This window comes from Sebastes fasciatus, chromosome 19 (genome assembly GCF_043250625.1).
Source record: "Sebastes fasciatus isolate fSebFas1 chromosome 19, fSebFas1.pri, whole genome shotgun sequence".
In the NCBI taxonomy this organism is placed as follows: domain Eukaryota; kingdom Metazoa; phylum Chordata; class Actinopteri; order Perciformes; family Sebastidae; genus Sebastes; species Sebastes fasciatus.
Genome location: NC_133813.1, coordinates 20,776,437 through 20,848,224, shown reverse-complemented (window position 1 = coordinate 20,848,224; position 71,788 = coordinate 20,776,437). Strand labels below are relative to the sequence as shown.

Below are 71,788 nucleotides of genomic sequence, written 5' to 3'. Positions count from 1 at the left end.
TGGTCAATTGCATCATCATCTTTGAGCAACAGGTGTAATGCAAAGCCAGTTGCATTACATGGGTCTGAGAGTGAACAAAAAAAACAGGGTTATTTGAATGATCATTTGTTGATAGACAGAAAATCTATTCATTTTGATAACTGATGAATCATCCTTTATTAAGTAAACATGTGCTAGTTCCAGCTTCTGAAAATCTGTGAACAAAATGTGTTCTTTATGTGTGTTTTTTATGTTTATATAATTGCCAGTTGCATTGCTGCTGGTCAAATCACCCTTTATAGGAAGAGTTTTAGCTTTTACCTTTTTTAGGCAAAAGCAACAGGCATACAAACTTATACTAATTAAGATAAGATAAGTAATATTCCTTTATTAGTCCCGCAGTGGGGAAATTTGCAGAGTACAGCAGCAAAGGGGATAGTGCAAAAAAACAAGATGCATCAGCTAACACAGTAAAAAAAAGAGCTAAACAAAGTGTCGCAAAATATGAACCATTTAAATAGAAGGAAGTATAAAAATAGGAGCAGTATATACAGTATTGACAATAAACAGACTATTAACAAAATTGCACAAGTGGAAAATGATATTGCACAGTGAGAATGAATGAAATTCCACCTGAAAATTAACAAATAAACTAGATAATGTAGTGAAAATCAATGTTTTGTTGTTGTTGTTTTTTAAAGCAAAAGTGTTTATTTAATTGGACTTCAGTTTCATTCAATTTATTAAATTAGTGTAATTGACACGACCGTGATGCCGTCACCAGGCCCCGCCCCCTCACCTGTCTGTCAGCCAATCACCTGCCTCCAAACAGGCTCATTTGCATACAGCCAGCGTATGTGCTACCGTTAACTAGCGTCAGTTGTGTCGGATAGATAGATATTATATCAATAGTTGTGTCTTTCTCCGAGGAGGAACATCTTCATAGTCACCAAGCTGTCGAGGTAACTGCATTTAAAAAAGTGTTTCTCTGCTGTTAGCACCAGCTTCCACTTTAAATACAAATAAAAGTCAAAAGACAAGACGAGCTAGCAGGCTAGCTAGTTAGCATGGTGGACCGCGTTAGCCTTGTCAAGCTAGGTATGGTGTCTGTGGACTGTTTTGTTTTTGTATTATTTATTTGGCATTGTTGTGGCTTACAGGAGCTAACTTGGCTGGCTAAATTGTAGCAGTTGTGATATTGTGAAATAAACACAAACCTTTGTAAAAGGGCATTTTTAAATAACATAAAGATGAGTTAACACAGGGGTCTCTTAGCAACCTGGGGGTCTCTTAGCAACCTGAGGCTCTGGAACCACATGCAGCTCTTCAGCTCCTCTCCAGTGGCTCCATGTGGAGTTATAAACATGGAAATGAATAACTGTTTTTTGTTTACATTTTCAATTTATTTATCATTGTTGTAGGTCTGTGGTACGACGGTACGGCGGAGTATTAGGGCCACATTGAGGAAAAAAAATACATCTGAGATTTCAAGAAAAAAGTCGTATTTTTATGAGAATAAAGTCATAATAGTTTGAGAATAAAGTCATAGGTTTACGAGAAAAACGTCGTAATATTATGAGAATAAAGTCATAATATTATAAAGTAGTAATTTTACGTGCCATTTTCTTTTTTGCTCGTAAAGCTATGACTTTATTCTTGTAATATTACGACTTTTTTTCTCGTAAAGTTATGACTTTATTCTTGTTATATTACGACTTTTTTACCTGTAAAGTTATGACTTTATTCTCGTAATATTACGACTTTTTTTCTCGTAAAGTTATGACTTTATTCTCGTAATATTACGACTTTTTTTCTCGTAAAGTTATGACATTATTCTCGTAATATAACAACTTTTTTTCTCGTAAAGTTATGACTTTATTCTCGTAATATTACGACTTTTTTTCTCGTAAAGTTATGACTTTATTCTCGTAATATTACGACTTTTTTTCTCGTAAAGTTATGACTTTATTCTGGAATATCCCTCAATATGGCCCTAATACTCCGTAGTACATTTGCACTTTGGCCCTCACTGCATTAGACTTACAGTATATACTATATACTTAGACTAGACTTTAAACTGTGTTACCTTCATCACAATGCTCAAATGTTTTGCGGCTCCAGACAGATTTGTTATTTATTTTTTTTGTCTAAAATGGGTCTTTTGATAGTAAAGGTTGCTGACCCCTGAGTTAAAGTTACAACCCTGCTAGGATGAAAGTAAAAGAGCTTCATCATAATGAGTTAAGTTTTGATTTATTATGATTATCTATTCCACAATGTTAATTTATTTGATAAAGTTATATTTACTCCTAGTGGTAGGCGGTCTAACGTAAACCATGCAAATGTAGTAGTTTTAGTTTTATGTGATTGTTTTGTGGTACTTCATAGCAAATTACATTTTACAAACCACAGACCTCTCTGGGAAGACTTTGTTTATGGCAATCTGTTTAAGACTTAAATCCATACTTGGTAACAGGTTTTATGTTGTTTCATATTTACACTTTGCCTTGTGAAGCACTATGTAATTGATAACATTGGTAAATAAAATAAAACTTAGTATAAACACAGAACTGAGACAGTACCAAATCCCAACCCACGGTTTTCATCGAAATAGAGGTTAAGGTGAGTGGTGAAATGTCTTTCTATAATCACGTATGACTCAAAATAGTTAATAAAAATCATAGAAATTAACCATTTTTCTCTCTGTGGACTCAGATGGGAGTGACTCCTCACAGACCAGAGGAAGCTCAGAGGAAAGAGGATCTTCAAGGTCAGGTGAGAAACTGAAACAGCCCGTTTCTTTTTTCAACTTTCATTAGACAGAGAAAATAGGAAGTGGCTTAACACCCAAAAGAAAAGGGGACCTTTACTTTATTGTTCTTGTTGACTTTAACTGAATGCACGACTGATCACAAATGATTTGCATCGCTGAATGTGAAGAATGGGCTTCAACTTATAAAAGAACAGGAGTTTTTTTATTTAATGAAACATACTATTCAAACAACTATTCAACCACAGATCTTAGCAAGCACTTGAGATAGCATAGTGTGTATTTTAATCTTGAGTTATGAATATGGACATACACAGTATCAATAGTAATATCAGTGAGCAAATATTAATCCTCTTTGCTGCTTAGTGGACTATTGTACTCACCTGGAGGTCTGCATTGGACAACAGGTCAGCAAGGAGTTCAAATATTTGGGTGCAGTCCTGGCAGACGTCCCCAGTCTGAGTATAAAGTAAAAGTTGCATAAAGAAAATAAATTAATCCCTTAAACTGATTTAATCACTTACATACACCAGGTGCCTCATTCTAAGTTGTTGCATGCATGAGATATATTTGTGAAAGGTACCTCTTGTTCTATTTAATGTTAATTGCATTTTATGAGGAAGAAACTTGTTTGTTTGGCTTCATCGGTTCCTCTAGGTAGAAAAACATGTGAAAGTTTAAGTATACTTTAAATATTCGATAAGTGGAAGTGTGCAAAGTTGAAGAGACTTCCTGATTTTGAAGAAATGGAAATCTCACTTCTCTCTGTGAGAGGCCGATACTATTTTTATACATTTGTCACATTGTTTTTGATTTCATTGTATACAGTTTGAATAATTGCACGGTTTCTCTTAAAGAATAGAACAATAGTGTTGAAGTATCATATTGTGCTGTGGCGCCATCATTACACTTCCAAAATAGCGGGGTCTAAAGTAACTATATACATTTACTTAAGTATTGTACTTAAGTACAATTTTGGGCACTTGTACCTTTTTTCCTTGAGTATTTCCATTTTATGCTACTTTATATTTCTACTCCACGACAATTCAGAGAAGTATTGTACTTTTTACTCTGCTGCATTTATTTTTACAGATATAAATACAGGATAATGTACAGATTAAGAATTTAGATTTAAATCCATATAATCAGTTTATATGCAGCATCTAGTTGGGACCTCTTGAGATGTTTCAGATGTCTAAAGGTTGTTCCACCAAAGAGTTATTTCCACTCTAAACTCCTGGTTAAACTACTGAACTGTAAAAATGTTAAAACTAGCTCAACCTCCACCAGCTACAACAGTAAAATGCTCACATGGGCCAAACATGTACTTTTACTTTGATACTATAATAATAATAATAATAATAATAATACATTTTGCTGATAATAAGAAGGACTTTTACTTGTAATGGAGTATTTTCACTCTGCTGTATTGGTACTTTTACTTAAGTAAAGGAGCTGCATGAATACTTCCTCCCCCATTTTAAAATAGGGTGTTTAACTCATTATAACATACAATTTTAGCCCACAATATACAACATACTTTCATAAACCATTTCTAGAATTCATGGAAGATCCTTGAATTACTTATAATTACATGTACAGTATTTGTTTCTTTAAGAAATATTTGTTGTTCGGTAAGTTTTTCAGTTAGTTTTTAAGTGGTAGGATAAGTAATATACACATCACACTTTGAACCTGCACATCATAAAATGTGTGTTTTGTTGTATATTTTAACAAGAAATCATAAACTTACTGCTCTCAGGCCATCTGGAACATTTTGCAAACCATCGACGTTAAAAGCGGAAGTCAGAGCTGCAGGGGGAAATATTCATCATTAAAAATCCTCATTGTAATACAGTATGTCTCATCACTTGACTTTTTTACTATTTACTTCGTAGTACATCATCTTAGTACAATTAATTATAGTCTCACCATAGCCTTCAAGACAGACGAAGAGAAGCAGAGCAATCTTGAGCGAGGCCATCTTCTGGTATCTTCAGGCTTTTTGTTGAACGTCGTCCCTCCTGAGTTCTGTACAGGGAACTGTGAGTGCAGCTTATATTTGACAGGGCCCACCTGCAACCTACAGTATAGCCCCCACCAACGAGGTTTTGAGGGGACAAACAACCTCATGCTAGTGTGATAAGATTTGTTTTCAGCACAGCGGAACTGTTTTTTTCTCTCTCCCTCAATAAGCTTATTATAGTCAAGTTTCATATTCAGTTCCTCACACCAAGGTGCAAAAACTTGACATTTGTTTTCAAGCCTCAGATGTGCTAACAGATGTACTGAAATTACATTTAAAATATGCAGTGGATGCATTGTGCCACTTATAGTTTGGTTCATTCTAGCTGTGAATATTGACATATATTTAGCAGTTTTGTTCGTATAATATCTGCCATTCTACTATACGTTCACCAAGTGTATCTCAGGACAATTAGAGTTGGTGTTATGGTGAAAAAGGCCTTATTGCCTTGGCCCTGTTATGGGGAAAAGCAACAGCACAGCTCCACATTGTCTCTCTTAGTACTATTTAAGACTAGAAGGGCACTCAAGGAGAGCAGACTTCCGCCAAGGCCATTTCAGTAAGTGTAAAATAATGATTGTATCCGCCCTGTGATTTGGATCCACTCCAAAATTGAATGGGTTAATTGGCCCATGCTACCCCCTTCCACAGAATTCCATGACAATCGGGCCAGGAATTTTTCCGTAATCCTGCTGATCGACAGACAAACAAACAAACTGAAAACATAACCTCCTTGGTGGAGGTACATGTAACTATAATTTACCATACATACACAACCTGGTGCCCATACTGAAGCTACCACCATCGACTGATTTCTAATCAGTTTTGGTCATACGATACAGCTGCTTCAAAACGGCCCCCTCAACTTTCCAGAAATTGTGATATATCAGCAAATAATTAAAGAAAACATGCAAGGCAGTCAGTATCACCTCACATTTCATCATTGGGTATCTTTTGAACACCTGTCATCCTGAATCATATCTGTGCTTTAATAACTGTTTACCTCTGGTTGTAATTTATTCGTTTGTGTAGGGTTGACGATTTTGGGGTTTTAGGATTTTAACCCTTTTTCTTCAAAGGCAGTGTTTTTCTTATCCCCATACCATCTTTTTGACCATACTACTCTGGCGACTTCTAGTGGTAGCTTCAAATAAGACATGGTGGCAGTGAGAAATGCATTCTTCCTGCTTCCTGCTCCATAGATCTGACCTGGGAACACTGAGAGGAATGGGCTGAAAGCAACACATAGAGTGCACCAGTTTTTACTGCGATAGCCTCACCTTTGCTATTAGAATAATGTGAAAGATGCTATATAAATACATACAAATTAACATGTTTTAGGGATAGCAGTACCTGTCGGTCTATCTGTCGGTTGCTCCACCACTTTGGGCCATACTGAAATATCTCAACAACTATTAGATGGATTGCCATGAGATTTTGTACAGACATTCATTGTTCCCAGAGGATGATTCCTATTTACTACCTATTTACTTTGGTGATCATCTGAATTTTCCTCTAGCAGTTATCAAGTGAAATATCTCAACATTTACCAAGTTAATTGGCACAACATTTTGTACAGACATTCATGGTCCCCAGATGATGTACCCTAATGACTTTGGCGATCCCCTGACTTAGTGCCACCATGAGGTTGACATTTGTAGTTTTAAGTTAAATGTCTCCACAAAAAAATATCTGTGTATTGGAATGATCAGATGAGATGAAGATGAAAAATGAGAAGAGCCATCTGTGTGTGCCTTCTTGACTTTACTCGTTGGCTTGTTTTCCTCACTGCTGTTTCTCTTTTTGTGCACTGGTTTAAGCTGAACAGCCAATCAGAGTGATTTCTCTCACCGACAGGCTCTGCCGCCGATTCAAAATGCTGAATCGGCCGAAAAACTTCCGACACAGGCAGAGAGCCGATGGTACGGGACACACAGAAAAAACTAGGCCCCAAACAGGCCGACGGCTGACCGTCGCTTACACACACCAGAGGCCTGTTTCACAAAAGCAGAATAAAGAAATCCAGGATATGAGAGAAAGCGAGGCTTGACCTAGTCTAGTCAGTTTATCCTGGCTTAATGCGTTTCACGAAGGCCAAGCCAGGCTGAGGAGGGACGACTAGGTTGAGCCAGGTGTAAGTAATTCAGATAGATGCACGTTCACTGTTTTCCTCAATAGACCACAAGGTCGATCACAGATTTACTGATGCTGAAATAGAGTAAACGCGTTCCGCGTACTTTAAACCCAGTGAGAAACAGCTTTTAATGGAAGATTACAAGGAAGTAAAGCATATAATATGTGAAAAGGAAACACGGCTGTCGGCTGATGTAATAAAATAGCGAGAAAAAAACGTGGCAGACAATAGCCGATTGACTCAAAGTGTCAGTGGCCTAAAAATAGCAAGGCCTAAAAATAGCCTATGACGTTACATTCACTCACCACTGCTGTTAACAGGAACTGTCATAATTAAACCATTCAAGGAGTTTCTGTCACTTTGCTTTAAAAGTGAGCGGTGGAAGTTAATATATTAGATTAATTACAACCACTAATCCACAATGATAGAATACGACGATACCATATACTGTATATATAACAATGATTAATACATGATGTTACATACATGCTTACAGTGTGCACTGGAATGATCACTTACTTTTACCTTCTAATTTCCTCAATGTCTTTCTTTTTATCTCCATATCTTGGTCCAAGTCCTGCAGGTTTTTTTTGTGGTTTTAAACGTCGACTCTTTTTAAATAAATCACTTTTTTCATTGATATTTGCACATCTGCAAACTATATTTGCTTTTTTAAGTGTGTGCTGTATGCCTACAGACATCTGACAGTTTGTCAATTATTTAAAACACATTAATTAGCACAGCAAGAATTGTGTATGGTGTGGCCCATTACGACCATTATTTCTTTCGAAAGAAAGAAAGAAAGAAGGCTGGATGTAGCCTAAATGTCAGTCTAGTGGAAATACTTATTTAGTCCATAATGGTTAAGAAGTCAGTGATGTGGTTCTCATGGAAAACATCATTTTTACCAGGACCCAGACACTGTACAGCCTGAGAGCAGCCTGGCAACAGAGTGAGTGTGGGACATCCACACCATGCAGAATTAAGAACTGATATGTGTTTTACAGATTTCACAAATTGTGAGATGTCTGTGCAGCACACACTTAACAATACATACTGAGGGCATTAGAAAGAGATATACACAGTAACAGGATGTATTAATCATTGCTGTGTGTTTCTCTCCCAGCAGACCAGTGATGCAAGGAAAATAAAAGGTCAAAGCATTGTGGTGTTCTCTCCCTGTTGTTTCATGAATATACAGAACAATATATAGTTACTGGTCCAGTGAACTTTAGCAGACATTTCTAATCAATAATATATTCATCAAACCTCTAACAACAATATGAACAACAGTCTTCATAAACACAATGTAACTGTATTAAGGACTATCACATGCATGGTTATAAAAAACAAAAATAAATGATGATCGCAATGCTAAAAAAAAAAAAAGTACTTAACTGAATGATGGTATGTATTCAGTTAAGTTCTTATTTTTATTAGCCTGCATTAAAATATGGTATTTTAATGCAGGCTAATAAAAATAAGGCAAAATACATGCATACGGTTATGGACTAACTGTAAAAAACACATTGGTTTCTGATCGGAGTGACTGCTGACTAAACGGATAAGGCACCAGGATAAATTAAGCCTGGCTGTTAGCCTGGTCTAGAGCAGGTTAGCTGCACAGAATAAATCTCCATGGTAACTTATGTGCCACTGCCTTCGTGAAACCGAGTCAAGGCTAAACTGAGCCAGGATAACTGGAAAACCTCGGCTTAATCTGTTATCTTGGTTTTGTGAAACAGGACCCAGGTGTCTCATTCAAAGTTGTTTGCCTGAACGAGATACATTTGTGAACGGTACTTTTTGGTAAAAATCAGTTTCATGTTCATTCAAAGTTTATTTCTTAAGAATAAACTCAAAACCAAACCAAACAACAAATTATTCTGGATTGGATTTGTTAGTCTTTTTCAGTTTATATTCAGTTATTACTTTCTGTTTTGTTCCATCATCAGCCATCATCATTTCATGGTGAGGGCAATTTGATGACTGGCAAGGAGAGACTTTTTGCTTGCCAGATAGCTGATGTATCTCAGAGACGGATGTTAGGCAAACTGCTTTAGAGGGCAGTGTTGAGAGTGTGGGTGAAGTTAAAGAGGTTCTGGGATGCTGGAACACGCTCTTGAGCTTTCTCAGTGTCGTGGGCCCAACTCAACGAAACACCAGTTATTGAGAGAGTGCCCACCTGGTGACCCTGTAGACATGTCTGTTTTATTTCTTTCTTATTTTTTTTATATGGCCTTATTTAAACAGGTTTGTCCCATTGAGATCAACGAATTCTTTACAAGGGAGACCTGGCCAAGAATAGCAGCAACACAGATTTTCAACAATTAAAAGAAAAAAGCACATACTGTAGAACTGAGTAACATTGAAACTTATCAGATCAAACATTTGCACATCGACATCCTGGATTCAATAGATTTTCTAATTTTAAACTCGTTCAGGGTTATTATATTTTGAAGCTTAAGATCAGTCTGTAGATTGTTCCATGTAGTAGGTGCAGAAAATCAAAGTTTTTTTTTCCAATTCAGTTCTGATTTTGGGAACAACAAAATGCGAAAAGTCCTGCGAACGTATATCATAATTTCCATAATTCAAATTTGAAAGAGAAGATCAGTAAGTAGGAATTTTACCAAGAATAGTTTTGTAAATAAAAACATACCAGTGACTGAGGCGGTTTGGACATAAAGCAGGCCAATTCACTTTTGAGCATAAAACACAATGGTGGGTAAGAGATCCAAAGTTTGTATTGAATCTCAGAGCCGCGTGATGCACGCTATCCAGCATGTGAGAACAGCGAGCAGAGCCATTCATGTACAAAGCAGAGGCATTCATGTACAAAGCAGAGGCATTCATGTACAACGCAGAGGCATTCATGTACAAAGCAGAGGCATTCATGTACAACGCAGAGGCATTCATGTACATGTACATTCTGTACTATAATACAAAATGTACTGGCACACAACTTCATACTGTATGTAAACAGCCCCCTCCACACCTCTCCTTCCCCTCCTCCCCCCCCTTCCACACCTCTCCTCCTCCCCCCAGCACCCATCCCCAGGAGGCAGCAGCAGCTTGCCCCCCCCCATACCTACCCTGAGGAGCACATCCACAGCATGTCCTTTGCACCTGGAGACATTGCAACATCCACCCTGATCATCACAAGGGGCCAGGTGAGGAAGCAGCTCTCAAAGATCAGCGTGAACAAGGCCAGGGGACCAGACAACATCAACCCCAGGGTGCTCAAGGCGTGTGCTGGGGAGCTGGCAGCAGCGTTCCAGCACCTCTTCAGCCTCTTCCGGCGGCGCACGAAGCCCCCAACTCCCATCACCATCCGAGGGGAGGAGGTGGAGGTGGTGGACACCTACAAGTTCCTGGGAGTACATATGAACAGTAGACTTGACTGGACTGATAACACCGAGGCCCTCTACAGGAAGGGACAGAGCAAACTGTTCTTCCTGAGGAGGCTCAGGTCTTTTAATGTATGCAATAGGCTGATGCAGATGTTTTACCAGTCTGTAGTAGCCAGTGTTCTCTTTTTTGCTGTGGTATGTTGGGGGGGTAACATGAACACAAGGGATGCCAACAGACTGAACAGGCTGGTGAGGAGGGCTGGCTCTGTGGTTGGATCTGAGCTGGACGGTCTGGAGGTGGTGGCAGAGGGCAGGATGAGGAGGAAGCTGGACGCTATCCTGGAAAACCCCTTCCACCCCCTCCATGATGAGCTAGTCAAGATGAGGAGCACCTTCAGCCACAGACTCATCCCTCCTCGGCACAACACAAAGCGCCTGGGTCAGTCCTTCATGCTGGTAGCCATCAGGCTCCACAACCAAGGCTGACCCCTATATGACAACTATTAGGACTTTTAAGAAATTTAAACATGCACTATCTGGCGCACTTTACACTCACTTTACACTATACATCCTATATACCACTTTATTGCTGACTGCACATATGTACATATTACATTTATTTATTTATTGTACATACTACATTTATTTATTGACGGACTGTACACACTATGTTCACCCATTCACTCTGTATCTTTTATATCTCTATTATTGTCTTTAGAATTTTTGTATACCTTTACCTCTCCTGTGATTCACTCTGTTTGCTGATGTTGCTGCTTTGACACCTGAATTTCCCTCCGGGGATTAATAAAGGTCCATCTTATCTTATCTTAAACCATTCTGGCAAAATTATATGTTTCCTGTGTACAAGTGAGCAGGCCACAGCATTCAGATGAAACTGCCTGTCAATCTTCGTATTTCGTCATATCTTTGCTTGGGTTGGGTAGGAGTCAAGAATGGTTGAGGTGTGTCAGGTCAGGGTTCAGGTTCATGTGACTTTATTTGTACCCGTAGGCAGATTTGTTTTGCAGCAAAAATAGAAGATGGCATCCATATTGACAATAAGGTAGAGCACAGACAAGAGACAGACATAACAAAAACATGACAAAGAGTACTCAAAGGCTTACTGGGATCAGGACCCAGCAAAAAGAAGCCACAAGAACAATATAAAAAAAACACTGAAATATCAGGACAAAAAAAGGATGCTGGTGCCTGTCATGGGGCTCAGTAGATTTATGACAGCACAGCTTGATACCCACTGCAGGGTACCTCATGACAGATCTAAACATCATGTAACATGAATACTGGGCGTCCACAGGAATGCTCACTCAACTAGGAACATTTCACAAAATGTACTGCTAAATGTACAGTAGCTCATGATGATACACTGTTTTCTGCAGCCTTTTATTATTTAACTTAATGATACCGTTTAGCACTATTGCTTTAAGATTTTCTTTTGCTTATGCTGTAACAATAATTAACCATTGTTGTTGACGGTTAACTATTATTATGACATGTAATTATCTTATTGTTGCGTTGCCAGTAAGTGTCAATCATGTCGGGTTAATCCTGTTCCATTGTCATTTTATGTCCTTGAAAGCTGTTCTGCTGCTTGATGAATGTGTTCAGACTTAATCCTGTCTATCTGCAGACATACGATGGAGGTCCATAACCTTCTTGCTTCCTAAAGCCTACAAATCACAGTTTCTGGTCATTGAACCAGCTTGTTAAAGGTTGAGGACGCGACTCATTCAATTTTGAAAACTTCTCCCTCCTTGTCATTAACGGTAATACAGGCTGGAGGCCATGAGTCATAAACTATTTCCCATAAATCAAGGACCATCAAGGCTTTAGTAATGATAGTCCTTGTTATTTTTAATGAGAAGCACCTGTGAAATTAACAAAAAGCACAGGAGGTGCATTACTAAAAAGTAAAGAACAATCTGTAATGGCAATTTTCATATCTGCAGTTTAACACTGTACTTTTAGATAATCTCAGGGCCTCACATGTTCATCTTTGTCACCATAGGACAGTGACCTGACATTTTAGATCTCTGTAACTGCAAACAACAGATTGCTGAAATACATGTTATGTCTTGTGATGCTTTGTTGTCTGCTATGTGCTGACGCATTGATACACTTTCGATCCTTCTCTTCTTTTCTTCTTTGCACTTATCTTCATGTTATGCTTTAAATGTATAAATACTGACTACTCTTTGTATTCGGGGCTCACTTGCCACAGTCCACAACAGGTGGCTGTGCTCGTGAGTCCATCTGCAGATGCTTTAGTTATTAATGTATGCCTTTTTATTAAATTCACTGAAAGACAAGTTGTTACGTTGGTTTGTGTCTTGTTTTAACAGAAACTGCCACCACAATTTGGCGTTGTCGGCAGGATCACTCGTGTGAGCGGGACCGCTGGAACTCTGTGCGAGGGTAAAGACCGTGCACTTCTGGAGTCCGGGACTCTAACCTCAACCTCCCCATAAAAAGGGTGTTGAAGTGGGGGCCTGACGCCAAGGAGGACCAAGTCTCGCTCACCGCTGTGATCCAAAGAACCAGGTGGCAAAGAAAAAACAAAAAAAACAACTCTGTCTTTCTGGTAAGTAAGAATTCATTCAGAAAAAGCATACATTAATAGAATTCATTCATACAGCGTCTGTACAAGGGGATAAAAGAATCTGTACAGGGGGATAAAGCGCTGTGGGGGGAATGAAGAGAAAGTGATTCCCACCTCGAGGGTGGTTGTGACAGACGTGTCAACAGGGCAGGTTTTGGAAACCGCTGTAGAATCCAGGGCTAGCGCAATACGGTACCAAGTAAGATTTCATTCATACGGTATCTGTACAGGGGGATAAAGCGCTGTTGGGGGAATGAAGAGAAAGTGATTCTCCCACCTCGAGGGTGGTTGTGACAGACGTGTCAACAGGGCAGGTTTTGGAAACCGCTGTAGAATCCAGGGCTAACGCAATATGGTACCAAGGAGTTCAGGGAACTCAAAGGAGTTCTGGGAACTCAGAGGGATAACATCCATACACTATAATTCGCTAAGTCCTGCCCCTCAAATGCCAATCATATCATCGACCAGCTTCAAGCAGGGTCTGACAACTATCCGGCTCTGCTCCATAGACTATCATGCAATCGTTTCAGATTTTCATTATTTTCAGGCTGGTTTTGTAGATTTTGAGCTAGTCATGGTTAAAATGTTGTGTAGTGATACTCAAAAGAGTCAATTGAACATTCATCAGGAAACAAAAATCCAATAACCCTTGTGTAGTTCTGCTTGTCATCTTCCCAACACTTTCATTCAGATCAAAGATTGTACGAATCATTACGATTACAGAGCAAAGTCATACGATGGATGTCCATAAACTTCTTGCTTCTTAAAGCCAACTAATCACAGTTTCTGGTCATTGAACCAGCTTGTTAAAGGTACAGTGTGTACATGTGTGTACGATCTGACGGTATCTAGTGATGAGGTTGCAGATTGCAACCAACTGAAGCCTCTCCCGTGTGCTAAGCATGTAGAAGAACTACGGGGGCCGACGCAAAAATGCAAACATCCCTCTTTAGAGCCAGTTGTTGTAAGAGTAGCGTAGGTCATTTGGAGCAGTGTTTGGTTTGACCGTTCTGGGCTACTATAATAAACATGGTGGTACAACAATGGCAGACTCTGTGAAGAGGACCCGCTCCCTATGTAGATATAAACGGCTCATTCTAAACTAACGAAAACAACGATTCTTAGTTTCAGGTGATTATACACTAAAGAAAACATACTTGTTAATATTATATTATATTTCTGCCAATAGATCCCCCTTATTGTTAAACACTGATCCTTTAAAGGTTGAGGACACGACTTTGACATTTTTAAAACTGTATTACTTCATCCTTCCAACTCCTTAAGGACATACTAAAACTTAGTTTTACCATCTTTATAGTCTTCTGCTAAAATTCTATCAACATAGATGGCTTCAATGGAAGCCTTTGTAAATGCATTTTAATATTAGCATCCCAACATGCCAAGCATTGCTAAATGTCAGCATGTTAACATGTTTATTATGCTCTATTAACTGTGGGCAAGTTAAGATGCGAATAAAGCATATTGGCATTCAGCAGCAGGGTGCAGCTGAGTACGGCTGAATGCTCATACTAAAATATGTAGTTCAGCTTGTATAGTATATGTAGCCTTCTACTAAAATTCTATCAACATTATGGGGCGCCCCGATAGCTCACCTGGTGGAGCGGGCGTACAATGTACCAAAGGCTGAGTCCTTACCGCAGCAAAAAATAAATAAATCTAGCAACATTATAAATGGCTTCAATGGAAGCTAAGAATAGCATATTGGCATTCAGCATCAGGGTGCAGCTGTGTACAATGGTCATGTACTAATGTTCATGTTAAAGTATGTAGTTCAGCTTGTACCGTTGAAAGCTGCACAATGTCTGACAAGATAGAGCTACACAAGTTGAGTTTGAGTTGTCCTAAAATGGCCACTGAGCAGAGTATTTAAAGGGACTGTATGTAAGTTTTTACACGTATAAATGTTTATTAATCATTTTTATTGCCAAGGTGTGAAGAGGTTAGGCTAAACGCAACCTTTCTTGCCGACATGGTCTGAGAATAACAAAGCTGTTTCCAATTTTCTTCCATCCTTCTAACAGTTTTCTTATGTGTAGTGAGTGGTACAGCCTCAAATGGTTGCAGACTGATTGTAGTCTTTTTATGTTGTGAATAATGATAAACAAATATTTCTCCTAGGACTGTGTGAAACATAGAATGCTCACTTAAAAAAAGACAGTCTGGCTTTCTATTATCATGCTTGTTTCCAAACCTAACATATCACATCATGATATAGTTTAAAAGTCTGTGCCTTCTAGACGGCGACAGTAACGTTAATATTGCTAATGCTTCGCAGCGGTGTTCTCATGTTCACTTGAACGCCAAGCATATTGTGTACACGACTTCCCATGTTGCAAACACAAGCTCATGCGTTTCATTGGAAGGAACCATAAGCCCAGACTGTCTGGGGCGGAGGTGAGGGTGTTGGCACACGCAAATTTCCTTTAATTTTAGTGCATTATATGACTCCTGCAAACATTATATTTCATTTGAAATTTAATTTCTAATAGTAATGTTAAGACAAAAGCTCTGGACAAAATGGACATCTGCAGTCACCAATCAAAACTGTCTATGCTTATCTGTTGACAAACAGGGACTTCAGGTTTTACTCACTCGTGAAAAATGTTGATGAGTTTTTAGTTCAGTGGTGCTTTACGAAACATGTCTGTTCAGTTGTTGAGAGGGATGTGCTTTAACCCTGTGTTTCTAGGAGACCTTTTCCCTGTTTAATCTGGTAACACTAATGTTAAAATTGTCTTTATTTATTGAAAAATATTTTTTTTTAAAAATAAAAAAATACTGTAGGCTATCTCTCCATCATCTGCTACTGTCTCTCTCTCTCTCTCTTCTCTGTCTGTCGGTCTCTCTCTCCACTGTGACTTTAAGAAAATGCGTTCGCATAGGTTTCATAGTAAAATGAATTAGTCATTAACCGGTTTAGTTTGATTCGGAGCCACACCGTAACGTAACGTAATGTTATGGAACGTGAGGTTTGTAAAATAAAATAAAACGGCACCTACCCTCATGATGAAAAGTAATGTGATTAAAATGTGAATGCCTCCCTTTGTCTGCTGCAAGCGGGAGAGCCAATAGGTTTTCTGACAGCAGTGAAAATGTTCTTGAAAGGCTCAACGCCAACAAATATGAATTGAGGCGAAATATTTCGTTAGATGAAAACGTGTTGTGAGTTTAGGAAATGATTACATCTCTTTTTTCAATAAATGTTGACTTTTGGACTTCACAACGCTCCGGAGTTATTGGAAATGTTTGGATCACTCGAGTCGTAAACAATCCTACAGTACGCAGCCACCTCTGGAATCTAATTCTATAAATAGTATATTATATTATTAGTGTAGCCTGAACTTGATCTGCAACTGTGCGGAAATACCGGGTTTAAACAGAATGAGGTCTATTAAGTATTCTAGTATTGATTTTAGCTTCACATACGCTTACATTTGATATTATATTCGGGACTACACTGGAAAAATGGCCTGGTTACGCCACCGTGTCGGATATGTTTTGTTGCCCTAGTGCCCTAGATTAACTGTGTACATGGGTCCAGTCGGTTTCCCGAACATGTTTCTTGGCTTATCTTTATGACCAGTAGTTTATTGTAGAACAAGTGTATCATTCCAGTAATTCAGACAAGGTTTCAGATAAGTGTACCGATCTGGGATTATATATTATACAGTAATAGAAACCATCTTGAGGAGAAATACAAGGTTGTATTGCTACCATGTTAATAATAATAATCGATAATGATCTCAGGAGGGAGAGAGTTCCAGAGGGCGGGGGCTGCCCTCTGGGTATTTGAGCACTTATACAACACTGTACTTCCTGCTGAGCATATAGTGAGATTAGCAGCCATTAAGACACCTTAAAGGGAAGTAAAAACAAGAGGTGCTGCTGAAAGAGACATGATAATGTCAGGTTAAAGCATTGTGTTACGCTGTTGCGTGATCAAGATACCTAGCATCACAATAGTTGTCATGGGTATAATGGTAGGCGGTGATTCCGTGACAGCGTTGCGACATTATGTTCCGCTTGTGGTTTCTTCCTTGTCACGTTCCAAGTTGGTACTTTTTTCTTTGTTTCAGCTTATCTTGTGACATCGCTTTGACATTTTGCACATCGCTGCTTCCTGCAGGCTTCGAATTTGCGAGCAGGTGAATCATGGGCTTTTTCTTTGCCAAATGTAAGAGAGACCTGGCCAAGACAGCAGCATTTAAACATACATTAAAGTTTCAGATGCCACAACATAAAACAAATGCAACATAAATACATAGCATAATATCATACAAAACACATTAAAATCAAGTGTTTGAAGCCAATGTTAAAGTGAAAATATTCAGAAACACAGACAGCTCATCAAAAGTAATCAGATTTCCCAGTTTCAACTTAGCTTGCAATGTATTCCAGGAAAAGGGAGAGGAATAGCTAAAGGCCATCTTACCTAACTCTGTGCGGACCTTAGGTACAGATAATAAGTACAGGACAGATAATAAGTACAGTACGGTAATTCACCAAGGAGATGCTGGAGCTCTTTTTGTCCGTGCTGTTTTAGATGAGCTGAGGACAACAATCACCAGAAAATATAAACCAAACATTGAAAATTAGGGCCACAGATTACTACTGTATACTGCATGTGTTTATCCACATAATCAACACATATTCCATGATGTTTGAATAAAGCAGACGTGCAGGTGTTAAAAAGTACAGAGGCACTAAGGTAACCTTACCAAAACCATTAGGAAAGTAAGTTCACTTCAGCTGTCAGACATGTGTGACAAGCATGTGCAGCAGCTGCTCCGTCATTAACGTCATTGACAGTAGTATAGGGTGGAGGCCATGAGTCACAAAGAATGTCCCATTATTCAAGGTGCAGCAAGGCTTCAGTAATAATCAACAGTGTTATTTTTAAATATGAAAACTCCCTGTAGAAATAACAAGCATGGAAAAAGTGCATCAATACATCATGGGCTATAAATGTCGACGTACAAACATCTGCTCCATGTCCAATAATAGTATTTGTACATGTACTGCTCTTATTGTTGCAACAATACAGTTTATCCAGAAATCATTAGACACTTATGAAATAAATAGCTTAGTTAAATATGTACACAAATATTGAAGCTATATTGTCACTACAGAGCATATTTTGCTTTTATCTCTGTGTTCAGATCTGATAAGTGAGCTGTCTTAATGATAAACTCACTTGACATTTCAGCAGCTTTTGTGTGTAAATAGTGAAGTAAACTGTTTAAAGAATCTTTTAATACTGACCAAATTGATCATTCATCAGGGAACCAAAATCCAATAACCCTTGCATAGCTCTGCTGATCATTTTACGAAAAGTTTCAGATCACAAAGTTTAGCGAAGTAAAAGAGAACCCAAAACAGTAACTTCAGATTGGAGAATGGCTTAGTATCATGGATAGATATACTGACGGCAAGAAAATATCTGTATTTGTGTGTAACAACAACAATCATGACCAGGAGCCAAAGATACTGAGGCCAAGATATGTTCTTCTTTTGTACTATAATGTAGTATTTTATAGAAAAAAAAAAGGCATTTAATGAAGCATTTTTAAGTGTAAATGCTCCAGATTAAGCTCATTCCTTTCTGACATGAATTGGTCTTTGTGTGAAAAAAGGAAATATATGCTACATGAAAAAAACAAAAACGTTACCTTGTGTTCCTCAAATTGGCGTTTAGTTAAGCAAGACACTATGAAACTAAAAGGACACAGACCTCACACTCGGGTCAAATATAATGCAATGACTGTTGTTTATTTAATGGCATAAAAAGGCATGAATCTTTTTAATGCTTCGATAAGCCTGCCAGGTGTCGCACAAGATGACAAACCTGTTTAACAGAGAGTTGCCAATTGTAAGAACAAACACTTCTCAGCTATTCGTGCAAGCTGATCATGCGCATATTTGTTAACCTCAATAATGTTGGCTGTCTCCGTGGTGAGTGGCAGAGCTGATATTGTTTAGTACTATTTTGTATTTCATTACTTTGGGCAAATTGTATCTATGTTCATTAAGCCTTCGGTTTTATACATGAATGGACATAAGCACTTGCACTCCTTTTCTAACTTTTTATATGCATAAAAAAGGGTTTAATGAAAGTGATTTCAAAATTTGCGGATGTCAGTCTAATCAGAAATGGGATAAGATTTCCTGCATGTTGGAAACTCCTTTTAGCGTAATCCGTCTGGTGAAAGACGCCTTGAATTTATGGTCTCCAGTTAAAAGTACACTGCTTCCTTGTTATGCTCACAGTCAAAGTGAGGTGAGGTCTGTATTATACAACTTTATATACAAAGTCAGTGTTATCATCAATGGCATAAATGACTCATGCATTGTCTAAAAGAGCTGTACTTCCTGCACATGTGGGAATTACACTTCTCACCAACAGAACTGTGAGGTGTTGTCCAGCTCACTAATGGATCATCTACAAAACTGGTGTTTTCAATTTGAATCTATTATTGGTTATGGAATTATTGTTTCCTCTGACTGTGCAAAATCGTTGCTTGATTGTAAAAGCAGAATTTCTCAACAGCACTCACTAACCAACCCACTGGAGAAATATGATTTCTTGCCAAACCCTGAGGTTGACTACTAGTGTTTCAGCCATTGCTTATAATTTCTGCTTTTTTTTATACGTCCTTCAAAGAGGGAACTGGACGTGATTAGTGCAACTCTCCTGGGGATGTTGCAAACACATTGATGGGCAGAAAAGTGAACCCGTACTTTAACAAGCAGACAGCTCATTGAAATTGATGAGAAAACAATGATTTAAAATATTCTTTCTTCTGCATGAATTTGTTCCTTCACATATTAAAGTAAGAAAATAATCCCACTATCACTCTCTGATGCTCACTCACGATGTGCAAGAATTTTTTTTGTTTTTTATATGATGTCTGTGCAACCTTTTCCTCAACTTTTCAACAATTTCTACTGAAGCAAATGAAGCCATACGTGTTAAAATTATTCTTTAAATAATCTTAATGCAAAGAAGGGGGTAGTGTGCACATCCAGCCCCACAGCTTGGTGCAGGTACAGGACAAAAACAACAGGAGAGGTTGTCCACACTGAAATTTGCAATGCATTCCTGACTACGACCTTGTAGGTCAAAGGGTTGCATCAATACATTTTTCGGGGAGCGTACAAATTTATGTTTTTTCTTTTGATTTCAATAATGTTCACACCTGACTTGGTTGAAACGAAGGCCAAGGATCAGTGGGATGACGGATCAATTTGCAGGGAGTTTAGGATTCAAAACTCTCGACTCCTGAGTCACAACATGCAGTTGAAATAGTTAAATCAAACATCCAACAAGATCTTGTAGTCTGAGCTATGTGTTTGTCGACAGCTGTAATCTGTCATTAAATATCGGATGCTGTTTTTTCATATTATCAGTGACATTACTGTAAGCCAGGCTTTTCATGGCCGATTAACTTTTCTCAAACCTCTGTTCTTTGTTTTTTTATCAGTGAAAACTTTGCGTGACAACTTTGAAAACGCCTTTGTATCCACAGCAGCCATAGGGTTTCCCCACCCAAACACACACACACACACACACACACATACACACACACACACACACACACACACACACACACACACAAATACAATACACAAGGTAAACTTATGTTTGACTCTCTACCTTTCCTCATTCCACAACAATGTCTCACACATGCAACCTATTATTTATTTACCTGTTATTCTCTGGGGTTAACACCTTAAGTGTGCACCTCTTCCTCTTTTCAGATACTTTCTCAAGTGCATCAGTTTCTGTGTGGCAACACTGAAGGCCATCAGCCACAACATGGAACATCAGTAGACAAGTGAAAAAAAAAAAGAAAAGAAAACTGTCCAAATGTTGCAAATCTCTTTGCTGTTGGCTATCAATATAGAGTCAAATAAAGTAAAAGATTCATACAAAAATCCAGTGAGAAAAGACTGGATCCGGTTATGTCAAATAATATCATGAAAAAGGCCAGTATGATTTACACAAAGAAGAAGGTCAAGAAGTAGACAATAATATTTTCTAAAATTTGTCTGAAATAATCCTTAGACACCTCATTAACATTAAAATTATAATAGTGAATAAGAAAATTATTTATTCAAATAACTTCATACTGAAATACTAAAAAAACACCTACAATTACTGACAATGCTACCCGTAGTTTTATATAATGGCTTACTGTTACCACAATCACTCCCTACACTGCTACTTATTGTGTGCGTTTCTAAATGAGAACATCATACCTATTGGTTTGCCAGAAACAATTAGTGATAAGAATGAAGGATTTCCTTGAGCAGAGAGAGAAGGAAGAAGGAAGTGTTCCTTACTGACAGGTGATTCACCTGTACAACCCCAAGGGGCGGAGCCTCAGGGCCGTGCACTGAATATAAAGAAGGCGTCAATACTGCAAACTCCACATCTCCAAGAGCACCTGAAATCTTCACAATTATCTTTACAGAAACAGGTAACGAAATTTGTTTTGGGGGTTTGGATGCTTAGATATTTTTTTATAGTTATAAATGTTTTTACATTTTAAATTATATATTGAAAGTTTTTTATTTATTTATATATATATATATATATATATATATATACATACATTTGTTTTTTTCCTTAGATATTTATTTATATAGTTATATATATTTTTATTTTTTATATAATGATATATATACATTTGTTTTTTGGTTTGGATGCTTAGATATTTTACCATATGTTGCATGGTTCTGAAGACGTTTTTGTGCATGCCTTTTGCCAAATACAGTAAATTAATTTTTTATACTGACTTGTATTTATGTGTTTTAGAGATGATTTTCTCTGCCCTTCTTGTTCTGGGCGTCTGCCTGGTTCCTGCTCACTCCAAACCAACAGGTAGGCGACATCCTTCACTCTGTGGACACGTTTCTAATCCACACCTGAATTTGTCTGTGTTACATCACTGGTCGAGATTAAAATAATTTTGTCGTGATGAACAATTTGATGAGTGTGTTGTTACTTTGCAGGAGAACATCTGGACAGTTCTCTCCTTCAACACTGTTTTGAGGAGGCAAAGAAGCTCGTTGACGATGCGTACAAGTACTCCAGAGAAGAGTGAGTTCATTATTGCGGGTTATTTCATCTCACAGAGTGAAATAGAAGATTATCTTTCAAATTAATTCATCACAAATTTACATTGTTAGTTACAACTTACAGGAGCTGCAAAAAATACCACAATTCAGACTTCATTGTTCGACTGTGTGACTTTTTCCTTCTCCAGGAGTCTGAGACGAGTCCGCAAGGAGGTGGTGCGTCCTCACGATGCTCTCCGTCTTCTGAAGCAGCCTCGTGGTGACACACGCTCAGCCGTGAGATCTGCAGACTACATGGCACAAACCCTCCGTCTGCTGCAGGAGAGGGCGCATCATGTGCACAAACGCTCACTCAATGCAACAGGTCAGACATGCAGCAAACAAACAAACAAACACACACACACACACACACACACACACACACACACACACACACACACACAGTGCTCACATTGTTTTTCTGCCAACATTTCCTGGTCTTGGGTGAGGGTCTGAGGTTTACTGTTTTGTAATGTTGGGCATAGTGGAGCACTTCAAAGCTGTAATTAAGGACTAGACAATATGAAGTTGACAGGCATGCACACACACAAACACACAAACACACACACACACACACACATACACACACACAAAAACACACACACACAGGGTTAATCCATGAAATGTCTTTCACATTTTTCAGATTTGCTCTCTGAAGAGGATCTGATGAATCTTGCCAGAATAACTGGATGTGAGGCTCGAATCAGCCTTCCATCATGCCGCACCACACCAAACATTAACAAGTATCGGACAGCCACCAGCGTCTGCAACAACTTGTAAGAGAAACATTCAAGTGTGAAAAAATGCTGGTTCAAATCTCACTTAACACCATCTTGGACACAAAAAAAAAATAGATCAACTTTTTGACATTATAAAACTTCTAAGGCCGCAGAAGATGTGTTCACTTCCCTGAAAATTCTCAAGCAGCGTTTCCAAACATGGATGTCTTCTGTTTGCTTTTAGAAAGAACACTCGCCTTGGATCTTCAAACACCCCCTTCGCCCGCTTGCTGCCTGCCGAATATAACGACGGCATCTCCCAACCAAAAGGCTTCAACAACCAAACAATAAACAACTTCTTCCTCCCACTGGTACGACCTCGAAATCCCAGACACTTGATTAATATACATAAAGAAACATAAATGCTGATTTTAAAATGAAAACACTTCTACTCCACTCTCAGGTGCGTCAGGTGTCCAACAACATCCTAAGCACAACAGACGCAGGCGTGGTCAACGACAGAGAATTCACTCACATGGTGACCTTGTTTGGGCAGTGGAACGACCACGATCTCACCTTCACTCCCTTCTCCCCCAGCATCCGCTCCTTCAGCAATGGGATCAACTGTGACGACAGCTGTGAGAACACTGAGCCTTGCATCCCCATCCCGGTTGGTGTGAAAGCTCAAACCCACACATTGTGATGTTGTTTTAACAAAAATATTCTCTTCATAACCTTTGGTCTCTTTCCTACAAACAGATTCCTCCCGGCGACCCCCGCTCTCAGACAGAAGAGTGCATCCCTTCGTTCAGATCCGCCCCAGTTTGCGGAACGGGATACTCGGCCTACAATTTTGGAGGAGAAGCCAACAAGAGAGAGCAGATCAACGCCCTCACAGCCTTCCTGGATCTCGGCCAGGTGTATGGCTCTGAGGAGAAGCTTGCCCTGTTTCTTCGCGACCATCAGAGTGATGGCGGCCTGCTGCGCGTGAACACAGAGTTCAAAGACAACGGGCGTGAGCTGCTGCCATTCAACCCTCTCCCGGTGAACATGTGTGCCACTCGCGGAAGAGTCACCAACGACACAAACGCCAGAGAGGTGCCGTGTTTCATTGCAGGTTGGTCATCAATAAATAGTTAATTATTTATTAAATAACTAATTTTGGGTTGCCAGGTTGTGAAAATCCTTTATCCTGCTCTAGCTTCTAACCTGTTGTCTGTTTAAACTATCTGGTAACACTTTATTTTAAACCCCACTATTTGATATTTATAAGCAGCAATAAGTATAACTATAACTCTGATGACACTATAATGATGATGTACACACATGATGAATAAGAATATGATATAACAAAGTTGTAATAATGTCAAATATGTTCTCACAGGAGAAGATATAATTGTTGAGAAATACTGAAGAATAATAAACACTTAAAAATACACCACATAATAGTGTGTTATAAACCATTTATTCAATATATATTCTACTTATAAATGATTAATAGGGGGTTTAGTAGTTATTAGTTAGTGTAACCAGTTATCTTAATGAAAGAGCTGCCATCTAAAGAGGAAACGAACACTTCTGATCAGCTATTATGTACATTGTGTCCTTAAGGTGATGTCCGCGTGGACGAGAACATAGCTCTGACCTCCATTCACACACTGTTTATGCGTGAGCATAACCGTGTGGCTCGTGCCCTGAAGAGATTGAACCCACATTGGGACAGTGAGACACTCTACCAAGAGTCCCGCAAGATCTTGGGTGCTTACACACAGGTGGGTAAACCTGAGAGTCAGTCAGCATTCACGATTTATATTTTTACATCTTCAAAGCAGATGTCATACACTCCACTGTCTTTTACTCAAAATAGATCTGTCTCTCTCTCTCAGGTGATTGTGTTCAGGGACTATCTGCCTCACATTGTAGGTGACGTCGCAATGCGTACACAGCTCGGCCGTTACCCCGGCTACGACGCTAGCGTTGACCCCAGCATCTCCAACGTCTTTGCAACAGCAGCTTACCGCTTTGCCCACTTGGCCCTCCAGCCAGTCTTATCCCGTCTGGATGCAAACTACAGGGAGAACGCTAATTTCCCCAATGTCCCCTTGTTCAAGGCCTTCTTCGCCCCCTGGAGGATCATCTTTGAGGGTGAGTTGTACAGAGAGAAGGCTAGTAACTTATCAATCACTAGTAACTTATCAATCACTCTTCCTCAAACTGTCACCCTAACTTTTATTTGATCTCTCCAGGTGGCGTTGACTCTCTGCTCCGTGGTTTGGTCGGCCGTCCTGCTAAACTGAACACTCAGGATAACATGATGGTGGATGCTGTGAGGGAGAGGTTGTTCCAGTTTGTGATGCATCTGGCTTTGGACTTGGGCTCTCTCAACATGGCAAGGGGACGCGAGCACGGCTTGCCTGGTACATCCCTCACCCTGATTTTCAGCCTTTTCTAATATTTTGTTGTCATCCGCTCTTTGCTTACTTGTTGTTTACTCCTCTAGGCTACAACGCCTATCGCAAGTTGTGTGGCCTGTCTGAGCCCAGGAACCAGGCGGAGCTCGCTCTGGTCCTGAATAACGCAGACCTGGCCCGCAGGCTGCTGCAGCTCTACGGTACGGCCGACAACATCGACGTCTGGATGGGAGGCGTTGCAGAGCCGTTTGTCCGTGGCGGCCGTGTGGGGCCTCTGTTCGCCTGCCTCATTGCAACACAGTTCCAGAAGATCCGCCAGGGTGACAGGTGTGTGTGGATACATACAGTGATAATAACACAATCACAAAACAAATGCATTTCAAACACAATTTTTTGTTGATACTAATTTCTTGTTTGAAATAATCAGGCTGTGGTACGAGAACCCGGGCGTCTTCACCGCGGCTCAGAGAGCTGCTCTGTCCAGGGTCACCTTATCCAAGATCATCTGTGATAACACCGGCATCAAGTCTATCCCCACTGACGCCTTAAGCGTCATCTCAAACAGGAACCGGCTCGTCAATTGCAGAACCCTCCGAAGCTTGAACCTGTCATCCTGGAGGGAGAGACCCTGCAGAGGTGAAACAACACTGGACCAAACCTTTTGACCAGACTCTCAGATCCAAATTCAAAATAACTTGTCACCTAATGAATTGTTTCATTCTGTTTTTAACCTGGTGTGTTTATGTCTTCTCTAATCACTTGTGTAAAAATCTTTCTTCATATGTGGTGTTTGATCTTGCAGGCGCGGGCTGTAATGAAGTCGGAAACGAGGTCGGTTTTAACTTGTGGTAGTCATATTTTAAGAGCACAATGATGAATTCTTCTTAAAATGTTCACATTCAGATCATATAACACCTGTTCTCAACTTTTTGTCATCTTGGTGAAGGTTTTCCTAACTCCATTCAGAATTTACTAATACTAGCACATTTTGAAAAAATTCTTAAATTACGAGGATAAATGAATTTAACTTCTACATCTTGATATACAGACTGCAAGCGACCAGGCCGCCCAGGACGACCAGACCCCACCAGCCTCCCCGGCCCCCACGGCCCCCCCGGCCGCCCAGGGCCTCGAGGACAACGAGGTAATCTATTCATTTATTGTCTCTTCTTCCTTTTGTACATCGTATATAGTGCTGAAAGTCACAGATTGGTCAATTTTCATATTTATTTATTTATATTTATTTTCATATTTATCAAGACAACAACTTTACCCCACATATAAAACAAACAACCTCAGTGTCTTCATATCTGGTCAATTTAAATGAAGTATGTGAAATATAGATGAACATAAATATACATCCTATATACAGTTAATCTTCAAATACAGTTCATCTCTGTTGAGTACACCCATCTTTTATCCTAATTGAAACTTCCACAGTGCAATCAGGACCTTTAGATTCTGACCACTTTATTATCATGTCTTAGATGTGATTATTGTCCACCTTTCCTACATTCTCAAAAAAAATAACATTTTCATGATGATTTTATGAGAGATTTCTTTAACTGAACAATGCATTAGGGCTGCAACTAACAACTATTTTCATATAAAATAGTGAAAAATGTCCATCCCATGTCTTTAAATGTCTTGTCCTGTTTGTCCAAAACACAAAGATATTTGTATAAAACAGAGAAAAGCAGGAAATCTCCGTACTTGAGAGGCTGAAAACAGCATTTTCTACCATTTTTGGAAAAAAATTACTTCAACGATTAATCGATTATCAAAAAAGTTGGCGACTAACCGATTAGTCGACTGATCGCGACAGCTCTACAATGTATCATGTTATAGAAGATTATCATATATTTTGTATAAAAATGATCTTCAAAATAACTAGTAATTATATAATGGAGTAAAAAGTGCAATATTTCCATCTAAAATGTAGTGGATTTGTATCTCAAAAGTGTACTTAAGTAAAGAAATTGAATAAATGTGTAATTTTAACATCTAGATCATTCATATTGTAGCAGCAGATCAGTAGATTTAAAGCAAATATGTAATCTATACTTTTGTTCCTCTGCAGGTCCAGTAGGACCCCCAGGACCCCCTGGACCGCCAGCTTTCAACACAAATGCTACACAGCCACAATCTGCCTTTTCCGTCCGCCTGGGCGAGTACAACCCGTCCTCAGAAAAAATCATTCGTTTCCATCAAGTCATCTACAACAAACAGTACCATTACAGCACTAAGACGGGCCAGTTTACATGCTTCATCCCTGGTGTCTATCAGTTCAGCTTTCTCTGCACATCCTTCATCAGTGCCAAAAATGTGGACCTGAGGCGTAACGGTAAGCTGGTGCTGCCTGGGTTCAATATTTATCAGGGGGGTCACCACTTGTCATCAGGGGACACGGTACTCCAGCTGGAGGTGGGAGACAAAGTGTGGCTGGAGGCCAGCGATGGGACCACCGGCCTGAGCACCAGAAGCTACTTCTCAGGACACCTGCTCTACGTAGCGTGACATAAAAACCCACCAGGCTGAAGCACCACCCATAAATACACCAGTGGTCCGTTTGCTTCAGGTTTCATTACTGAGCCTCTCTGCACTGATCTTCCCTTTCCATTAATCACATCACATTTAATATCTATTATTAATAATTTACTTTTTTTCTCTTTTGGGCTGATGGAACAGACTAGAGCACAATGTACATGTTTTATAGTTTTTAAGAAAAATGAACTGAATTTGATGAATTGGATCGTTTTAGCCAGCTAATGAACGTGAAATTTATTGCGGCAAATCTGTTTAACTCTGTTACAGCATGCGATCTATTGGACCGAAAATTAGTCAGTAGCCAATTTTGATGTGGGATTTACCAGTATTATTATGAATATTTTGTGCACTGATGAAATTGAAGCATGCCTTCAAAATGTTGTTGTGCTTTTTCTATGAGGCCTGTTTCCCTGTATCTTTACCTGTTGTATTTTTCCATTCTTTAAATAAATCAAAGAAACTGAGCCATATTAAACGTTGTGTTCATGTGTTCATATTTCTGAGATATTAGGAGATATTTCATGGGCTCCTTGTGTGAATCACGTAAAGACAGAAGACTACCCAAAATGTAATTTACAGTTTTTCTCATTCGCTTTGTCTCAATTCTCGAGTGAGAATTATTTTTTTCAAAACAGTGAGCTCAAACCTCTGAACAATTAGTTTGTTGTTCACAACAGATTAGAATTTCTCATTCATTCAAGCAAATTGCGCTAGTTTTGGCACATGTGTGCAAAAGAGTCAGTACAATTGTCTACAATTGTCGACACTGCACATGTGTTATACCCAGACGTCTCAATGGTCTGGCTGATCGGAATCCTTAAAAAAATTCCTGTATCAGGATCGCCACCAAAATCTAGGGGATTGCTCATTGTGCCACACCCACCCCTCCAAAAAAAATCATTCAAATCCATCTCGGACTTTTGGAGTAATCCTGCTAACAGACAAACCAACAAACCAACGCCGGTGAAAACATATCCTCCTTCCTAGGCCTTCGGCCTTGGCGGAGGTAATGATCCATTCAATTATCAAAACCTGTCAGACCTACATGTATATTCCATAACTATCATGACATGGTGTTACTTACTGTGGGGAGGTACAATTAGTTGTTTTTTACTGAACTACAGCAGTTTTTTTCATCATTGCAGGGTATTTAATTGTTTTTTTTATTGGCATGGATGTCATTTTGTGACAAATTTTAGGTTAACTTTATCTTTACAGTACATGTAAAACATTGCTACACAAATACATTTACATTTTCGGAAATATGCTGATTGGCTTTCATGCGGAGAGTTAGATGAGATGATTGATAATACTCTCATGTCTGTTTGTTAAATATGAAACTACAGCTAGCAGCTTAGCTTAGCTTAGCACAAAAACAGGAAACAGCTAGCCTCTCTCCAATGATGACACACTGTGTGTTCCAATACCCATACTACCATACTATTTAGTATGTATTTAGTATATATTCAGAACCTCGTAAGTGGAAAGTTTCTGACAGCTCCGAGTTTACGAGTTGTGAAGTGTTTGTTGACGTTGTCAGAAATGGCGGAGGCCATGGAAGTTCATTTTTCGGTACATAATAAGTTAATATATTGTAATTTTAGTCATATATTGTTTTTCTTTGTAATTTTATAATATGTCTGAGGAAAATGTTGATAACGGCCTCATCTTTTTCCTCTGTCATTATACCTTTGCATTTCCTGCATCATGTTACCCTCTTGCTAGCTTGCTAAATTGTTAGCCTCTGTGGCTTCTAGACGCAGACAGTAACGTGAATGTTACCGTTGAAAGCTGCACAATGTCTGACAAGACAGAGCTACACAAGTTGAGTTTGAGTTGTCCTAAAATGGCCACTGAGCAGAGTATTTAAAGGAACTGTATGTAAGTTTTTACACGTATAAACGTTTATTAATCATTTTTATTGCCAAGGTGTGAAGAGGTTAGGCTAAACGCAACCTTTCTTGCCGACATGGTCTGAGAATAACAAAGCTGTTTCCAATTTTCTTCCATCCTTCTTACAGTTTTCTTATGTGTAGTGAGTGGTACAGCCTCAAATGGTTGCAGACTGATTGTAGTCTTTTTATGTTGTGAATAATGATAAACAAATATTTCTCCTAGGACTGTGTGAAACATAGAATGCTCACTTAAAAAAAGGCTTTCTATTATCATGCTTGTTTCCAAACCTAACATATCACATCATGATATAGTTTAAAAGTCTGTGCCTTCTAGACGGCGACAGTAACGTTAATATTGCCAATGCTTCGCAGCGGTGTTCTCACGACCTAACCACTTGAGCGCCAAGCATATTGTGTACACGACTTCCCATGTCGTAAACACAAGCTCACGAGTTTCATTGGAAGGCACCATATGTCCCAATACTTAGTATGTCAAATGCAGTATGCCAAAAGTACCAGGATGTCCTACTACACCCGGTCATATTTTGCAGTATGCAGGCCAGCATGCTTCTCGGCTATTCTGACCCACAATTCTCTGCGCAGGGGATATATGAGCAAGAGGGTCAAAGTTCAAAGGATCAATGTTATGATGAAGTAGTATGTCCCAAATTGTATGCATACTGATGCAACAGTACATACTTTGTAAGGGCAGCTGCAGTATGTGCTAAAAGTAAAAAGAAAAAGTACGTGATTTGGAACATAGCAATAATCTCCCTACCAGCACCTGTAATGCTCACTACTAAATAAAAACCTCACCAGTAAACTGTGAGCCGTTTTTACAGGTACAGGACAAAAACAATTGGAGAAGTTGTCCACACTGAAATTTGTACTCACTAACCAACCCACTGGAGAAATATGATTTCTTGCCAAACCCTGAGGTTGACTAACAATGCTTCAGCCATTGCTGTTAATTTCTGCTTTTTTTTTGTATACGTCCTTCAAAGAGGGAACTGGACGTGATTAGTGCAACTCTCCTGGGGATGTTGCAAACACATTGATGGGCAGAAAAGTGAACCCGTACTTTAACAAGCAGACAGCTCATTGAAATTGATGAGAAAACAATGATTTAAAATATTCTTTCTTCTGCATGAATTTGTTCCTTCACATATTAAAGTAAGAAAATAATCCCACTATCACTCTCTGATGCTCACTCACGATGTGCAAGAACATTTTTTTTTGTTTTTGTATGATGTCTGTGCAACCTTTTCCTCCACTTTTAAACAATTTCTACTGAAGCAAATGAAGCCATACGTGTTAAAATTATTCTTTAAATAATCTTAATGCAAAGAAGGGGGTAGTGTGCACATCCAGCCCCACAGCTGGGTGCAGGTACAGGACAAAAACAACAGGAGAGGTTGTCCAAACTGAAATTTTCAATGTATTCCTGACTACGACCTTGTAGGTCAAAGCGTTGCATCAATACATTTTTCAGGGAGCCTACAAATTTATGTTTTTTCTTTTGATTTCAATAATGTTCACACCTGACTTGGTTGAAACGAAGGCCAAGGATCAGTGGGATGACGGATCAATTTGCAGGGAGTTTAGGATTCAAATCTCTCGACTCCTGAGTCACAACATGCAGTCGGAATAATTAAATCCAACATCCAACAAGATCTTGTAGTCTGAGCTATGTGTTTGTCGACAGCTGTAATCTGTCATTAAATATCGGATGCTGTTTTTTTTATATAGACAATTAGAATTTTCAAGGTCTTCTAGTGTGTTTTGGGCTCAGATAGTACATTATGTAATAAAGCCTCTTATTCATATTATCAGTGACATTACTGTAAGCCAGGCTTTTCGCGGCCGATGAACTTTTCTCAAACCTCTGTTCTTTGTTTTGTTATCAGTGAAAATTTTGCGTGACAACTTTGAAAACGCCTTTGTATCCACAGCAGCCATAGGGCTCCCCAACCAAACACACACACACACACACACAAACACATATAATATACAAGGTAAACTTATGTTTGACTCTACTTTTCCTCATTCCACAACAATGTCTCACACATGCAACCTATTATGTATTTACCTGTTATTCTCTGGGGTTAACACCTTCAGTTGATACTGCTGCACTGTACCTCAACCTGCCAAAAAAAAAAGTAATTCAGAGGCTAAAGATGGATAAGTGTGCACCCCTTCCTCTTTTCAGATACTTTCTCAAGTGCATCAGTTTCTGTGTGGCAACACTGAAGGCCAACAGCCACAACATGGCAACATCAGTAAACAAGTGAAAAAAAAAAAAGAAAACTATCCAAATGTTGCAAATCTCTTTGCTGTTGGCTATCAATATAGAGTCAAATGAGGTAAAAGATTCATACAATAATCCAGTGAGAAAAAAGACTTGATCTGGTTATGTCAAATACTATCATGAAAAAGGAGAAGAAGGTCAAAAAATAGACAAAAATATTTTCTAAAATTTGTCTGAATTAATCCTTAGACACCTCATTAACATTAAAATTATGATAGTGAATAAGAAAATGATTTATTCAAATAACTTCATACTGAAATACTAAAAAAACACCTACAATTACTGACAATGCTACCCGTAGTTTTATATAATGGCTTACTGTTACCACAATCACTCCCTACACTGCTACTTATTGTGTGCGTTTCTAAATGAGAACATCATACCTATTGGTTTGCCAGAAACAATTAGTGATAAGAATGAAGGATTTCGTTGAGCAGAGAGTGAGAAGGAAGAAGGAACCTGTACAACCCCAGGGGGCGGGGCCTCAGGGCCGCGCACTGAATATAAAGAAGGCGACACCACTGCAAACTGCACCTGAAATCTTCACAATTATCTTCACAGAAACAGGTAACGAGATTTGTTTTTTTGGTTTGGATGCTTAGATATTTTTTAATAGTTATACATTTTTTTTATATTTTAAATAGTTATATATATATATATATATATATATATATATATATATATATATATATATATACACATTTGTTTTTTGCTTAGATATTTCTTTATATAGTTATTTATATATATTTTTATATTTTATATAATGATATATACATTTGTTTTTTGGTTTAGATGCTTAGATATTTTTAATGTCTACGGTTCTGAATTTATTTTTTATACTGACTTGTATTTATGTGTTTTAGAGATGATTTTCTCTGCCCTTCTTGTTCTGGGCGTCTGCCTGGTTCCTGCTCTCTCCAAACAAACAGGTAGGCGACATCCTTCACTCTGTGGACACGTTTCTAATCCACACCTGAATTTGTCTATGTTACATCACTGGTCGAGATTAAAATAATTTTGTCGTGATGAACAATTTGATGAGTGTGTTGTTACTTTGCAGGAGAACATCTGGATAGTTCTCTCCTTCAACAATGTTTTGAGGAGGCAAAGAAGCTCGTTGACGATGCGTACAAGTACTCCAGAGAAGAGTGAGTTCATCATTGCGGTTATTTAATCTCACAGAGTGAAATAGAAGATTATCTTTCAAATTAATTCATCATAAATTTACACTGTTAGTTACAATTTACAGAGACTGCAAAAAATAACACAATTCAGACTTCATTGTTCGACTGTGTGACTTTTTCCTTCTCCAGGAGTCTGAGACGAGTCCGCAAGGAGGTGGTGAGTCCTCACGATACTCTCCGTCTTGTGAAGCAGCCTCGTGGTGACACACGCTCAGCCGTGAGATCTGCAGACTACATGGCACAAACCCTCCGTCTGCTGCAGGAGAGGGCGCATCATGTGCACAAACGCTCACTCAATGCAACAGGTCAGACATGCAGCAAACAAACAAACACACACACACACACACACACACACAGTGCTCACATTGTTTTTCTGACAACATTTCCGTTGTAATTAAGGACTAGACAATATGAAGTTGACACACACACACACACAAACACACACACACGGTTAATCCATGAAATGTCTTTCACATTTTTCAGATTTGCTCTCTGAAGAGGATCTGATGAATCTTGCCAGAATAACTGGATGTGAGGCTCGAATCAGCCTTCCATCATGCCGCACCACACCAAACATTAACGAGTATCGGACAGCCACCAGCGTCTGCAACAACTTGTAAGACAAAACATTCAAGTGTGATAAAATGCTGGTTCAAATCTCACTTAACACCATCTTGGACATAAAAAACATAGATCAACTTTTTGACATTATAAAATGTCTTCATTAACTACTTTGTTTACCTATTTTGGCTCCAGAATATCAGTTTCCCACATACATGTAGGTAAAAAGCAATTGTGTGCTTTCTCTCCAAAAAGCAAAATGTGTTGAATTAATGGAAACTGGTCAGTTCTGTGAGTTTGAGTGTCGATTACATTCAGCGGAAATGTTTGTGAAATACACTTGAAACTTCTTAGCAGAAGATGTGTTCACTTCCCTGAAAATTCTCAAGCAGCGTTTCCAAACATGGACATCTTCTGTTTGCTTTTAGAAAGAACACTCGCCTTGGATCTTCAAACACCCCCTTCGCCCGCTTGCTGCCTGCCGAATATAACGACGGCATCTCCCAACCAAAAGGCTTCGACAACCAAACAATAAACAACTTCTTCCTCCCAATGGTACGACCTCGAAATCCCAGACACTTGATTAATATACATAAAGAAACATAAATGCTGATTTTAAAATTAAAACATTTCTACTCCACTCTCAGGTGCGTCAGGTGTCCAACAACATCCTAAGCACAACAGACGCAGGCGTGGTCAGCGACAGAGAATTCTCTCACATGGTGACCTTGTTTGGGCAGTGGAACGACCACGATCTCACCTTCACTCCCTTCTCCCCCAGCATCCGCTCCTTCAGCAATGGGATCGACTGTGACGACAGCTGTGAGAACACTGACCCTTGCATCCCCATCCCGGTTGGTGTGAAAGCTCAAACCCACACATTGTGATGTTGTTTTAACAAAAATGTTCTCTTCATAACCTTTGGTCTCTTTCCTACAAACAGATTCCTCCCGGCGACCCCCGCTCTCAGACAGAAGAGTGCATCCCTGCGTTCAGATCCGCTCCTGTTTGCGGAACGGGATACTCTGCCTACAATTTTGGAGGAGAAGCCAACAAGAGAGAGCAGATCAACACCCTCACAGCCTTCCTGGATCTCGGCCAGGTGTATGGCTCTGAGGAGAAGCTTGCCCTGTTTCTTCGCGACAACCAGAGTGATAGCGGCCTGCTGCGCGTGAACACAGAGTTCAAAGACAACGGGCGTGAGCTGCTGCCATTCCACCCTCTCATGGTGAACATGTGTGCCACTCGCGGAAGAGTCACCAACGACACAAACGCCAGAGAGGTGCCGTGTTTCATTGCAGGTTGGTCATCAATAAATAGTTAATTATTTATTAAATAACTAATTTTGGGTTGCCAGGTTGTGAAAATCCTTTATCCTGCTCTAGCTTCTAACCTGCTGTCTGTTTAAACTATCTGGTAACACTTTATTTTAAACCCCACTATTTGATATTTATAAGCAGCAATAAGTATAACTATAACTCTGATGACACTATAATGATGATGTACACACATGATGAATAAGAATATGATATAACAAAGTTGTAATAATGTCAAATATGTTCTCACAGGAGAAGATATAATTGTTGAGAAATACTGTAGAATAATAAACACTTAAAAATACACCACATAATAGTGTGTTATAAACCATTTATTCAATATATATTCTACTTATAAATGATTAATAGGGGGTTTAGTAGTTATTAGTTAGTGTAACCAGTTATCTTAATGAAAGAGCTGCCATCTAAAGAGGAAACGAACACTTCTGATCAGCTATTATGTACATTGTGTCCTTAAGGTGATGTCCGCGTGGACGAGAACATAGCTCTGACCTCCATTCACACACTGTTTATGCGTGAGCATAACCGTGTGGCTCGTGCCCTGAAGAGATTGAACCCACAGTGGGACAGTGAGACACTCTACCAAGAGTCCCGCAAGATCTTGGGTGCTTACACACAGGTGGGTAAACCTGAGAGTCAGTCAGCATTCACGATTATATTTTTACATCTCCAAAGCAGATGTCATACACTCCACTGTCTTTTACTCAAAATAGATCTCTGTCTCTCTCTCTCAGGTGTTTGTGTTCAGGGACTATCTGCCTCACATTGTAGGTAACGTCGCAATGCGTACACAGCTCGGCCGTTACCCCGGCTACGACGCTAGCGTTGATCCCAGCATCTCCAACGTCTTTGCAACAGCAGCTTACCGCTTTGCCCACTTGGCCATACAGCCGGTCTTATCCCGTCTGGATGCAAACTACAGGGAGAACGCTAATTTCCCCAGTGTCCCCTTGTTCAAAGCCTTCTTCACCCCCTGGAGGATCGTCTTTGAGGGTGAGTTGTACAGAGAGAAGGCTAGTAACTTATCAATCACTAGTAACTTATCAATCACTCTTCTTCAAACATCACCCTAACTTTTATTTGATCTCTCCAGGTGGCATTGACTCTCTGCTCCGTGGTTTGGTCGGCCGTCCTGCTAAACTGAACACTCAGGATAACATGATGGTGGATGCTCTGAGGGAGAGGTTGTTCCAGTTTGTGATGCATCTGGCTTTGGACTTGGGCTCTCTGAACATGGAGAGGGGACGCGACCACGGCTTGCCTGGTACATCCCTCACCCTGATTTTCAGCCTTTTCTAATATTTTGTTGTCATCCGCTCTTTGCTTACTTGTTGTTTACTCCTCTAGGCTACAACGCCTATCGCAAGTTGTGTGGCCTGTCTGAGCCCAGGAACCAGGCGGAGCTCGCTCGGGTCCTGAATAACGCAGACCTGGCCCGCAGGCTGCTGCAGCTCTACGGTACGGCCGACAACATCGACGTCTGGATGGGAGGCGTTGCAGAGCCGTTTGTCCGTGGCGGCCGTGTGGGGCCTCTGTTCGCCTGCCTCATTGCAACACAGTTCCAGAAGATCCGCCAGGGTGACAGGTGTGTGTGGATACATACAGTGATAATAACACAATCACAAAACAAATGCATTTCAAACACAATCTTTGTTGATACTAATTTCTTGTTTGAAATAATCAGGCTGTGGTACGAGAACCCGGGCGTCTTCACCGCGGCTCAGAGAGCTGCTCTGTCCAGGGTCACCTTATCCACGATCATCTGTGATAACACCGGCATCAGGACTATCCCCCGTGAGGCCTTCAGCCTCATCTCAAACAGGAACCGGCTCGTCAGATGCAGAACCCTCCGAAGCTTGAACCTGTCATCCTGGAGGGAGAGACCCTGCAGAGGTAAAACAACACTGGACCAAACTCTTTGACCAGACTCTCAGATTCAAATTCAAAATAACTTGTCACCTAATGAATTGTTTCATTCTGTTTTTAACCTGGTGTGTTTATGTCTTCTCTAATCACTTGTGTAAAAATCGTTCTTCATATGTGGTGTTTGATCTTGCAGGCGCAAGCTGTAATGAAGTCGGAAACGAGGTCGGTTTTAACTTGTGGTAGTCATATTTTAAGAGCACAATGATGAATACTTCTTAAAATGTTCACATTCAGATCATATAACACCTGTTCTCAACTTTTTGTCATCTTGGTGAAGGTTTTCCTAACTCCATTCAGAATTTACTAATACTAGCACATTTTGAAAAAATCCGTAAATTATGAGGATAAATGAATTTAACTTCTACATCTTGATATACAGACTGCGAGCGACCAGGCCGCCGAGGCGCCCCCAGGCCCCAAGGGCCTCCAGGACAACGAGGTAATCTATTCAGTTATTGTCTCTTCTTCCTTTTGTACATCGTATATAGTGCTGGAAGTCACAGATTGTTCAATTTTCATATTTATGTATTTATATTTATTTTCATATTTATCAAGACAACAACTTTACCCCACATATAAAACAAACAACCTCAGTGTCTTCATATCTGGTCAATTTAAATGAAGTATGTGAAATATAGATGAACATAAATATACATCCTATATACAGTTAATCTTCAAATACAGTTCATCTCTGTTGAGTACACCCATCTTTTATCCTAATTGAAACTTCCACAGTGCAATCAGGGCCTTTAGATTCTGACCACTTTATTATCATGTCTTAGATGTGATTATTGTCCACCTTTACTACATTCTCAAAAAAAAAAAAAAATGATGATTTTATGAGAGATTTCTTTAACTGAACAATGCATTAGGGCTGCAACTAACAACTATTTTCATATAAAATGTCATAAAATAGTGAAAAATGTCCATCACATGTCTTTAAATGTCTTGTCCTGTTTGTCCAAAACACAAAGATATTTGTATAAAACAGAGAAAAGCAGGAAATCTCCGTACTTGAGAGGCTGAAAACAGCATTTTCTACCATTTTTGGAAAAAAATTACTTCAACGATTAATCGATTATCAAAAAAGTTGGCGACTAACCGATTAGTCGACTGATCGCGACAGCTCTACAATGTATCATGTTATAGAAGATTATCATATATTTTGTATAAAAATGATCTTCAAAATAACTAGTAATTATATAATGGAGTAAAAAGTGCAATATTTCCATCTAAAATGTAGTGGAGTAGTATCTCAAAAGTGTACTTAAGTAAAGAAATTGAATAAATGTGTAATTTTAACATCTAGATCATTCATATTGTAGCAGCAGATCAGTAGATTTAAAGCAAATATGTAATCTATACTTTTGTTCCTCTGCAGGTCCAGTAGGACCCCCAGGACCCCCTAGACCGCCAGCTTTCAACACCAATGCTACACAGCCACAATCTGCCTTTTCCGTCCGCCTGGGCGAGTACAACCCGTCCTCAGAAAAAATCATTCGTTTCCATCAAGTCATCTACAACAAACAGTACCATCACAGCACTAAGACGGGCCTGTTTACATGCTTCATCCCTGGTGTCTATCAGTTCAGCTTTCTCTGCACGTCCTTCATCAGTGCCAAAAATGTGGACCTGAGGCGTAACGGTAAGCTGGTGCTGCCTGGGTTCAATATTTATCAGGGGGGTCACCACTTGTCATCAGGGGACACGGTACTCCAGCTGGAGGTGGGAGACAAAGTGTGGCTGGAGGCCAGCGATGGGACCACCGGCCTGAGCACCAGAAGCTACTTCTCAGGACACCTGCTCTACGTAGCGTGACATAAAAAAACACCAGGCTGAAGCACCACCCATAAATACACCAGTGGTCCGTTTGCTTCAGGTTTCATTACTGAGCCTCTCTGCACTGATCTTCCCTTTCCATTAATCACATCACATTTAATATCTATTATTAATAATTTACTTTTTTTCTCTTTTGGGCTGATGGAACAGACTAGAGCACAATGTACATGTTTTATAGTTTTTAAGAAAAATGAACTGAATTTGATGAATTGGATCGTTTTAGCCAGCTAATGAACGTGAAGTTTATTGCGGCAAATCTGTTTAACTCTGTTACAGCATGCGATCTATTGGACCGAAAATTAGTCAGTAGCCAATTTTGATGTGGGATTTACCAGTATTATTATGAATATTTTGTGCACTGATGAAATTGAAGCATGCCTTCAAAATGTTGTGTTGTGCTTTTTCTATGAGGCCTGTTTCCCTGTATCTTTACCTGTTGTATTTTTCCATTCTTTAAATAAATCAAAGAAACTGAGCCATATTAAATGTTGTGTTCATGTGTTCATATTTCTGAGATATTAGGAGATATTTCATGGGCTCCTTGTGTGAATCACGTAAAGACAGAAGACTACCCAAAATGTAATTTACAGTTTTTCTCATTCGCTTTGGCTCAATTCTCGAGTGAGAATTATTTTTTTCAAAACAGTGAGCTCAAACCTCTGAACAATTAGTTTGTTGTTCACAACAGATTAGAATTTCTCATTCATTCAAGCAAATTGCGCTAGTTTTGGCACATGTGTGCAAAAGAGTCAGTACAATTGTCTACAATTTGCACAATAACCACTTGCACATGGCTGCTGATCAAAACCGATGATTTGACTCAGTGAGATTGTCATCCTCTTCACAACTAAATATTCTTTCATCGTTTGAACCATCACATGTAAAACTAGAATGGCACTCGGAGAGCGCAGACCTCCGCCAAGGTGCCTGAGTACGATTGCCCCCCCCCCCCCTCTCCGTTCAGCTTGCACCATCATCCACGTGTATTTTTGATAATGTTGAGATCAGCTGTACGTAATTTCACCGAGCTTAATGTGAAAAAAAACAGAATCTACACCCGCTCTCTCTCTGTCTCTCTCTCTGAAGGAAAGAGGTGGGGTCATGCGTCATCAACGCGTAATCAGTGACACTGCACATGTGTTATACCCAGACGTCTCAATGGTCTGGCTGATCGGAATCCTTAAAAAAATTCCTGTATCAGGATCGCCACCAAAATCTAATGGATTGCTCATTGTGCCACACCCACCCCTCCAAAAAAAATCATTCAAATCCATCTCGGACTTTTGGAGTAATCCTGCTAACAGACAAACCAACAAACCAACGCCGGTGAAAACATATCCTCCTTCCTAGGCCTTCGGCCTTGGCGGAGGTAATGATCCATTCAATTATCAAAACCTGTCAGACCTACATGTATATTCCATAACTATCATGACATGGTGTTACTTACTGTGGGGAGGTACAATTAGTTGTTTTTTACTGAACTACAGCAGTTTTTTTCATCATTGCAGGGTATTTAATTGTTTTTTTTATTGGCATGGATGTCATTTTGTGACAAATTTTAGGTTAACTTTATCTTTACAGTACATGTAAAACATTGCTACACAAATACATTTACATTTTCGGAAATATGCTGATTGGCTTTCATGCGGAGAGTTAGATGAGATGATGGATAATACTCTCATGTCTGTTTGTGAAATATGAAACTACAGCTAGCAGCCGGTTAGCTTAGCTTAGCACAAAGACAGGAAACAGCTAGCCTCTCTCCAATGATGACACACTGTGTGTTTCAATACCCATACTACCATACTATTTAGTATGTATTTAGTATATATTCAGAACCTCGTAAGTGGAAAGTTTCTGACAGCTCCGAGTTTACGAGTTGTGAAGTGTTTGTTGACGTTGTCAGAAATGGCGGAGGCCATGGAAGTTCATTTTTCGGTACATAATAAGTTAATATATTGTAATTTTAGTCATATATTGTTTTTCTTTGTAATTTTATAATATGTCTGAGGAAAATGTTGATAACGGCCTCATCTTTTTCCTCTGTCATTATACCTTTGCATTTCCTGCATCATGTTACCCTCTTGCTAGCTTGCTAAATTGTTAGCCTCTGTGGCTTCTAGACGCAGACAGTAACGTTAATGTTACCGTTGAAAGCTGCACAATGTCTGACAAGACAGAGCTACACAAGTTGAGTTTGAGTTGTCCTAAAATGGCCACTGAGCAGAGTATTTAAAGGAACTGTATGTAAGTTTTTACACGTATAAACGTTTATTAATCATTTTTATTGCCAAGGTGTGAAGAGGTTAGGCTAAACGCAACCTTTCTTGCCGACATGGTCTGAGAATAACAAAGCTGTTTCCAATTTTCTTCCATCCTTCTAACAGTTTTCTTATGTGTAGTGAGTGGTACAGCCTCAAATGGTTGCAGACTGATTGTAGTCTTTTTATGTTGTGAATAATGATAAACAAATATTTCTCCTAGGACTGTGTGAAACATAGAATGCTCACTTAAAAAAAGACAGTCTGGCTTTCTATTATCATGCTTGTTTCCAAACCTAACATATCACATCATGATATAGTTTAAAAGTCTGTGCCTTCTAGACGGCGACAGTAACGTTAATATTGCCAATGCTTCGCAGCGGTGTTCTCACGACCTAACCACTTGAGCGCCAAGCATATTGTGTACACGACTTCCCATGTCGTAAACACAAGCTCACGAGTTTCATTGGAAGGCACCATATGTCCCAATCAGAATCAGAATCAGAATCAGAAAGGTGTTTATTGCCAGGTGTAAGGGGTATACACGAGGAATTTTCTTTGGCTTATTGGTGCGATACTTAGTATGTCAAATGCAGTATGCCAAAAGTACCAGGATGTCCTACTACACCCGGTCATATTTTGCAGTATGCAGGCCAGCATGCTTCTCGGCTATTCTGACCCACAATTCTCTGCGCAGGGGATATATGAGCAAGAGGGTCAAAGTTCAAGGCGCAATGTTATGATGAAGTAGTATGTCCAAATTGTATGCATACTGATGCAACAGTACATACTTTGTAAGGGCAGCTGCAGTATGTGCTAAAAGTAAAAAGAAAAAGTACGTGATTTGGAACGTAGCAATAATCTCCCTACCAGCACCTGTAATGCTCACTACTAAATAAAAACCTCACCAGTAAACTGTGAGCCGTTTTTACAGGTACAGGACAAAAACAACTGGAGAAGTTGTCCACACTGAAATTTGTACTCACTAACCAACCCACTGGAGAAATATGATTTCTTGCCAAACCCTGAGGTTGACTAACAATGCTTCAGCCATTGCTGTTAATTTCTGCTTTTTTTTTGTATACGTCCTTCAAAGAGGGAACTGGACGTGATTAGTGCAACTCTCCTGGGGATGTTGCAAACACAATGATGGGCAGAAAAGTGAACCCGTACTTTAACAAGCAGACAGCTCATTGAAATTGATGAGAAAACAATGATTTAAGATATTCTATCTTCTGCATGAATTTGTTCCTTCACATATTAAAGTAAGAAAATAATCCCACTATCACTCTCTGATGCTCACTCACGATGTGCAAGAACATTTTTTTTTGTTTTTGTATGATGTCTGTGCAACCTTTTCCTCCACTTTTAAACAATTTCTACTGAAGCAAATGAAGCCATACGTGTTAAAATTATTCTTTAAATAATCTTAATGCAAAGAAGGGGGTAGTGTGCACATCCAGCCCCACAGCTGGGTGCAGGTACAGGACAAAAACAACAGGAGAGGTTGTCCAAACTGAAATTTTCAATGTATTCCTGACTACGACCTTGTAGGTCAAAGCGTTGCATCAATAAATTTTTCAGGGAGCCTACAAATTTATGTTTTTTCTTTTGATTTCAATAATGTTCACACCTGACTTGGTTGAAACGAAGGCCAAGGATCAGTGGGATGACGGATCAATTTGCAGGGAGTTTAGGATTCAAATCTCTCGACTCCTGAGTCACAACATGCAGTCGGAATAATTAAATCCAACATCCAACAAGATCTTGTAGTCTGAGCTATGTGTTTGTCGACAGCTGTAATCTGTCATTAAATATCGGATGCTGTTTTTTTATATAGACAATTAGAATTTTCAAGGTCTTCTAGTGTGTTTTGGGCTCAGATAGTACATTATGTAATAAAGCCTCTTATTCATATTATCAGTGACATTACTGTAAGCCAGGCTTTTCGCGGCCGATGAACTTTTCTCAAACCTCTGTTCTTTGTTTTGTTATCAGTGAAAATTTTGCGTGACAACTTTGAAAACGCCTTTGTATCCACAGCAGCCATAGGGCTCCCCAACCAAACACACACACACACACACAAACACATATAATATACAAGGTAAACTTATGTTTGACTCTACTTTTCCTCATTCCACAACAATGTCTCACACATGCAACCTATTATGTATTTACCTGTTATTCTCTGGGGTTAACACCTTCAGTTGATACTGCTGCACTGTACCTCAACCTGCCAAAAAAAAAAGTAATTCAGTGGCTAAAGATGGATAAGTGTGCACCCCTTCCTCTTTTCAGATACTTTCTCAAGTGCATCAGTTTCTGTGTGGCAACACTGAAGGCCAACAGCCACAACATGGCAACATCAGTAAACAAGTGAAAAAAAAAAAAGAAAACTATCCAAATGTTGCAAATCTCTTTGCTGTTGGCTATCAATATAGAGTCAAATGAGGTAAAAGATTCATACAATAATCCAGTGAGAAAAAAGACTTGATCCGGTTATGTCAAATACTATCATGAAAAAGGAGAAGAAGGTCAAAAAATAGACAAAAATATTTTCTAAAATTTGTCTGAATTAATCCTTAGACACCTCATTAACATTAAAATTATGATAGTGAATAAGAAAATGATTTATTCAAATAACTTCATACTGAAATACTAAAAAAACACCTACAATTACTGACAATGCTACCCGTAGTTTTATATAATGGCTTACTGTTACCACAATCACTCCCTACACTGCTACTTATTGTGTGCGTTTCTAAATGAGAACATCATACCTATTGGTTTGCCAGAAACAATTAGTGATAAGAATGAAGGATTTCGTTGAGCAGAGAGTGAGAAGGAAGAAGGAACCTGTACAACCCCAGGGGGCGGGGCCTCAGGGCCGCGCACTGAATATAAAGAAGGCGACACCACTGCTAACTGCACCTGAAATCTTCACAATTATCTTCACAGAAACAGGTAACGAGATTTGTTTTTTTGGTTTGGATGCTTAGATATTTTTTAATAGTTATACATTTTTTTTATATTTTAAATAGTTATATATATATATATATACATATATATATATATATATATATATATATATATATATATACACATTTGTTTTTTTGCTTAGATATTTCTTTATATAGTTATTTATATATATTTTTATATTTTATATAATGATATATACATTTGTTTTTTGGTTTAGATGCTTAGATATTTTTAATGTCTACGGTTCTGAATTAATTTTTTATACTGACTTGTATTTATGTGTTTTAGAGATGATTTTCTCTGCCCTTCTTGTTCTGGGCGTCTGCCTGGTTCCTGCTCTCTCCAAACAAACAGGTAGGCGACATCCCTCACTCTGTGGACACGTTTCTAATCCACACCTGAATTTGTCTGTGTTACATCACTGGTCGAGATTAAAATAATTTTGTCGTGATGAACAATTTGATGAGTGTGTTGTTACTTTGCAGGAGAACATCTGGATAGTTCTCTCCTTCAACAATGTTTTGAGGAGGCAAAGAAGCTCGTTGACGATGCGTACAAGTACTCCAGAGAAGAGTGAGTTCATCATTGCGGTTATTTAATCTCACAGAGTGAAATAGAAGATTATCTTTCAAATTAATTCATCATAAATTTACACTGTTAGTTACAATTTACAGAGACTGCAAAAAATAACACAATTCAGACTTCATTGTTCGACTGTGTGACTTTTTCCTTCTCCAGGAGTCTGAGACGAGTCCGCAAGGAGGTGGTGAGTCCTCACGATACTCTCCGTCTTGTGAAGCAGCCTCGTGGTGACACACGCTCAGCCGTGAGATCTGCAGACTACATGGCACAAACCCTCCGTCTGCTGCAGGAGAGGGCGCATCATGTGCACAAACGCTCACTCAATGCAACAGGTCAGACATGCAGCAAACAAACAAACACACACACACACACACACACACACAGTGCTCACATTGTTTTTCTGACAACATTTCCGTTGTAATTAAGGACTAGACAATATGAAGTTGACACACACACACACACAAACACACACACACGGTTAATCCATGAAATGTCTTTCACATTTTTCAGATTTGCTCTCTGAAGAGGATCTGATGAATCTTGCCAGAATAACTGGATGTGCAGCTCGAGTCAGCCTTCCATCATGCCGCACCACACCAAACATTAACGAGTATCGGACAGCCACCAGCGTCTGCAACAACTTGTAAGACAAAACATTCAAGTGTGATAAAATGCTGGTTCAAATCTCACTTAACACCATCTTGGACATAAAAAACATAGATCAACTTTTTGACATTATAAAATGTCTTCATTAACTACTTTGTTTACCTATTTTGGCTCCAGAATATCAGTTTCCCACATACATGTAGGTAAAAAGCAATTGTGTGCTTTCTCTCCAAAAAGCAAAATGTGTTGAATTAATGGAAACTGGTCAGTTCTGTGAGTTTGAGTGTCGATTACATTCAGCGGAAATGTTTGTGAAATACACTTGAAACTTCTTAGCAGAAGATGTGTTCACTTCCCTGAAAATTCTCAAGCAGCATTTCCAAACATGGACATCTTCTGTTTGCTTTTAGAAAGAACACTCGCCTTGGATCTTCAAACACCCCCTTCGCCCGCTTGCTGCCTGCCGAATATAACGACGGCATCTCCCAACCAAAAGGCTTCAACAACCAAACAATAAACAACTTCTTCCTCCCAATGGTACGACCTCGAAATCCCAGACACTTGATTAATATACATAAAGAAACATAAATGCTGATTTTAAAATTAAAACATTTCTACTCCACTCTCAGGTGCGTCAGGTGTCCAACAACATCCTAAGCACAACAGACGCAGGCGTGGTCAGCGACAGAGAATTCTCTCACATGGTGACCTTGTTTGGGCAGTGGAACGACCACGATCTCACCTTCACTCCCTTCTCCCCCAGCATCCGCTCCTTCAGCAATGGGATCGACTGTGACGACAGCTGTGAGAACACTGACCCTTGCATCCCCATCCCGGTTGGTGTGAAAGCTCAAACCCACACATTGTGATGTTGTTTTAACAAAAATGTTCTCTTCATAACCTTTGGTCTCTTTCCTACAAACAGATTCCTCCCGGCGACCCCCGCTCTCAGACAGAAGAGTGCATCCCTGCGTTCAGATCCGCTCCTGTTTGCGGAACGGGATACTCTGCCTACAATTTTGGAGGAGAAGCCAACAAGAGAGAGCAGATCAACACCCTCACAGCCTTCCTGGATCTCGGCCAGGTGTATGGCTCTGAGGAGAAGCTTGCCCTGTTTCTTCGCGACAACCAGAGTGATAGCGGCCTGCTGCGCGTGAACACAGAGTTCAAAGACAACGGGCGTGAGCTGCTGCCATTCCACCCTCTCATGGTGAACATGTGTGCCACTCGCGGAAGAGTCACCAACGACACAAACGCCACAGAGGTGCCGTGTTTCATTGCAGGTTAGTCATCAATAAATAGTTAATAATTTATTAAATAACTAATTTTGGGATGCCAGGTTGTGAAAATCCTTTATCCTGCTCTAGCTTCTAACCTGCTGTCTGTTTAAACTATCTGGTAACACTTTATTTTAAACCCCACTATTTGATATTTATAAGCAGCAATAAGTATAACTATAACTCTGATGACACTATAATGATGATGTACACACATGATGAATAAGAATATGATATAACAAAGTTGTAATAATGTCAAATATGTTCTCACAGGAGAAGATATAATTGTTGAGAAATACTGTAGAATAATAAACACTTAAAAATACACCACATAATAGTGTGTTATAAACCATTTATTCAATATATATTCTACTTATAAATGATTAATAGGGGGTTTAGTAGTTATTAGTTAGTGTAACCAGTTATCTTAATGAAAGAGCTGCCATCTAAAGAGGAAACGAACACTTCTGATCAGCTATTATGTACATTGTGTCCTTAAGGTGATGTCCGCGTGGACGAGAACATAGGTCTGACATCCATTCACACACTGTTTATGCGTGAGCATAACCGTGTGGCTCGTGCCCTGAAGAGATTGAACCCACAGTGGGACAGTGAGACACTCTACCAAGAGTCCCGCAAGATCTTGGGTGCTTACACACAGGTGGGTAAACCTGAGAGTCAGTCAGCATTCACGATTATATTTTTACATCTCCAAAGCAGATGTCATACACTCCACTGTCTTTTACTCAAAATAGATCTCTGTCTCTCTCTCTCAGGTGTTTGTGTTCAGGGACTATCTGCCTCACATTGTAGGTAACGTCGCAATGCGTACACAGCTCGGCCGTTACCCCGGCTACGACGCTAGCGTTGATCCCAGCATCTCCAACGTCTTTGCAACAGCAGCTTACCGCTTTGCCCACTTGGCCATACAGCCGGTCTTATCCCGTCTGGATGCAAACTACAGGGAGAACGCTAATTTCCCCAGTGTCCCCTTGTTCAAAGCCTTCTTCACCCCCTGGAGGATCGTCTTTGAGGGTGAGTTGTACAGAGAGAAGGCTAGTAACTTATCAATCACTAGTAACTTATCAATCACTCTTCTTCAAACATCACCCTAACTTTTATTTGATCTCTCCAGGTGGCATTGACTCTCTGCTCCGTGGTTTGGTCGGCCGTCCTGCTAAACTGAACACTCAGGATAACATGATGGTGGATGCTCTGAGGGAGAGGTTGTTCCAGTTTGTGATGCATCTGGCTTTGGACTTGGGCTCTCTGAACATGGAGAGGGGACGCGACCACGGCTTGCCTGGTACATCCCTCACCCTGATTTTCAGCCTTTTCTAATATTTTGTTGTCATCCGCTCTTTGCTTACTTGTTGTTTACTCCTCTAGGCTACAACGCCTATCGCAAGTTGTGTGGCCTGTCTGAGCCCAGGAACCAGGCGGAGCTCGCTCGGGTCCTGAATAACGCAGACCTGGCCCGCAGGCTGCTGCAGCTCTACGGTACGGCCGACAACATCGACGTCTGGATGGGAGGCGTTGCAGAGCCGTTTGTCCGTGGCGGCCGTGTGGGGCCTCTGTTCGCCTGCCTCATTGCAACACAGTTCCAGAAGATCCGCCAGGGTGACAGGTGTGTGTGGATACATACAGTGATAATAACACAATCACAAAACAAATGCATTTCAAACACAATCTTTGTTGATACTAATTTCTTGTTTGAAATAATCAGGCTGTGGTACGAGAACCCGGGCGTCTTCACCGCGGCTCAGAGAGCTGCTCTGTCCAGGGTCACCTTATCCACGATCATCTGTGATAACACCGGCATCAGGACTATCCCCCGTGAGGCCTTCAGCCTCATCTCAAACAGGAACCGGCTCGTCAGATGCAGAACCCTCCGAAGCTTGAACCTGTCATCCTGGAGGGAGAGACCCTGCAGAGGTAAAACAACACTGGACCAAACTCTTTGACCAGACTCTCAGATTCAAATTCAAAATAACTTGTCACCTAATGAATTGTTTCATTCTGTTTTTAACCTGGTGTGTTTATGTCTTCTCTAATCACTTGTGTAAAAATCGTTCTTCATATGTGGTGTTTGATCTTGCAGGCGCAAGCTGTAATGAAGTCGGAAACGAGGTCGGTTTTAACTTGTGGTAGTCATATTTTAAGAGCACAATGATGAATACTTCTTAAAATGTTCACATTCAGATCATATAACACCTGTTCTCAACTTTTTGTCATCTTGGTGAAGGTTTTCCTAACTCCATTCAGAATTTACTAATACTAGCACATTTTGAAAAAATCCGTAAATTATGAGGATAAATGAATTTAACTTCTACATCTTGATATACAGACTGCGAGCGACCAGGCCGCCGAGGCGCCCCCAGGCCCCAAGGGCCTCCAGGACAACGAGGTAATCTATTCAGTTATTGTCTCTTCTTCCTTTTGTACATCGTATATAGTGCTGGAAGTCACAGATTGTTCAATTTTCATATTTATGTATTTATATTTATTTTCATATTTATCAAGACAACAACTTTACCCCACATATAAAACAAACAACCTCAGTGTCTTCATATCTGGTCAATTTAAATGAAGTATGTGAAATATAGATGAACATAAATATACATCCTATATACAGTTAATCTTCAAATACAGTTCATCTCTGTTGAGTACACCCATCTTTTATCCTAATTGAAACTTCCACAGTGCAATCAGGGCCTTTAGATTCTGACCACTTTATTATCATGTCTTAGATGTGATTATTGTCCACCTTTACTACATTCTCAAAAAAAAAAAAAAATGATGATTTTATGAGAGATTTCTTTAACTGAACAATGCATTAGGGCTGCAACTAACAACTATTTTCATATAAAATGTCATAAAATAGTGAAAAATGTCCATCCCATGTCTTTAAATGTCTTGTCCTGTTTGTCCAAAACACAAAGATATTTGTATAAAACAGAGAAAAGCAGGAAATCTCCGTACTTGAGAGGCTGAAAACAGCATTTTCTACCATTTTTGGAAAAAAATTACTTCAACGATTAATCGATTATCAAAAAAGTTGGCGACTAACCGATTAGTCGACTGATCGCGACAGCTCTACAATGTATCATGTTATAGAAGATTATCATATATTTTGTATAAAAATGATCTTCAAAATAACTAGTAATTATATAATGGAGTAAAAAGTGCAATATTTCCATCTAAAATGTAGTGGAGTAGTATCTCAAAAGTGTACTTAAGTAAAGAAATTGAATAAATGTGTAATTTTAACATCTAGATCATTCATATTGTAGCAGCAGATCAGTAGATTTAAAGCAAATATGTAATCTATACTTTTGTTCCTCTGCAGGTCCAGTAGGACCCCCAGGACCCCCTAGACCGCCAGCTTTCAACACCAATGCTACACAGCCACAATCTGCCTTTTCCGTCCGCCTGGGCGAGTACAACCCGTCCTCAGAAAAAATCATTCGTTTCCATCAAGTCATCTACAACAAACAGTACCATCACAGCACTAAGACGGGCCTGTTTACATGCTTCATCCCTGGTGTCTATCAGTTCAGCTTTCTCTGCACGTCCTTCATCAATGCCAAAAATGTGGACCTGAGGCGTAACGGTGAGCTGGTGCTGCCTGGGTTCAATATTTATCAGGGGGGTCACCACTTGTCATCAGGGGACACGGTACTCCAGCTGGAGGTGGGAGACAAAGTGTGGCTGGAGGCCAGCGATGGGACCACCGGCCTGAGCACCAGAAGCTACTTCTCAGGACACCTGCTCTACGTAGCGTGACATAAAAAAACACCAGGCTGAAGCACCACCCATAAATACACCAGTGGTCCGTTTGCTTCAGGTTTCATTACTGAGCCTCTCTGCACTGATCTTCCCTTTCCATTAATCACATCACATTTAATATCTATTATTAATAATTTACTTTTTTTCTCTTTTGGGCTGATGGAACAGACTAGAGCACAATGTACATGTTTTATAGTTTTTAAGAAAAATGAACTGAATTTGATGAATTGGATCGTTTTAGCCAGCTAATGAACGTGAAATTTATTGCGGCAAATCTGTTTAACTCTGTTACAGCATGCGATCTATTGGACCGAAAATTAGTCAGTAGCCAATTTTGATGTGGGATTTACCAGTATTATTATGAATATTTTGTGCACTGATGAAATTGAAGCATGCCTTCAAAATGTTGTGTTGTGCTTTTTCTATGAGGCCTGTTTCCCTGTATCTTTACCTGTTGTATTTTTCCATTCTTTAAATAAATCAAAGAAACTGAGCCATATTAAATGTTGTGTTCATGTGTTCATATTTCTGAGATATTAGGAGATATTTCATGGGCTCCTTGTGTGAATCACGTAAAGACAGAAGACTACCCAAAATGTAATTTACAGTTTTTCTCATTCGCTTTGGCTCAATTCTCGAGTGAGAATTATTTTTTTCAAAACAGTGAGCTCAAACCTCTGAACAATTAGTTTGTTGTTCACAACAGATTAGAATTTCTCATTCATTCAAGCAAATTGCGCTAGTTTTGGCACATGTGTGCAAAAGAGTCAGTACAATTGTCTACAATTTGCACAATAACCACTTGCACATGGCTGCTGATCAAAACCGATGATTTGACTCAGTGAGATTGTCATCCTCTTCACAACTAAATATTCTTTCATCGTTTGAACCATCACATGTAAAACTAGAATGGCACTCGGAGAGCGCAGACCTCCGCCAAGGTGCCTGAGTACGATTGCCCCCCCCCCCCCTCTCCGTTCAGCTTGCACCATCATCCACGTGTATTTTTGATAATGTTGAGATCAGCTGTACGTAATTTCACCGAGCTTAATGTGAAAAAAAACAGAATCTACACCCGCTCTCTCTCTGTCTCTCTCTCTGAAGGAAAGAGGTGGGGTCATGCGTCATCAACGCGTAATCAGTGACACTGCACATGTGTTATACCCAGACGTCTCAATGGTCTGGCTGATCGGAATCCTTAAAAAAATTCCTGTATCAGGATCGCCACCAAAATCTAATGGATTGCTCATTGTGCCACACCCACCCCTCCAAAAAAAATCATTCAAATCCATCTCGGACTTTTGGAGTAATCCTGCTAACAGACAAACCAACAAACCAACGCCGGTGAAAACATATCCTCCTTCCTAGGCCTTCGGCCTTGGCGGAGGTAATGATCCATTCAATTATCAAAACCTGTCAGACCTACATGTATATTCCATAACTATCATGACATGGTGTTACTTACTGTGGGGAGGTACAATTAGTTGTTTTTTACTGAACTACAGCAGTTTTTTTCATCATTGCAGGGTATTTAATTGTTTTTTTTATTGGCATGGATGTCATTTTGTGACAAATTTTAGGTTAACTTTATCTTTACAGTACATGTAAAACATTGCTACACAAATACATTTACATTTTCGGAAATATGCTGATTGGCTTTCATGCGGAGAGTTAGATGAGATGATGGATAATACTCTCATGTCTGTTTGTGAAATATGAAACTACAGCTAGCAGCCGGTTAGCTTAGCTTAGCACAAAGACAGGAAACAGCTAGCCTCTCTCCAATGATGACACACTGTGTGTTTCAATACCCATACTACCATACTATTTAGTATGTATTTAGTATATATTCAGAACCTCGTAAGTGGAAAGTTTCTGACAGCTCCGAGTTTACGAGTTGTGAAGTGTTTGTTGACGTTGTCAGAAATGGCGGAGGCCATGGAAGTTCATTTTTCGGTACATAATAAGTTAATATATTGTAATTTTAGTCATATATTGTTTTTCTTTGTAATTTTATAATATGTCTGAGGAAAATGTTGATAACGGCCTCATCTTTTTCCTCTGTCATTATACCTTTGCATTTCCTGCATCATGTTACCCTCTTGCTAGCTTGCTAAATTGTTAGCCTCTGTGGCTTCTAGACGCAGACAGTAACGTTAATGTTACCGTTGAAAGCTGCACAATGTCTGACAAGACAGAGCTACACAAGTTGAGTTTGAGTTGTCCTAAAATGGCCACTGAGCAGAGTATTTAAAGGAACTGTATGTAAGTTTTTACACGTATAAACGTTTATTAATCATTTTTATTGCCAAGGTGTGAAGAGGTTAGGCTAAACGCAACCTTTCTTGCCGACATGGTCTGAGAATAACAAAGCTGTTTCCAATTTTCTTCCATCCTTCTAACAGTTTTCTTATGTGTAGTGAGTGGTACAGCCTCAAATGGTTGCAGACTGATTGTAGTCTTTTTATGTTGTGAATAATGATAAACAAATATTTCTCCTAGGACTGTGTGAAACATAGAATGCTCACTTAAAAAAAGACAGTCTGGCTTTCTATTATCATGCTTGTTTCCAAACCTAACATATCACATCATGATATAGTTTAAAAGTCTGTGCCTTCTAGACGGCGACAGTAACGTTAATATTGCCAATGCTTCGCAGCGGTGTTCTCACGACCTAACCACTTGAGCGCCAAGCATATTGTGTACACGACTTCCCATGTCGTAAACACAAGCTCACGAGTTTCATTGGAAGGCACCATATGTCCCAATCAGAATCAGAATCAGAATCAGAAAGGTGTTTATTGCCAGGTGTAAGGGGTATACACGAGGAATTTTCTTTGGCTTATTGGTGCGATACTTAGTATGTCAAATGCAGTATGCCAAAAGTACCAGGATGTCCTACTACACCCGGTCATATTTTGCAGTATGCAGGCCAGCATGCTTCTCGGCTATTCTGACCCACAATTCTCTGCGCAGGGGATATATGAGCAAGAGGGTCAAAGTTCAAGGCGCAATGTTATGATGAAGTAGTATGTCCAAATTGTATGCATACTGATGCAACAGTACATACTTTGTAAGGGCAGCTGCAGTATGTGCTAAAAGTAAAAAGAAAAAGTACGTGATTTGGAACGTAGCAATAATCTCCCTACCAGCACCTGTAATGCTCACTACTAAATAAAAACCTCACCAGTAAACTGTGAGCCGTTTTTACAGGTACAGGACAAAAACAACTGGAGAAGTTGTCCACACTGAAATTTGTACTCACTAACCAACCCACTGGAGAAATATGATTTCTTGCCAAACCCTGAGGTTGACTAACAATGCTTCAGCCATTGCTGTTAATTTCTGCTTTTTTTTTGTATACGTCCTTCAAAGAGGGAACTGGACGTGATTAGTGCAACTCTCCTGGGGATGTTGCAAACACAATGATGGGCAGAAAAGTGAACCCGTACTTTAACAAGCAGACAGCTCATTGAAATTGATGAGAAAACAATGATTTAAGATATTCTATCTTCTGCATGAATTTGTTCCTTCACATATTAAAGTAAGAAAATAATCCCACTATCACTCTCTGATGCTCACTCACGATGTGCAAGAACATTTTTTTTTGTTTTTGTATGATGTCTGTGCAACCTTTTCCTCCACTTTTAAACAATTTCTACTGAAGCAAATGAAGCCATACGTGTTAAAATTATTCTTTAAATAATCTTAATGCAAAGAAGGGGGTAGTGTGCACATCCAGCCCCACAGCTGGGTGCAGGTACAGGACAAAAACAACAGGAGAGGTTGTCCAAACTGAAATTTTCAATGTATTCCTGACTACGACCTTGTAGGTCAAAGGGTTGCATCAATAAATTTTTCAGGGAGCCTACAAATTTATGTTTTTTCTTTTGATTTCAATAATGTTCACACCTGACTTGGTTGAAACGAAGGCCAAGGATCAGTGGGATGACGGATCAATTTGCAGGGAGTTTAGGATTCAAATCTCTCGACTCCTGAGTCACAACATGCAGTCGGAATAATTAAATCCAACATCCAACAAGATCTTGTAGTCTGAGCTATGTGTTTGTCGACAGCTGTAATCTGTCATTAAATATCGGATGCTGTTTTTTTATATAGACAATTAGAATTTTCAAGGTCTTCTAGTGTGTTTTGGGCTCAGATAGTACATTATGTAATAAAGCCTCTTATTCATATTATCAGTGACATTACTGTAAGCCAGGCTTTTCGCGGCCGATGAACTTTTCTCAAACCTCTGTTCTTTGTTTTGTTATCAGTGAAAATTTTGCGTGACAACTTTGAAAACGCCTTTGTATCCACAGCAGCCATAGGGCTCCCCAACCAAACACACACACACACACACAAACACATATAATATACAAGGTAAACTTATGTTTGACTCTACTTTTCCTCATTCCACAACAATGTCTCACACATGCAACCTATTATGTATTTACCTGTTATTCTCTGGGGTTAACACCTTCAGTTGATACTGCTGCACTGTACCTCAACCTGCCAAAAAAAAAAGTAATTCAGTGGCTAAAGATGGATAAGTGTGCACCCCTTCCTCTTTTCAGATACTTTCTCAAGTGCATCAGTTTCTGTGTGGCAACACTGAAGGCCAACAGCCACAACATGGCAACATCAGTAAACAAGTGAAAAAAAAAAAAGAAAACTATCCAAATGTTGCAAATCTCTTTGCTGTTGGCTATCAATATAGAGTCAAATGAGGTAAAAGATTCATACAATAATCCAGTGAGAAAAAAGACTTGATCCGGTTATGTCAAATACTATCATGAAAAAGGAGAAGAAGGTCAAAAAATAGACAAAAATATTTTCTAAAATTTGTCTGAATTAATCCTTAGACACCTCATTAACATTAAAATTATGATAGTGAATAAGAAAATGATTTATTCAAATAACTTCATACTGAAATACTAAAAAAACACCTACAATTACTGACAATGCTACCCGTAGTTTTATATAATGGCTTACTGTTACCACAATCACTCCCTACACTGCTACTTATTGTGTGCGTTTCTAAATGAGAACATCATACCTATTGGTTTGCCAGAAACAATTAGTGATAAGAATGAAGGATTTCGTTGAGCAGAGAGTGAGAAGGAAGAAGGAACCTGTACAACCCCAGGGGGCGGGGCCTCAGGGCCGCGCACTGAATATAAAGAAGGCGACACCACTGCAAACTGCACCTGAAATCTTCACAATTATCTTCACAGAAACAGGTAACGAGATTTGTTTTTTTGGTTTGGATGCTTAGATATTTTTTAATAGTTATACATTTTTTTTATATTTTAAATAGTTATATATATATATATATATATATATATATATATATACACATTTGTTTTTTTGCTTAGATATTTCTTTATATAGTTATTTATATATATTTTTATATTTTATATAATGATATATACATTTGTTTTTTGGTTTAGATGCTTAGATATTTTTAATGTCTACGGTTCTGAATTTATTTTTTATACTGACTTGTATTTATGTGTTTTAGAGATGATTTTCTCTGCCCTTCTTGTTCTGGGCGTCTGCCTGGTTCCTGCTCTCTCCAAACAAACAGGTAGGCGACATCCCTCACTCTGTGGACACGTTTCTAATCCACACCTGAATTTGTCTATGTTACATCACTGGTCGAGATTAAAATAATTTTGTCGTGATGAACAATTTGATGAGTGTGTTGTTACTTTGCAGGAGAACATCTGGACAGTTCTCTCCTTCAACAATGTTTTGAGGAGGCAAAGAAGCTCGTTGACGATGCGTACAAGTACTCCAGAGAAGAGTGAGTTCATCATTGCGGTTATTTAATCTCACAGAGTGAAATAGAAGATTATCTTTCAAATTAATTCATCATAAATTTACACTGTTAGTTACAATTTACAGAGACTGCAAAAAATAACACAATTCAGACTTCATTGTTCGACTGTGTGACTTTTTCCTTCTCCAGGAGTCTGAGACGAGTCCGCAAGGAGGTGGTGAGTCCTCACGATACTCTCCGTCTTGTGAAGCAGCCTCGTGGTGACACACGCTCAGCCGTGAGATCTGCAGACTACATGGCACAAACCCTCCGTCTGCTGCAGGAGAGGGCGCATCATGTGCACAAACGCTCACTCAATGCAACAGGTCAGACATGCAGCAAACAAACAAACACACACACACACACACACACAGTGCTCACATTGTTTTTCTGACAACATTTCCGTTGTAATTAAGGACTAGACAATATGAAGTTGACACACACACACACACAAACACACACACACGGTTAATCCATGAAATGTCTTTCACATTTTTCAGATTTGCTCTCTGAAGAGGATCTGATGAATCTTGCCAGAATAACTGGATGTGAGGCTCGAATCAGCCTTCCATCATGCCGCACCACACCAAACATTAACGAGTATCGGACAGCCACCAGCGTCTGCAACAACTTGTAAGACAAAACATTCAAGTGTGATAAAATGCTGGTTCAAATCTCACTTAACACCATCTTGGACATAAAAAACATAGATCAACTTTTTGACATTATAAAATGTCTTCATTAACTACTTTGTTTACCTATTTTGGCTCCAGAATATCAGTTTCCCACATACATGTAGGTAAAAAGCAATTGTGTGCTTTCTCTCCAAAAAGCAAAATGTGTTGAATTAATGGAAACTGGTCAGTTCTGTGAGTTTGAGTGTCGATTACATTCAGCGGAAATGTTTGTGAAATACACTTGAAACTTCTTAGCAGAAGATGTGTTCACTTCCCTGAAAATTCTCAAGCAGCGTTTCCAAACATGGACATCTTCTGTTTGCTTTTAGAAAGAACACTCGCCTTGGATCTTCAAACACCCCCTTCGCCCGCTTGCTGCCTGCCGAATATAACGACGGCATCTCCCAACCAAAAGGCTTCAACAACCAAACAATAAACAACTTCTTCCTCCCAATGGTACGACCTCGAAATCCCAGACACTTGATTAATATACATAAAGAAACATAAATGCTGATTTTAAAATTAAAACATTTCTACTCCACTCTCAGGTGCGTCAGGTGTCCAACAACATCCTAAGCACAACAGACGCAGGCGTGGTCAGCGACAGAGAATTCTCTCACATGGTGACCTTGTTTGGGCAGTGGAACGACCACGATCTCACCTTCACTCCCTTCTCCCCCAGCATCCGCTCCTTCAGCAATGGGATCGACTGTGACGACAGCTGTGAGAACACTGACCCTTGCATCCCCATCCCGGTTGGTGTGAAAGCTCAAACCCACACATTGTGATGTTGTTTTAACAAAAATGTTCTCTTCATAACCTTTGGTCTCTTTCCTACAAACAGATTCCTCCCGGCGACCCCCGCTCTCAGACAGAAGAGTGCATCCCTGCGTTCAGATCCGCTCCTGTTTGCGGAACGGGATACTCTGCCTACAATTTTGGAGGAGAAGCCAACAAGAGAGAGCAGATCAACACCCTCACAGCCTTCCTGGATCTCGGCCAGGTGTATGGCTCTGAGGAGAAGCTTGCCCTGTTTCTTCGCGACAACCAGAGTGATAGCGGCCTGCTGCGCGTGAACACAGAGTTCAAAGACAACGGGCGTGAGCTGCTGCCATTCCACCCTCTCATGGTGAACATGTGTGCCAGTCGCGGAAGAGTCACCAACGACACAAACGCCACAGAGGTGCCGTGTTTCATTGCAGGTTAGTCATCAATAAATAGTTAATAATTTATTAAATAACTAATTTTGGGATGCCAGGTTGTGAAAATCCTTTATCCTGCTCTAGCTTCTAACCTGTTGTCTGTTTAAACTATCTGGTAACACTTTATTTTAAACCCCACTATTTGATATTTATAAGCAGCAATAAGTATAACTATAACTCTGATGACACTATAATGATGATGTACACACATGATGAATAAGAATATGATATAACAAAGTTGTAATAATGTCAAATATGTTCTCACAGGAGAAGATATAATTGTTGAGAAATACTGTAGAATAATAAACACTTAAAAATACACCACATAATAGTGTGTTATAAACCATTTATTCAATATATATTCTACTTATAAATGATTAATAGGGGGTTTAGTAGTTATTAGTTAGTGTAACCAGTTATCTTAATGAAAGAGCTGCCATCTAAAGAGGAAACGAACACTTCTGATCAGCTATTATGTACATTGTGTCCTTAAGGTGATGTCCGCGTGGACGAGAACATAGCTCTGACCTCCATTCACACACTGTTTATGCGTGAGCATAACCGTGTGGCTCGTGCCCTGAAGAGATTGAACCCACAGTGGGACAGTGAGACACTCTACCAAGAGTCCCGCAAGATCTTGGGTGCTTACACACAGGTGGGTAAACCTGAGAGTCAGTCAGCATTCACGATTATATTTTTACATCTCCAAAGCAGATGTCATACACTCCACTGTCTTTTACTCAAAATAGATCTCTGTCTCTCTCTCTCAGGTGTTTGTGTTCAGGGACTATCTGCCTCACATTGTAGGTAACGTCGCAATGCGTACACAGCTCGGCCGTTACCCCGGCTACGACGCTAGCGTTGATCCCAGCATCTCCAACGTCTTTGCAACAGCAGCTTACCGCTTTGCCCACTTGGCCATACAGCCGGTCTTATCCCGTCTGGATGCAAACTACAGGGAGAACGCTAATTTCCCCAGTGTCCCCTTGTTCAAAGCCTTCTTCACCCCCTGGAGGATCGTCTTTGAGGGTGAGTTGTACAGAGAGAAGGCTAGTAACTTATCAATCACTAGTAACTTATCAATCACTCTTCTTCAAACATCACCCTAACTTTTATTTGATCTCTCCAGGTGGCATTGACTCTCTGCTCCGTGGTTTGGTCGGCCGTCCTGCTAAACTGAACACTCAGGATAACATGATGGTGGATGCTCTGAGGGAGAGGTTGTTCCAGTTTGTGATGCATCTGGCTTTGGACTTGGGCTCTCTGAACATGGAGAGGGGACGCGACCACGGCTTGCCTGGTACATCCCTCACCCTGATTTTCAGCCTTTTCTAATATTTTGTTGTCATCCGCTCTTTGCTTACTTGTTGTTTACTCCTCTAGGCTACAACGCCTATCGCAAGTTGTGTGGCCTGTCTGAGCCCAGGAACCAGGCGGAGCTCGCTCGGGTCCTGAATAACGCAGACCTGGCCCGCAGGCTGCTGCAGCTCTACGGTACGGCCGACAACATCGACGTCTGGATGGGAGGCGTTGCAGAGCCGTTTGTCCGTGGCGGCCGTGTGGGGCCTCTGTTCGCCTGCCTCATTGCAACACAGTTCCAGAAGATCCGCCAGGGTGACAGGTGTGTGTGGATACATACAGTGATAATAACACAATCACAAAACAAATGCATTTCAAACACAATTTTTTGTTGATACTAATTTCTTGTTTGAAATAATCAGGCTGTGGTACGAGAACCCGGGCGTCTTCACCGCGGCTCAGAGAGCTGCTCTGTCCAGGGTCACCTTATCCAAGATCATCTGTGATAACACCGGCATCAGGATTATCCCCCGTGAGGCCTTCAGCCTCATCTCAAACAGGAACCGGCTCGTCAGATGCAGAACCCTCCGAAGCTTGAACCTGTCATCCTGGAGGGAGAGACGCTGCACAGGTGAAACAACACTGGACCAAACTCTTTGACCAGACTCTCAGATTCAAATTCTAAATAACTTGTCACCTAATGAATTGTTTCATTCTGTTTTTAACCTGGTGTGTTTATGTCTTCTCTAATCACTTGTGTAAAAATCGTTCTTCATATGTGGTGTTTGATCTTGCAGGCGCAAGCTGTAATGAAGTCGGAAACGAGGTCGGTTTTAACTTGTGGTAGTCATATTTTAAGAGCACAATGATGAATACTTCTTAAAATGTTCACATTCAGATCATATAACACCTGTTCTCAACTTTTTGTCATCTTGGTGAAGGTTTTCCTAACTCCATTGAGAATTTACTAATACTAGCACATTTTGAAAAAATCCGTAAATTATGAGGATAAATGAATTTAACTTCTACATCTTGATATACAGACTGCGAGCGACCAGGCCGCCGAGGCGCCCCCAGGCCCCAAGGGCCTCCAGGACAACGAGGTAATCTATTCAGTTATTGTCTCTTCTTCCTTTTGTACATCGTATATAGTGCTGGAAGTCACAGATTGTTCAATTTTCATATTTATGTATTTATATTTATTTTCATATTTATCAAGACAACAACTTTACCCCACATATAAAACAAACAACCTCAGTGTCTTCATATCTGGTCAATTTAAATGAAGTATGTGAAATATAGATGAACATAAATATACATCCTATATACAGTTAATCTTCAAATACAGTTCATCTCTGTTGAGTACACCCATCTTTTATCCTAATTGAAACTTCCACAGTGCAATCAGGGCCTTTAGATTCTGACCACTTTATTATCATGTCTTAGATGTGATTATTGTCCACCTTTCCTACATTCTCAAAAAAAAAAAAAAATGATGATTTTATGAGAGATTTCTTTAACTGAACAATGCATTAGGGCTGCAACTAACAACTATTTTCATATAAAATGTCATAAAATAGTGAAAAATGTCCATCCCATGTCTTTAAATGTCTTGTCCTGTTTGTCCAAAACACAAAGATATTTGTATAAAACAGAGAAAAGCAGGAAATCTCCGTACTTGAGAGGCTGAAAACAGCATTTTCTACCATTTTTGGAAAAAAATTACTTCAACGATTAATCGATTATCAAAAAAGTTGGCGACTAACCGATTAGTCGACTGATCGCGACAGCTCTACAATGTATCATGTTATAGAAGATTATCATATATTTTGTATAAAAATGATCTTCAAAATAACTAGTAATTATATAATGGAGTAAAAAGTGCAATATTTCCATCTAAAATGTAGTGGAGTAGTATCTCAAAAGTGTACTTAAGTAAAGAAATTGAATAAATGTGTAATTTTAACATCTAGATCATTCATATTGTAGCAGCAGATCAGTAGATTCAAAGCAAATATGTGATCTATACTTTTGTTCCTCTGCAGGTCCAGTAGGACTCCCTGGACCGCCTGCTTTCAACACCAATGCTACACAGCCACAATCTGCCTTTTCTGTCCGCCTGGGCAAGTACAACCCATCCTCAGAAAAAATCATTCGTTTCCGTCAAGTCATCTACACTTTCCATTAATCACATCACTTTTAATATCTATTATTAATAATTTACTTTTTTTCTCTTTTGGGCTGATGGAACAGACTAGAGCACAATGTACATGTTTTATATCTTTAAGAAAAATGAACTGAATTTGATGAATTGGATCGTTTTAGCCAGCTAATGAACGTGAAATTTATTGCAGCAAATCTGTTTAACTCTGTTACAGCATGCGATCTATTGGACCGAAAATTAGACAGGAGCCAATTTTGATGTGGGATTTACCAGTATTATTATGAATATTTTGTGCACTGATGAAATTGAAGCATGCCTTCAAAATGTTGTGTTGTGCTTTTTCTATGAGGCCTGTTTCCCTGTATCTTTACCTGTTGTATTTTCCATTCTTTAAATAAACCAAAGAAACTGAGCCATATTAAATGTTGTGTTCATGTGTTCATATTTCTGAGATATTAGGAGATATTTCATGGGCTCCTTGTGTGAATCACATAAAGACAGAAGACTACCCAAAATGTAATTTACAGTTTTTCTCATTCGCTTTGGCTCAATTTCTCGAGTGAGAATTATTTTTTTCAAAACAGTGAGCTCAAATCTCTGAACAATTAGTTTGTTGTTCACAACAGATTAGAATTTCTCATTCATTCAAGCAAATTGCACTAGTTTTGGCACATGTGTGCAAAAGAGTCAGTACAATTGTCTACAATTTGCACAATAACCACTTGCACATGGCTGCTGATCTGACTCACAGTGAGATTGTCATCCTCTTCACAACTAAATATTCTTTCATTGTTTGAACCATCACATGTAAAACTAGAATGGCACTCGGACCGCCAAGGTGCCGGAGTACGATTGCCCCCACCCCCCCCCCCCTCTCCGTTCAGCTTGCACCATCATCCACGTATATATATACATATATATGTTGAGATCAGCTGTACGTAGCGGAGCATCGTAAAGCACTTCATTCAAACTGGACAGAAACAAAATAAAACTCACCTAAACCGTTGTCGTTACTCTTTCCAACAATTAAGTGTGCTTTGGTCGAACTCAACTGTAATTTCACCGAGCTTAATGTGAAAAAACCCCGAATCTACACCCGCTCTCTCTCTATCTCTCTCTCTGAAGGAAAGAGGTGGGGTCATGCGTCATCAACGCGTAATCAGTGACACTGCGCATGTGTTATACCTAGAGGTCTCAATGGTCTGGCTGATCGAAATCCTTAAAGAAATTCCTGAATCCAAATCATGATCCGGTTCGCCTCCAAAATCTAATGGATTGTTCATTGTGCCACACCCCACCCCTCCAAAAGATGTCATTTAAATGCATCGCGGACTTTTGGAGTAATCCTGGTAACAGACAAACCAACAAACCAACGCCGGTGAAAATATAACGTCCTTCCTAGGCCTTCGGCCTTGGCGGAGGTAATGATCCATTCAATTATCAAAACCTGTCAGACATACATGTATATTCCATAACTATCATGACATGGTGTTACTTACTGTGGGGAGGTACAATTAGTTGTTTTTTACTGAACTACTGCCGTTTTTTTCGTCATTGCAGGGTATTTAACTTTTTTTTTATTGGCATGGATGTCATTTTGCGGCAAGTTTTAGGTTAACTTTATCTTTACAGTACATGTAAACATTTGCTACACAAATACATTTACTGTAAACACAAATGTGCATATCCTGTTTACAGTTCTCAATCGCTTTGGCTCATTTTTTGAAACAGTTTCAACTTTGTCTAAACTGTAAGTGTAGTTGTCACAACTGTTTGACGGGACATCACAACTCTATTGTATGTCCAAAAGATAGTAACTCACCCAAAACACTTAATTTGTGCTTCAAAACCTAGTTATTTTGTCAGTAAATTGGCCAATGGCACCAAAATGAAAAGTCGTTTTGTCATTGTGTGAGCCACACTGGACAAAATGTTTAGATGTTTTTTCACCACGGCAGTCAATCCTGGAATTGTGTCTTATATGCAAATCTCTGTTTTGTTCCACTTTTTGTTGACAGTGACTGCTTAGTGTACCAGATTGTCAGTTCTATCTAGCTGAAGGCTGTGTACCACGAAGAGCTTTTTAGATTCCTGTTTCAACAGCATCAACATTTACTGGGAAAAGTTAATACTGTACATTGCTGTAGTACACAGATATTTACATGTGTGTTATTCAGTAAATGTATTTGTTTAGCAATGTGTTACATGTATTATAAATAGAAAATTCACCTTTGAGCTGAAAATGTGCCACAAAAAGACATCCATGCCAAAAAAATAAACATGTCATAGATATTTATGCAATATACATGCATGTCTGACAGATTTTGATAATTGAATGGATCATTTTACATATGATGGCTCATAGGGATGAAAGAATGTTTTGAAGTTGTGCACAGGATAACAATCTCGCTGAGAGTCAACTCATCAGTTTTGATCAGCAAGACGTGTGCAAGTGGTTATTGTGCAAATTGTCGACAATTGTACTGACTCTTTTGCACACGTGTCAAAACCCGTGCAATTTGCTTGAATGAATGGAAAATTGTCCTCTGTTGTGAACAACAAACTAATTGTTCAGAGATTTGAGGTTATTGGTTTGAAAAAATAATTCTCATTTGAGAATTGAGCCAAAGCGAATGAGAAAAACTGTATTTTTTAAAGTTTTTTTCAGGCAAACATACAATTGCAAAAGGACAAACATACAGAGCATTATGGCATAAGCTCCATTTGTGCAAGAAAGACACTGAAAACAAAATAGAAATATTGGAAATATATATATAAATATATCATTTAAATATTTCAAAATATAGAAATTGCATGTTTACCTAAAAACACTAAAAAATAGATCAAGCTTGGATACTTTGAATCATAGAATATATTTCTTTCAAGCATTAACAAAACAATAATCTTAATTTTGACTTAAGTTATCTAAATGGAACAACAAATACCTAAGTGCAGTCATCATTTTAATGTACTGCATGTCTCCTGTAGATGGAGCCATTGTTCCTTTTTAACAAAATAAATGTATGCTTCAGCAATGCAGCTGGGAAGGATAGACAAACTAACATTTACACCTGTGGTTATCTTATTGTATATTCTCCAGCCCACCTGGGCTGCATGTGTTCATACTGAGGGAAACTGCATCGAAAGGAAACTAGAGGTGAACATGCAAACGTTATACAGGAAGGTTCTGTGCTGAAATTCAGCACGTTCTTACTGAGAGGTGACCGTGTTAACCACTGAGCATGTTCGACATTTTCGGAAATATGCTGATTGGCTTTCTGGCGGAGAGTTAGATGAGATGATTGATAATACTCTCATGTCTGTCTATGAAATATGAAACTACAGCTAGCAGCCGGTTAGCTTAGCTTAGCACAAAAACAGGAAACAGCTAGCCTCTCTCCAATGATGACACACTGTGCGTTCCAATACCCATACTACCATACTATTTAGTATGTATTTAGTATATATTCAGAACCTCGTAAGAGGAAAGTTTCTGACAGCTCCGAGTTTACGAGTTGTGAAGTGTTTGTTGACGTTGTCAGAAACGGCGGAGGCCATGGAAGTTCATTTTTCGGTACATAATAAGTTAATATATTGTTATTTAAGTCATATATTGTTTTTCTTTGTAATTTTATAATATGTCTGAGGAAAATGTTGAGATTCCCTCATCTTTTTCCTCTGTCATTATGCCTTTGCATTTCCTGCATTATGTTACCCGCTTGCTAAATTGTTAGCCTCTGTGGCTTCTAGACGCCGACAGTGACGTTAATATTGCCGTTGCTTAGCAGTGGTGTTCTCGCGAGTTAACCACTTGAATGCCAAGCATATTGTGTACACGACTTCCCATGTCGTAAACACGAGCTCACGAGTTTCATTTGAAGGCACCATACTGTATGTCCCAATACTTAGTATTTGTCAAATGCAGTATGTCAAAAGTACCAGGATGTCCTACTACACCCGGTCATATTTTGCAGTATGCAGGCCAGCATGCTTTTCTGGCTATTCTGACCCACAATCCTCTGCGCAGGGGATATATGAGCAAGAGGGTCAAAGTTCAAAGGATCAATGTTATGATGAAGTAGTATGTCCCAAATTGTATGCATACTGATGCAACAGTACATACTTTGTAAGGGCAGCTGCAGTATGTGCTAGAAGTAAAAAGAAAAAGTACGTGATTTGGAACGTAGCAATAATCTCCCTACCAGCACCTGTAACTCTCACCACTAAATAAAACCTCACCAGTAAACTGAACCGTTTTCACAGGTACAGGACAAAAACAACTGGAGAGGTTGGCCACACTGAAATTTTCAATGTATTCCTGACTACGACCTTGTAGGTCAAAGCGTTGCATCAATACATTTTTCGGGGAGCCTACAAATTGATGTTTTTCTTTTGATTTCAATAATGTTCACACCTGACTTGGTTGAAACGAAGGCCAAGGATCGGTGGGATAACGGATCAATTTGCAGGGAGTTTAGGATTCAAATCTCTCGCCTCCTGAGTCAAAACATGCAGTCGGAATAATTAAATCCAACATCCAACAAGATCTTGTAGTCTGAGCTATGTGTTTGTCGACAGCTGTAATCTGTCATTAAATATTGGATGCTGTTTTTTTATATAGACAATTAAAATTTTCAAGGTCTTCTAGTGTGTTTTGGGCTCAGATAGTACATTATGTAATAAAGCCTCTTATTCATGTTATCAGTGACATTACTGTAAGCCAGGCTTTTCACGGCCGATGAACTTTTCTCAAACCTCTGTTCTTTGTTTTGTTATCAGTGAAAATTTTGCATGACAACTTTGAAAACGCCTTTGTATCCACAGCAGCCATAGGGCTCCCCACCCAAACACACACACACACACACAAACACAAACACATACAATATACAAAGTAAACTTCTGTTTGACTCTACTTTTTCAAAGTCCACAACAATGTCTCACACATGCAACCAATATGTATTTACCTGTTATTCTCTGGGGTTAACACCTTCAATTGATACTGCTGCGCTGTACCTCAACCTGACAAAAAAAAGTCATGCAGAGGCTAAAGATGGATAAGTGTGCACCCCTTCCTCTTTTCAGATACTTTCTCAAGTGCATCAGTTTCTGTGTGGCAACACTGAAGGCCAACAGCCACAACATGGCAACATCAGTAAACAATTAGATTAAAAAAATTAAAAAAAAACTGTCCAAATGTTGCAAATCTCTTTGCTGTTGGCTATCAATATAGAGTCAAATGAGGTAAAAAATTCATACAAAAATCCAGTGAGAAAAGACTGGATCCGGTTATGTCAAATAATATCATGAAAAAGGACAGTATGATTTACACAAAGAAGAAGGTCAAAAAGTAGACAAAAAACATTTTCTAAAATTTGTCTGAAATAATCTTCACACCTCATTAACATTACAATTATAATAGTGAACTAGAAAATGCATTTCCTGCTGAAAATGCGTGGGAATGCTGACAGCTGAAATTTATTGCAAAGCATTGCTGAAAATGCAGAAATGTGAAATGATTTTCCTAAAAATGTTAAAGCTCAAATGCATTGCACTGCACTGCTGAAAACCCTAGAAATTGAAATGTACAACTGACAGAGTTGGAAACTGAACTGCATTACCTAAAGAAGCTAAGAGCTGAAATACATTGCTAGAAAAGCTGGAAGCCAAACTGTAATTGTGTCAAAAGTGGTAAATTAGAATTTTCCTGAATAGGCGGAAAGAAGAAATGCTTTGTATGTATATCAGACAGATGAACTGCATTGCTAAACACAAAGAGAGAGAGAGAGAGAGAGAGAGAGAGAGAGAGAGAGAGAGAGAGAGAGAGAGAGAGAGAGAGAGAGTAGTCTTTGGGTGAAATAAACCTTTAAAACTATAAGTGCTTGGACAGAAATAGTATTTTCACTGAATGAACCTTAAAAACTATAAGTTGTTACACAGAAAGTGGTATTTGGGTGGAAAGTAGTAGTAGTTGTAGTAGTAGTAGTAGTAGTAGTAGTAGTAGCAGAAGGAGCAGGAGCTGTAGTAATAGTAGCAGTAGTGGTAGCAGTAACATCACTAGTAGTAGTAGTAGCAGTAGCAGTAACAGTAGTAGTAGTAGCAGTAGTGGTAGCAGTAACATCACTAGTAGTAGTAGTAGCAGTAGCAGTAACAGTAGTAGTAGTAGCAGTAGTGGTAGTAGTAGTATTAGTAGCAAAAGCAGTGGTAACAGTAGTAGTAGCAATAGTAGTAGTAATCCTAGTAGTATTAGCAGTAGTAGCAGAAGGAGCAGCAGCTGTAGTAGTAGTAGTAGTAGTAGTAGTAGCAGCAGTAGAAGCAGTAGGAACAGAAGCAGTAGTAGTAGTAGTAGTAGCAGCAGCAGCAACAGTAGTAGTATTAGTAATAGTTGTAGTAGTAGTAGTAGTAGCTACAACCTTTAAAACTGTAAGTTATTAGCCAGAATATAGTAGATAGAGTTACTCTGTAGAGAACTGGCAGTTTAAAAAGTCTCCACAGTTGAATTTTTGTTCCAGACTTTTAGAGATGAATTAACATTGCAGCGGATGAGAGAGGAAGTGATCTCTTGGTGCTTTGAAGCAGATAAATCCCAAGTTGTAAGACCTATTGCTTAAATGGGCACATCATCTGAAAGAAGACAAAAATACCTACGTTTTGATGTATTAATTGTGTATGAGGAGTGGAAGATGTGGTTAGAGAGCAATTTGTTTGGAACATTTTCAAAAGATTTTAAAGCTTTCCTCCACTCTAGCTGTGATGTCACGCGCTCTGGCTTTTAACGATCCACGCTAACACACCCATTATAAAATCTGAAATGGTCTGAAAATGTAATAAAACATAAACTGTGATAAATCAAAAACTGTAAAAGTTATCAAAAAGCTGAAACATAGCTTAATAGTTCAAAGACTTGTAACCCGTTTAAAGTTTAAATGAAGTCTGTAGCTGAAAGTATGCGGAAGCAGTAGCATTTCAAAGTGGAGTAGGTTTAAGACGATTTGAAGATTTTCTCCATTGAGTTACACTGTAATTTTGGAAAAAGCTTAACATTTTTAAAAGTATAAATAATTGAAACAAGAAAAGTCATAGCACTAATGTCCTTAAAGAGCTGAATATTTTGATAGTTGAACGTTTTCTGTAGCTGAAAATATGCAGGAGAAGTTAAACTGCAAAAAACGTACGGAAGAAATGATTGAAGTTGAATAAACCTTAGAAGAACAATACTGGGGTTTAAGTGCTGAATCAGCATTCCCACAATAAGAAGATTATTTATTCAAATAAATTCATACTAAAATACTTAAAAGCCACCTACAGTTACTGACAATGCTACCTGTAGTATTATATAGGGGAGAGTGGGGTAAGATGAGCCAATTTTTACTTATGCTGTCCTCGAGGTTAGGAAAAATGAGACAGAAGCAGAATGAAAACTTGAACCTTAAATTCAGGATCTCTCCTATCAAATGAAATGATCAGCATGCATCCATCACAAAGCTGTCTGGAAAAAATGACCTTCCCAAAAAAAGTGCTCCTGTGGCTCAACTTGCCCCAGGTAAGGGGTAAGTTGATCCGAGTCAGTGGGTAAGTTGAGCCATCGTGGGGTAAACTGAACATCTGAGTTTTTAAGTTTAAACCTCAGCATAAGTGTGTTAACAAACAGTTTCACAGTTATGAACTTGTGAGAACAAACCACCTGTGAGTTTCAAGACCATTGAACAATCAAAATATCATTCAATATTCGACAATATTCCAGTCGTCAAGGTTGCAGTGAAATATGAACTGTTGCTCCCTCCTTGCAGTTCCTCCAGCCTTTTGAGGTTGAGGTAGCTTCTTCAGCACATCACTCAGTGGAAAAGATGCCTCATCCTTTTCCTTGAATACAAAGGTGGGCTTCTCACGTCAAGTGTTCCCCCGGATTCTTCTGAGAAATCTTGCACTCACTTCGTTGCCCTCCAGGCTCTCAACCAAGCCAATGTAATGGTAGCTTCTGCCTTTGGATACAAAGTTTACTATGACAAAGTCACCAACTGACAGATCTGAGATGTCTGATTCACTTCTCTCATCATTAGAACTCTCATGCTCAGAAGTGTCATCAAATGGGATGGCATCACACTCTCCTCAGAACTGCTGTACGCTGTGATTTTCGTCTTGGTCTTTGGTTTGACCTAGGCCTACCTGCTAAACCCTGCTCTTTCCAGTTGTTGGGGACAGGAAGGTTGTTCTTTCTGCCAATTCCAATGCCAGTTCACAGCATTTCTTTGGAGTAAGGCCGTGGAACTGTTCAGCCAGCTTCTTGATATGGTCTGTAAGCTCCTTCTCTACCACCTCTGTGAGGACCCTCTTTGCCTCTGCTGTTCCACTGTAACCAACTGTTTTAACTTCCTTTATCTCCCTCTTCTATAAAGGTTAACATATAAAAAATCAAACCAAGTTATGTAACACTCAACAGTAATACCATTTTATACATCAGAGAATTAATTTGGTTAATTTATGGTGGGGTAAATTGAGCCAGTGGCTCGGAATAATAGTAGAATATTAGTGAGCCAGTGGCTCAACTTACCCCATAGCCTTTGGCTCACTTTGCCCCATAGCTACCATTTTGGAAAAAATGGCCCAGTTTAGCAATTCAGGCTAATCTTTAGCGAAGTGATTAACATGGTGTTATACCTTTAGTAAATCACCAACGTGTATAATATATTTTTTTAGACCTGGATAAGTTTGCTTTGACCTAACATTCATTATTCCTGACATGCAGAAAATTTACTTTGACTGGGAAAAAACAGTTTTTGGTGTAAAAAAGTACTTACTACTTCTCCCATGTGCTTAACTCCATCACAGCAAGATAGAAATGATGGGTACTTCCTGAATTTATGGTCACATGACAAAACATAATCACAGTTGCCAAGATACAGGGGGTGGGTCAACTTACTCACTGGCTCATTTTACCCCACTCTCCCCTAATGACCACAATCACTCCCACCACTGCTACTTATTGTGTGCGTTTCTTAATTGAGAACATCACACCTATCAGTTTGCCAGAAACAATTACTGATAAGAATGAAGGAATTCCTTGAGCAGAGAGAGAGAAGGAAGAATATACCTGTACAACCCCAGGGGGCGGGGCCTCAGGGCCGCACACTGAATATAAAGAAGGTGACAACACTGTAAACTCCACATCTCCAAGAGCACCTGAAATCTTCACAGAAACAGGTAACGAGATTTGTTTTGTTTTAAATATTTTTTATATTTTAAATAGTTATATATATATATAGATTTGTTTTTTTCTTAGATATATTTTATATAGTTATATATATATACATTTGTTTTTTGCTCAGATATTTCTTTATATAGTTTTATATATATATTTTTATATTTTATATAATGAAATATACATTTTTTTTTTGGTTTGGATGCTTAGATATTTTTTATGTTACATGGTTCTGAATTTATTTTTTATACTGACTTGTATTTATGTGTTTTAGAGATGATTTTCTCTGCCCTTCTTGTTCTGGGCGTCTGCCTGGTTCCTGCTCTCTCCAAACAAACAGGTAGGCGACATCCCTCACTCTGTGGACACGTTTCTAATCCACACCTGAATTTGTCTGTGTTACATCACTGGTTGAGATTAAAATAATTTTGTCATGATGAAGAATTTGATGAGTGTGTTGTTACTTTGCAGGAGAACATCTGGATAGTTCTCTCCTTCAACAATGTTTTGAGGAGGCAAAGAAGCTCGTTGACGATGCGTACAAGTACTCCAGAGAAGAGTGAGTTCATTATTGCGGTTATTTCATCTCACAGAGTGAAATAGAAGATTATCTTTCAAATTAATTCAGCATAAATTTACACTGTTAGTTACAACTTACAGAAGCTGCAAAGAATACCACAATTCACACTTCATTGTTCGACTGTGTGACTTTTTCCTTCTCCAGGAGTCTGAGACGAGTCCGCAAGGAGGTGGTGAGTCCTCACGATACTCTCCGTCTCGTGAAGCAGCCTCGTGGTGACACACGCTCAGCCGTGAGATCTGCAGACTACATGGCACAAACCCTCCGTCTGCTGCAGGAGAGGGCGCATCATGTGCACAAACGCTCACTCAATGCAACAGGTCAGACATGCAGCAAACAAACAAACAAACACACACACGCACACAAACACACACACACACACACACAGTGCTCACATTGTTTTTCTGCCAACATTTCCTGGTCTTGGGTGAGGGTCTGAGGTTTACTGTTTTGTAATGTTGGGCATAGTGGAGCACTTCAAAGCTGTAATTAAGGACTAGACAATATGAAGTTGACAGGCATGCACACACACAAACACACACACACACACACACACACACACACACACACACACACACACACACACACACACACACATACACACA

General features: G+C 39.3%; 5 protein-coding genes across 8 annotated transcripts in view; 4 read left to right on the top strand and 1 right to left on the bottom strand.

Annotated features, from left to right (window-relative positions):
* sftpba (surfactant protein Ba) overlaps window positions 1–4,878 on the bottom strand; it is a 7,565-nt gene extending 2,687 nt beyond the window's left edge. Inside the window, exons 1-3 of the mRNA XM_074618169.1 lie at window positions 4,682–4,878; window positions 4,503–4,561; window positions 3,133–3,207 (exon numbers count right to left, since the gene is read on the bottom strand). Of these exons, the coding sequence (XP_074474270.1) occupies window positions 3,133–3,207; window positions 4,503–4,561; window positions 4,682–4,733 (186 nt within the window). The 5' untranslated portion in view covers window positions 4,734–4,878. The remainder of the gene's footprint in view (window positions 1–3,132; window positions 3,208–4,502; window positions 4,562–4,681) is intronic.
* A 16,447-nt stretch (window positions 4,879–21,325) lies between these two features.
* Window positions 21,326–39,233, top strand: LOC141757575 (eosinophil peroxidase-like). 2 transcript variants are annotated; one of them, XM_074618148.1, is made up of 16 exons: window positions 21,326–21,380; window positions 21,719–21,784; window positions 21,916–22,003; window positions 22,170–22,345; window positions 22,664–22,796; window positions 22,984–23,110; window positions 23,203–23,409; window positions 23,499–23,856; window positions 24,351–24,511; window positions 24,626–24,884; window positions 24,986–25,156; window positions 25,240–25,477; window positions 25,578–25,786; window positions 25,953–25,981; window positions 26,199–26,294; window positions 27,231–28,172. In XM_074618148.1, the coding sequence occupies exons 2-16, from the start codon at window positions 21,721–21,723 to the stop codon at window positions 27,237–27,239; spliced, it is 2,325 nt and encodes a 774-aa protein (XP_074474249.1). In that variant the 5' UTR covers window positions 21,326–21,380; window positions 21,719–21,720; the 3' UTR covers window positions 27,240–28,172. The 2 variants fall into 2 exon arrangements, with proteins under 2 accessions (XP_074474249.1, XP_074474248.1); XM_074618147.1 differs by lacking the exons at window positions 21,326–21,380; window positions 21,719–21,784; window positions 21,916–22,003; ... (11 more) ...; window positions 26,199–26,294; window positions 27,231–28,172 and adding exons at window positions 32,302–32,467; window positions 32,764–32,829; window positions 32,961–33,048; ... (11 more) ...; window positions 37,288–37,347; window positions 38,290–39,233.
* Window positions 39,234–43,936: 4,703 nt separating this feature from the next.
* LOC141757577 (eosinophil peroxidase-like) lies at window positions 43,937–50,745 on the top strand. Its single transcript, XM_074618150.1, has 16 exons — window positions 43,937–43,972; window positions 44,276–44,341; window positions 44,473–44,560; window positions 44,726–44,901; window positions 45,080–45,212; window positions 45,586–45,712; window positions 45,805–46,011; window positions 46,101–46,458; window positions 46,953–47,113; window positions 47,229–47,487; window positions 47,588–47,758; window positions 47,842–48,079; window positions 48,179–48,387; window positions 48,554–48,582; window positions 48,800–48,859; window positions 49,802–50,745. Exons 2-16 carry the CDS (start codon window positions 44,278–44,280, stop codon window positions 49,808–49,810), a joined length of 2,289 nt encoding a protein of 762 aa, XP_074474251.1. The 5' UTR covers window positions 43,937–43,972; window positions 44,276–44,277; the 3' UTR covers window positions 49,811–50,745.
* A 4,573-nt stretch (window positions 50,746–55,318) lies between these two features.
* LOC141757572 (eosinophil peroxidase-like) overlaps window positions 55,319–71,788 on the top strand; it is a 21,614-nt gene continuing 5,144 nt past the window's right edge. The window contains exons 1-16 of one of the 2 annotated variants that reach the window (XM_074618143.1): window positions 55,319–55,484; window positions 55,766–55,831; window positions 55,963–56,050; window positions 56,216–56,391; window positions 56,566–56,698; window positions 57,072–57,198; window positions 57,291–57,497; window positions 57,587–57,944; window positions 58,439–58,599; window positions 58,715–58,973; window positions 59,074–59,244; window positions 59,328–59,565; window positions 59,666–59,874; window positions 60,041–60,069; window positions 60,287–60,364; window positions 61,298–61,830. In XM_074618143.1, coding sequence (XP_074474244.1) covers window positions 55,334–55,484; window positions 55,766–55,831; window positions 55,963–56,050; window positions 56,216–56,391; window positions 56,566–56,698; window positions 57,072–57,198; window positions 57,291–57,497; window positions 57,587–57,944; window positions 58,439–58,599; window positions 58,715–58,973; window positions 59,074–59,244; window positions 59,328–59,565; window positions 59,666–59,874; window positions 60,041–60,069; window positions 60,287–60,364; window positions 61,298–61,459 — 2,613 coding nt within the window. In that variant the 5' untranslated portion in view covers window positions 55,319–55,333 and the 3' untranslated portion in view covers window positions 61,460–61,830. Of the gene's footprint in view, window positions 55,485–55,765; window positions 55,832–55,962; window positions 56,051–56,215; window positions 56,392–56,565; window positions 56,699–57,071; window positions 57,199–57,290; window positions 57,498–57,586; window positions 57,945–58,438; window positions 58,600–58,714; window positions 58,974–59,073; window positions 59,245–59,327; window positions 59,566–59,665; window positions 59,875–60,040; window positions 60,070–60,286; window positions 60,365–61,297; window positions 61,831–71,788 lie in introns of those variants that run through there. The other variant, XM_074618144.1, reaches the window with a different exon arrangement.
* The window catches only part of LOC141757573 (eosinophil peroxidase-like), a 6,358-nt gene continuing 5,144 nt past the window's right edge, over window positions 70,575–71,788 (top strand). For both annotated transcript variants that reach the window (XM_074618146.1, XM_074618145.1), the window contains exons 1-4: window positions 70,575–70,605; window positions 70,878–70,943; window positions 71,075–71,162; window positions 71,328–71,503. In XM_074618146.1, the coding sequence (XP_074474247.1) occupies window positions 70,880–70,943; window positions 71,075–71,162; window positions 71,328–71,503 (328 nt within the window). In that variant the 5' untranslated portion in view covers window positions 70,575–70,605; window positions 70,878–70,879. The remainder of the gene's footprint in view (window positions 70,606–70,877; window positions 70,944–71,074; window positions 71,163–71,327; window positions 71,504–71,788) is intronic.

Coding starts and splice junctions, on each gene's coding strand:
- LOC141757575 (XM_074618147.1), top strand. CDS start 32,317: ATGAAGGATTTCGTTGAGCAGAGAGTGAGAAGGAAGAAGGAACCTGTA. Junction 33,049..33,213: donor TACAAGTACTCCAGAGAAGA/GTGAGTTCATCA, acceptor TTCCTTCTCCAG/GAGTCTGAGACGAGTCCGCA. Junction 34,500..34,588: donor ACCCTTGCATCCCCATCCCG/GTTGGTGTGAAA, acceptor TCCTACAAACAG/ATTCCTCCCGGCGACCCCCG.
- LOC141757577 (XM_074618150.1), top strand. CDS start 44,278: ATGATTTTCTCTGCCCTTCTTGTTCTGGGCGTCTGCCTGGTTCCTGCT. Junction 45,713..45,804: donor ACAACTTCTTCCTCCCAATG/GTACGACCTCGA, acceptor CTCCACTCTCAG/GTGCGTCAGGTGTCCAACAA. Junction 48,080..48,178: donor AAGATCCGCCAGGGTGACAG/GTGTGTGTGGAT, acceptor TGAAATAATCAG/GCTGTGGTACGAGAACCCGG.